Source organism: Wolffia australiana, chromosome 4, assembly GCF_029677425.1.
Source record: "Wolffia australiana isolate 7733 chromosome 4, ASM2967742v1".
In the NCBI taxonomy this organism is placed as follows: Eukaryota; Viridiplantae; Streptophyta; class Magnoliopsida; order Alismatales; family Araceae; genus Wolffia; species Wolffia australiana.
Window position 1 is genome coordinate 19,738,461 of NC_135838.1, and position 72,089 is coordinate 19,810,549.

The 72,089-nt window shown below is 41.1% G+C and overlaps 4 protein-coding genes and 1 non-coding gene across 7 annotated transcripts; 4 read left to right on the forward strand and 1 right to left on the reverse strand.

Annotated features, from left to right (window-relative positions):
- Positions 1–21,045: 21,045 nt before the first annotated feature.
- Positions 21,046–23,579, forward strand: LOC144702278 (UDP-rhamnose/UDP-galactose transporter 2-like). The gene is made up of 5 exons (XM_078574257.1): positions 21,046–21,459; positions 21,549–21,733; positions 21,829–22,029; positions 22,233–22,394; positions 22,829–23,579. Exons 1-5 carry the CDS (start codon positions 21,333–21,335, stop codon positions 23,132–23,134), a joined length of 981 nt encoding a protein of 326 aa, XP_078430383.1. The 5' UTR covers positions 21,046–21,332; the 3' UTR covers positions 23,135–23,579.
- On the forward strand, positions 23,465–23,594 carry LOC144702801 (small nucleolar RNA snoR83). Its single transcript, XR_013581381.1, has one exon. It is a non-coding gene; the product is annotated as a small nucleolar RNA snoR83 (small nucleolar RNA).
- On the reverse strand, positions 23,594–26,020 carry LOC144702277 (Major facilitator superfamily protein). Its single transcript, XM_078574256.1, has 3 exons — positions 25,623–26,020; positions 24,793–25,541; positions 23,594–24,227 (listed from the first exon to the last, which is right to left on the reverse strand). The coding sequence occupies exons 1-3, from the start codon at positions 25,676–25,678 to the stop codon at positions 23,641–23,643; spliced, it is 1,392 nt and encodes a 463-aa protein (XP_078430382.1). The 5' UTR covers positions 25,679–26,020; the 3' UTR covers positions 23,594–23,640.
- Positions 26,021–27,295: 1,275 nt separating this feature from the next.
- Positions 27,296–28,847, forward strand: BEH1 (BES1/BZR1 homolog 1). Of its 3 annotated transcripts, none has more exons than XM_078574260.1 (3): positions 27,296–27,639; positions 27,733–28,360; positions 28,642–28,847. In XM_078574260.1, exons 1-2 carry the CDS (start codon positions 27,421–27,423, stop codon positions 28,354–28,356), a joined length of 843 nt encoding a protein of 280 aa, XP_078430386.1. In that variant the 5' UTR covers positions 27,296–27,420; the 3' UTR covers positions 28,357–28,360; positions 28,642–28,847. The 3 variants fall into 3 exon arrangements, with proteins under 3 accessions (XP_078430386.1, XP_078430385.1, XP_078430384.1); XM_078574259.1 differs by having other exon boundaries at positions 28,658–28,847; XM_078574258.1 differs by lacking the exon at positions 28,642–28,847 and having other exon boundaries at positions 27,297–27,639; positions 27,733–28,628.
- A 25,450-nt stretch (positions 28,848–54,297) lies between these two features.
- Positions 54,298–57,531, forward strand: LOC144702551 (vicilin-like seed storage protein At4g36700). The gene is made up of 6 exons (XM_078574600.1): positions 54,298–54,717; positions 54,795–54,973; positions 55,054–55,134; positions 55,212–55,529; positions 55,602–56,314; positions 57,258–57,531. Exons 1-6 carry the CDS (start codon positions 54,306–54,308, stop codon positions 57,529–57,531), a joined length of 1,977 nt encoding a protein of 658 aa, XP_078430726.1. The 5' UTR covers positions 54,298–54,305.
- Positions 57,532–72,089: the final 14,558 nt, after the last annotated feature.

Below are 72,089 nucleotides of genomic sequence, written 5' to 3' on the forward strand. Positions count from 1 at the left end.
AGAGGTAAGTTGATTATTTGGATTCATTAGTTATAAAGCATCGAGATTTATATATAGCACAATATTTCTGAATTCTTCAATATGGGATTGTGAAATCCCAATTTTTAAAGCTAAATCGCATCAGGCCGGGCCGTAGAGTAAAAGCAGGATCGCGGCCCGACGGGCCGTGATCTTAAAGAAAATTAGAAGAAAACGATACCGGGCTTCGAGCCAATCTAGCCCGAAGGCCGTATCATTTCGGGCTTATTTAAAGAGGCGGATATGATCTTAGGCGTCCAATCTTTTAAAAAAGATTGGTCGGTGGAGATCGATCACGCCAAATTTAAAGCTTTTATTTCTTTTTTTAGGCTGACGAAGCGCGGGGCCCGACGACGAACGAATCAGAGATGGTAAAGGTGACGCGGAATGCCTATGTGGACGGTGACGAGGTGCTGATGTGGCAGCGATCGGAGCACACCGGAAGAAGGGGTCCACGGCTGCGATTTAATCGCAGCCGTTGAATCCTTATGAGCCGAATCTAACGTCCAGGGGCATTTCTGTCCACCTCCACCCCTGGCCGTCGACTTCGCCGGCTGGAGGCCGATCTCGGCTGGTGAGGGGGGACCAGAAGTGATCCAACGGCTCGAGAGGGCTACCAGGGCAGCTCTCGACCATCGGACGGCTCCTGGGAACCCTCCCAAGCCGTTAAAAAGGGGTGAGATCTTCCAATTTCTCCATCTCTGGCCGCAAGGAAAGAGGGACAGCGGAGGGCTCTCGCAGGTGACCCAGTAGCCGGCAAGGTGCTGTGACACACCTCTAAGGCTCAGAGGACTCTCGAGAAGGTCTAGGAAGCTTGGGTCTTCATCGAGTCGCACCCGAACGGAGGAGGAGGATAGAAGAAGCAGTAAACCGAGGTTCGGCGGCGACGACCGGCGCCGCCACTTCTGCCCTCTGAATCAGGGCGTTCGGTGAGATCTGAGTTTCTTAGATTATCCCTATACATCCGTTTTGAGCTTGACGGAAAATTTTATTCAATATTTCATCATATAATTGCATTTTCGATCAATTTTGATTCACCGTCTTCTTGGGGGCATTTCATCGAACACCTAGTGTGTTCGATGAAGAATATTCGATTTACCTAAGTCTACGTCATTAAATCTTACAAAACATAAAAAAATATATCTCGATTTCTTTTGAGCATTCTGTTGAACACCTCACGGGCGTTCGACAGAATCGGCTCTCTTATTATATCTTTATCATTATTCGTACTCTATCGGGCATTCTATCGAACACCTTATGGGTGTTCGACAAAAACACCCTCTCCTCTTTATAACAACTTTAGAAAACATATAAATATATATATTCTCTCTCTTAGTCTGTTTCCTCCGTGCATTCTGGCGAACACCTTGCGGGCGTTCGACAGAAACACTCGCTTCCCTTTACAAAATCTGTAAAAACGTATAAAAAAACTTTATACTAAGTAAATCTTATATAAACAACTTTCTTCTATCCCTCCTCAGGGCATTTGGTCGAACACCTCTCAGGTGTTCGACTAAATCTACCTGCATTTCATAAAATCAATTATAAAAATTCCATAAAAAATATATAAATCATAAACAACCTTTTCACTTCTATTATTATCCTCTACATCCTCCTAATATCTCTCTACACACAGAAGTTCTTGCTTAGCATAAAATAATTAGATACTCACTTATTCTCTTCCTATCTATTTTATTAATATATAAATAAGTCTCTATCCCCTCTGTTTTCTCTTAGTATATATATACCCATCTATGTAACTCTTCTTCTTTCTTCTATCCTCTTATTACTAATTACTCTTATCAAGTACTTTATATTTCTTCACTAGTACCTAATAGCCTAATCCTTTCTTCTTCTTAGTAGCTATAAAGGTATATCTATATATATCTAACATTCCCTTTTCTATACATATCTTATTAAACTAATATCCTCTATACTTTCTTCTTACTTATCTCTTCTCATTCCTATTATCTTTAGTATTATTATTACAATTTAATAAAGATAACTCAACTATTGAATTTAAACCTAAAGACCAGTCCCTGTGGAGACGACCTTGCTCACGCTATACATGAGTAAGTTTCTATTTTTATAAATTTTATTTGATTGTAGGCAAATTAAAATTACAACGACCATTAAAAATTGTATTATGCAATTTGCCTTCGTCACCCGTCCATTACATGAGAGAACTAACAAACTCAGTCTGTTTGGCGCGTAGACTCCGTCTTTCCGACGAGGGTCAGGAGGTCACCGTCACCACCGTCGGTCGCCCGCCCTGGAGCACGGAGTCTGGCAAACGCCCACAAGTTGGGCCTACACGTACCATCACCTAGTGTTTCATCGCGTCGCATAGTCGCATCTCAATAGGTTCACATTGACGGACGACGTCTTTGACGACGTCCGCGTATCTCCCACGGTATATGAGCATCACCTTCGTATCCCCTCAAGACGACATCTGCGACGTTGTCCTGCATAATATGTCCTACTTTCTCTTTTTTTCCAAGGCGACACGTAGAGGACGAGGAAGAATCTCAGCCAATCATCGCATTTAATGCCCAAACAAGACAGAACCCTAATGAGGGCGAGGGGAGAGAAATATTTGAATTAAATCGACAATCAGAAATCATCCAACTTCTAGGCTTGATATCTAACGATCTAGAACTCGGATTGAGCTGAAATTAGAAGGGAAGCTTTCCCTTTTTGTCCATAATCCATTCATATCGTTAGATCTTTAAATTGAGCCCCCAAATTTTGGGAAAAAATCTTAAGGCTCCCTTCCTCTGAGAGAGATTAATTGAAAGAAAGTGATGTTTTGAAGGTGTTGGGTTCTAGAGGCCTATATCTAGATGATGAATTCTAAACTTTCTGAAATGGAAGACTTAAACAGGATCGTAATAGTATGAATAAAACATGAAACAAGAAACATGTGCACACATTGCATCCATACTTTCTTGGATTCTGGAACAAAACGAGTCAAGATGCTCAAGTGTGAAGCCTCTGATGTATTCAAGCAATCCTCGACATGTCAGATCTCCTCCTTCTCGTTGAAGAGCCCTGTTCAATATATGTCACCATTCTTAGGCCATCCCGATTGCATGAGGAATGTAGAGGAGTTATGGGCAAAGGGGAGAAAAAGAGAAAATTCCCTGAACAATTCTGGCATGGGTGAATTTTGTTTAGGGCCTTACCCTATTTATACTATGTTGGTATTTTTCATAAAACCCCCAAAAATTAAGTATACCTCTCGAAGTCCAAAAGACCATTTGTGTGTGACGCTCTAGGCCTATGTATCAGTCTTGTGAATGACTTCAGCCACCCAATAACCTTTATTGGCCGTCCGATCGATAGGTTGAGTCTCCAACATGTGGGGTGCCAAGCTACAACTCATGCTCTAAATGATACAAAGGAGTGTATTGACTCACTCATGGAATATGTTCGTCAACGATTACCATATATGTATAGTCCTTCATCTACTTGATGCCCCTAGGATAACTTAGGGTATGGTCGAATGTCAAACCCTAATCGGTCATCCAAGATAGTATTGACGCATTCAAAAATTCATCGTAGAACTCTTCTCTCGATATTTCATTGCCTTGGCCAAGAAGATCTTCGCATCGTCTTCCTTGAGATGTCACCTCTTATACCGAGGGTGAAGGATCCCATCTTGACCATTCAATTTTCTTCGTGAACTTCTTGATGCACCCCAACTAAGACTATTTAGAATACCATGATTATAGATACGTAGGTCATAGTCAAAGTATAATTATCCATGTACAATACGTCTTTAGTGTCTCAGGTCTACGGACCACTTAAACAACTATGACATAAATCAACCTGATTGATAGTTTGATATAATACCATTCAGGGATTCGTACTGATCAATTCACTGAACTCATTCCACTAAAGAGCACCCACTATCCATCTTTAGTGTCTTCACACTAATAGCTATGGGAACGGCCATACTCATCATATGAGTGAGGCTAGATAGTGCCATTTTATCTGGGTACGTTTATGTCTTCTCGCATATTTTTTGAATAGGAATATTTAGAACCCATGCTTAAAGGATAGTGATCCAATGGTTATAATAATTCACTAAGGTAGATCATGCATTCATGGACTTCATTATAAACATCACATGTGCACTAAATTGAACATGTAACGAAACATGGAATGTGTGATTGGCTTACCTATATTTCCATCAAAAGGTCCATCAAGTTTTCCTTGCTGTCTCTAGTGCTTGGGGAGGTTCAAGAGACAAGTGGAGATGTTGATATACAATAGAAAGACGTAGCGATCCCGACAGAATATAGGGATGTAAGGTTAGTTTGTTGCCTTATATTGAAATGTCTCCAACACACATAGTGCATTCATCTTCATCAACCATCATCCCATCCTTCATATATCACTCACATAAATCCATATGTGCCCGTCATCTTCCCTATCCATCCTCACATTTACCTTCATTTAACGTTCACCCTACACCATGAAGATCTCATCACACACCTCTTTCCTTCTAATTCAAACAAACACGCATCACTACATCTCTCACCTCTACCATTGTTTTACCTCATTCTCACTATCTCTATCACTAATATATGTTCCCTTCGGAGACAGCCCTTACTCGTCACTGGCTAGTTAAATGATGCACGAATATATCTTTATAAATTTTAGTGATTAAACTCAAATTCTTAACTATGTAATTCTTACCCCAATTTTGAGTTCATCAGTAGGTAAATTAGTCATCAACTAGTTTTGTGTGTATTAATTTTAGATTAGTTAAGGCCTCTATGTACCCTTGAAGGATGAGGATTGATAAGTTCAAAAATGTGTGTTTATAAGTCGTTATTTAAGGGTTTTCTGAACTTAATCAATAAAATTTATTTATCCCTTAGCGTTAAGTAAGGGGTCAAACCCTAGGGAAGCAATAGGGAAATTCAATTTTCATCAGATTAGGGATTAGCACTCTAGGTTTTAACAGATATAATTTTTTTTATTTTAACAGATCCTATGATTAGTTAGCAATTCTTGATAAGAACTACTAACTAATCCCTTGCTAGACTGTTTAAGTATTCAATTGATCCAGATTTTCATGATATGAGCTTGACTAAAATCTAGATCAATAGGTTCTCGTTAATCATGCTTTTGCTCATTTATTTAACACAAATACTTAATTCAACTTGAATAATGTTTTTGGAGTTTTTTTAGTTAATTGTAAAATCAAATTCAATTTCATTGTAAATTTGAATTGGAAATGGTATAGAAAAGATAGTAAATCATATTTGATTTATTACCAAATTTTTGTAAAGTCCAATTCAATTTTTCCACATATTTAGTGTTAAGAATGCTTTATTAAATTTTTATTCCACCTTATTTAATTCGAAATTGTGAAGATGTCCTAAATTAGCAAATCATAAATACCATTCACGATTTGCTAATTTAAGAAACATGAGATTAAATTGGATGATTTAAGGCATGAAAATAATTCGAAATTTTTAATTGAGTATCAGGGATACTAATTAAATTAAAACAAAGTAAAATTTACGAATCAAGGTGATTAAAATCAAGATTTGGGAAAAACGGCGAACGTGAACAGAATTACAACATTGAGGAAATTGAATGACAATTCTATTGTAAAATGCATACAAAATAGTCCTAGAGGTACCACAGATTATCAGAGAATCGATATGGCCGAATTCCGGGCAACGAAGAAACCGATTTCCATGATTTTTTTGCTTGAATTTGGGGGAAGATGCGGCGATGGATCTGCAAAATTGCGGTCCAAATTGAGCTCCAATTCACTCCAGGTTGATTCTTGAGTCTTCAAGGAAGCTAGGGCTTCCTTCCTTGAGCTTAAAAATCAAGAACAGGTCTGAAATTTTTGTTTTTCCCCTTTTATTTCTGCGGAATCAGAAAAACTTGTTCTTCCGATTTCGTTACTGTTCTCGTGTTAATCACTTTGTGTGCAGGGTGCAAGAAGGCTTCGGATTGGGCCATGTGGCAATGTGAAGGTCCTTGCGTCGTGCACACGGCGGATCGTGAGTGTGAAACGCACGGAAGCGAGAAGACGATTATGTTTAGATCTCTCTTCTGATTGGTCCACGACGCGCCGCACCAAATCGAGTTAAGTCGATTGGGATTGGTCCACATCGCACCGCGTGTGCTGCGCACCATGCTGCCCATGGTACGCGACACGCACGACCATGCATGCATGCGTGTCACGCACTGAATCCCAATCGCGTCTTCTGATTCGTTGATGCTCTCCTCGGTGCATTTCCCTGCTCACTTAACACCCTTTTAGCAATTAAACTGGCCCAATAAGGGCCAGTTTCAATAAAAAAGGTTTTTATTAACAAAACAATTAAAATAAAGTCTAAAAAAATGTTTATTAATGCCTAAAGTTGATTCTATTAATTTCTAAAATTCGTTTTATTTGTTTCTTTTCTTTTTATATATAGAAATAGGTCAATTAAACATTTAAATTCATTTTTAAAATGTTTAAAATGTATAAATTGACCTAATTATGTATCCAAAGTGTCCTTTGACTTGAAATTTAAGAAAATACTTCTTTTGACCTAAAATCATGATAACATGCATTAAAATTAATGGCTTTAAGAATTAAAATCCTAAAAATATGATGAAATTAGCACTTTATTAGCTCTTATTTTCATGTTATCAAGGATTCAAGTGTATTGTTGTGTTGAAACTCCCATTGTGAGTGCTCTCTTTGTTAGAGAGTGCTTCAACACTTGTGGATCTACAATCCCCTTGTGGACTTAAGGGTTGGAGTGAATAGCTTTGTGGATTCAGGACCTGGTTGCTTCAAGTCCTGTTCCTGTACTCTTCATGTACTAAGACTGTGTCAATCTCCATATATTTCAATGTTTGTCGCAAGTATCCATCAAATTAAAATATTTTACCATGCATGTTTAAAGAATAGTGATAACTCTAATACAGTCTCATCATAATTTAATAACTCATTACATTAATTCAAGGATTTTATGATAAACATCACATGAGAATAAGAATAATAAATTGATCAAGGTTTGATAGTTTACATGCATTCGACCAGGTCATCATATGAGCCACCAAGCAAACAAGGGATATACACACATGGTAACTAATAAGTGTAAGGCTCCTCAAGAGAGTCGAAATAACCATATCCCACTCGCAAAAAACTCAACATATCGATTATGTTAAATCAGTTTTTGATGAAATAATCTACATGTCGATATGGTTAGTTAATAAGGTTATTTGACTAGACTTATTTAATGGACTAAAGGGTTGTAGGATATAATCTGTCAAAGATCAAAAGTGCACTTATAATTTAATGGGTTTTTTCAAAAAAAACCATTGTAAGTAACAATAGAAGAAATCCCTCAAAAGCCCCCTAGGAAACGAGTTATTTCAGTTCCCATCCTTCTCCCTTCTCTCAGTGGAAGACATTCCGTCTTGAAGTGTCCAGAAAATGTATACAATGATAATGGATGGGTTATGGAGCTTGTTGACATGAAGATGATGAAATTTAATGTGGAAATGAACATAAGAACACATCTACGCATTGGATACCAACAGCTCAGTCGAGAGATTGATAAGTTATAGATCCCATTGACCAAAGTTGATCTGATAATTAAGTTTTGATTTTTTCTAAATGTCTGTTATGGTTGTTTTTTTCATCTGCCGGGTGAACCACATTTAGATCGTGTTGACTGCAGTCTCAAAACGCAACATGGTGCAATTGGGTATGGGTGACTATTAGGTTGTTTTTTGAGGTGACTTTGCCAAGCCAACCAGTTTGTAAAAAAACTAGACTACACGATGTATTCTTATACCACTTCGCATGCAATAAATTCTAGGTCAAATGATATCTTCGTGGAACCTATTGTTTAATGAAATAAATATGCAGTTAAAAATACCAGCAACATTAGCATGAGTGGATCATGACTCATATGGATGATGTGGAAACCTTGGGAGTCATACATACCATATCACACTCATTGTCAATATGATGCACACAGACATGGTTGTTCTGTACTCTTTTTTCGAAACAAAAAAAAATTGCACAAAAGAACCGCACAGGGCCTTGTTCTTTGTTCTTTTCTTTTTTATATAAAAATTAGAACAGCTTTTTGCACAATTAGAAAAATTCGAAAGAAATTCGCACAAATTGCTACAAATTCGTACAGAATTTTCACAATTCACACAGATTCTCAGAAAAAATATTAAGAGTATTTTTTTCTTACTAAGTGTGGATGTATTATTAGGGAAACAGTATTAGTTATTCAAATGATCCTAATAATAAGATTAAGTTAAGGCGATAAATAATTTATCAATGAATCACTCAAATAAGAGCATAGTAAATATAATATACATACAATTGAATAAAAAAGGCAAAAAAATAAACAATTGACAAATTGAATACTAAAACTAGAAAGTGAATAATCAATAAAACAAATTTATGAAAAATGGAATAATCAAATAATTCATTTTGTTGTAGAATAATCCTATCTGATTTCACATTACCCAGTTACCTGTAAAATGTCAAGCACAAAGTAACACTACAATAATTAATCAAACATGGATGATAATAACAAATACTTTAAACTCATTGTCTAAATAAATGATGATTTCAATACATCAGTCAATGAACTATATCTATGTCATTAGATGAAAAAACAATATCAGAGTCTAAATGATGGGTGCATCCACATTAATGGCAAATGGCTCATCATCATCACCATCATCGTTATCTTCTGCTCTCAAATCTTCATTGCTATATCATGAATTCAACATCATCAGAACTTTGACGCACTCTATTATGAGCGTGGATCGCCGGTAGAATGACAAGGTCGCTGAGGACCTTATAACTCACATAGGGGCAAATAATTCTTCCAACAAAGCCAATCCTGTTATGCAGATATATGTCAACTTCGTTTCTAAATCTCTTTATACATATGTCAACTTTGTATCACTCTGATATATACATAAGCATTACATTATAAATATTGTTTTTATAGTGCAGAATGCGGACGTGATGGTTTTTTATCCCAGGACAAAAAATTGTCCTGTAGGCAAGGTTGGACAAAAATTGAGATGGAAATTCATCTCAAGACCTCCCAATGGGAGTGTTTTTAGGGATTTCTTCTATTGTAGATTTCCATATGACTTTTAAGGCACCAAGCTGGACATATTTGATATATGTGCTTCATATAGACAGGGAGTGTAATATGGCATATATGACTCCCATGGTTTCCACATCATCCATATGAGTCATGATCCACTCATGCTAATGTTGTTGGCATTTTTAACTGTGTATTTATTTCATTTAAACAATAGGTTCCATGAATATAATCATTTGACCTAGAATTTATTGCATGTGAAGTGGTATAAGAATACATCGTGTTATCTAGTTTTTTTACGAATTGGTTGGCTTGGCAAAGTCACCTCAAAAAACATCCCAATAGTACTCAAAACTTAATTATCAAATCAACTTTGGTCAATGGGATCTATAACTTATCAGTCTCTTGAGTGAGCTGCTGGTATACAATGCGTAGATGTGTCCTTACATTCATTGCCACATTAAATTTCATCATCTACATATTGACAAGCTCCATTATGCATCCATTATCATTATATCAATTTTTCAGTCACTGCATGGCGGAATGGCTTCCAATGAGAGAAGGGAGAAAGATGGGAACTTGAAGAACTCTTTTTTTAAGGGGATTTTTAGGGATTTCTTCTACTGTTATTTATAGTGGCTTTCAAAAAAACCATTAAACTATAAGTTCAATTTTGATCTCTAACAGATTATATAACTACTTTGGTATCATCCCTTGTCTTCCCCCATGTATTTTCCATGACTGCAATGTAGCTTCGTTACGATACTAATGCAAGGATCCTATTCTCCGATGGCGCTGCGTCCCCACCCACTCCTCTAACCCCTTCTATGTGTACATAATATATTACAAAGACTTCTGTTACAAGAGATGAAGGTTAGTCTAGTAAAATAACATTTATTAGCTAACCATATCACCTTATAGATTATTTCGTCAAGAATTGATTTAACATAATCTATATCTTGAGTTTTTTGCCTATCTGGTTTGGTTACATCAAATCTCTCGTGGAACCTTATAGTTATTAGTTACCATGTGTGTTTATCCCTCCTTTTCTTTGCACTCATTTGATCACTTGGTTTAATGCAAGAGATGAAGGTTAGTCTAGTCAAATAACATCTATTACCTAACCATATTACCCCATAGATTATTTCATCAATAATTAATTTAACATAATCTATATGTTGAGTTTTTTGCCTAACAGGTTTGGTCACATCAACTCTCTCGTGGAATCTTACAGTTATTAGTTACCATGTGTGTATATCCCTCCTTTGCTTGGCACTCATTTAATGACTTGGTTTAATGCATGTTAACTATCAAACCTTAATAAAATATCATTGTTAGTACTGATGCATTTACAATTCATCGACCAAGTAGTGATAGTGTTCAACGGCCTTTATAAGAGAACTTCATCACATTATCTTCCTTAAGTTGAATCCTCGTAGTCAAAACCTAAATTCCATCCACAATATGCCTTAGCTGCCCACAGTCCAAGGACCACTGATACAAATTGTCATAAATTGACCTAATTAATAACTAGGTATGATGTCGTCCAGAGATTCATACAAGTAAATTTTCCTAAACAGCAATCACTATCGCTTCTTAATGTCTCCACACATGGCTAAGGGATCGGCCATACTCTAATAAATATAATTAGTTTTCAACTGATAACATGATAAAAGCATGGATATTTACATAGATTTTAGATGTTTTTGGTATTATTAATTTAGAATTTATCATGTTATCAATATAATTAACTAAATATTCATGTACTAGCTGTTAATTCCACTTTATGCACATTATGGTTATTATTTTACTAAACTCCTTGACTTCTTTAAAGTCAATCAATTGTAGTACTTATGAGTATTATAAAGTTTCACATGTGCAGAAACTTACAGGAATGAGAAGATGGTAGTGATAACATGCATTTCTAGTGCCTTATATTAATATATTTACATGTTTTTATGCATTAAATTACTCATATTTGCATGTTATCAAGCTTAAAATGATTAAATCTATTTTAAGAAAAAATTTCTGAATTTTCTACATTTTTTGGGATTTTTCTAACAATATATTCAAAAAGAATATAATTTTTGAGACAGAATATGATTTTTCTGGAATTTTTTGACATTAAATTTGGAAAGATATGATTTTTCTGAGTCAATTTATATAGTTATACATATTTTTGGCATTTTATTTAATATGAAAATTTAAGTATTTTGGTTTTTTTTATGGCCTAGCACTGGTGCGATGCCACGTCGGTGTCAAGAAAGAGTTTTTTTCCTTGGTTTTTTGTCCTTTTGTCATGTACACCTGGCATGGAATACCAAAAGCCACGGAATACAAAAAGCCACAGAATACCAAGTTCTTTGACTTCTTAACAGGCACGAAACCGATAACATTGATGAGGAGAGAGAAGAAAATAAAGGCTAGGATTGCTTCAACTTCAAACGTCCATAACTTTTGATCTACCACTTCGATTGAGCTGAAAATTTCAGCTTTGCTTCATCTTCCTCTCCTCTTTCTATCCATACTCTCTGATCTATAAATAAAGGTCTGGAACATTGTAAAAATCATATTGAACTTGCTTCCTACTTTTGTGGGTGATAAACCTATTATATGTCATGTATTTATACATATTTTAAGGGCATTTTGGGATAAATTTATGTGTATTTAACTCTATTTCATGAAATATTGCATGTCATGCACTAAATAGAACAAATTATGAAAATGATGCATTTTAACATCATTTTATGCATGTTTTACAATTTTCATTAAAATGTACATTTAAGATCCATCTAATTTCCTAATATTCTATTTAGTATCTTTTCTATGAAATCGCAGGAGAAAAATCTGGATTTGATTTGCAGGAAGAGATGGAGAAATTTCATTTTGAAAGAAAATATAAAACTAAAAGAAAAATAATTGTTCTTTTGGGCCCGGAGGGAGCAACCAAGGCTGGGCCTCAAGCCAGCAGCCAGGCCAGCGAGCGCATAGCGCTCAAGCCAGCCCAGCCGGGCCGGCGAGGCCCATCACAAGGGAGCTCTCCACGGAGCCTGCCTCCACAAGCCCACGCACAAGGCGGCCACAATCGAGCCCGCGCAGGCCCAATATCCGATCACACAAGAGAGGTAAGCCATTTATTTGGATTCGAAAGACAGAAAGCATCAAGATTTATATACAGTTTTATATTTTAAAAAGTTTTAGTATGGGATTACGAAATCCCATTCCTTTTAAGTTGAATGGCATTGGGCCGGGCTTTTTTTTTAAAAAAAAGGATCGCGGCCCGACGGGCCGCGATCTTAAAGAAAACAAAAAGGAAAATAATATCGGGCTTCGAGCCGATCCGGCCCGAAGCCCGTATTCTTTCGGGCCTTCATAAGTAAACGGACATGATCTTACCCGTCCGATCTTCTTTAAGAAGATCGAACGGTGGGGATCTGTCCCATTTATTTAACAATTGTTTTCTATTTCTTTTAGGCTGACGAAGCACAGAACCCGGCGGCGTGGACGAATAGGAGATCGAAGTCATGACGGGGCAGCTGATGAGTCAGCTGACGGGGTTCGCTGACGGGGCAGGGACTTGGGTACACCGTAAGAGCGGGTCCATGGCTGCGATTTAATCGCAGCCATTGGACGTTTTAAAGGGGAAATCGAACGGCCAGGGACATTTCCGTCCACCTCTGCCCCTGGCCGTTGACTCTGCCATCCGGAGGCCATTCTCAGCCGGCGAAAGGCGACCAGGAGTGATCCTACGGCCCAGGAGAGTTCCCAGGGCCATCCTCCTCCATCTGAAGGCCCAAGGAACTCCTCCCAGGCCATTAAAAGGGGCCAAGAGCCCCGAATTCGAACGATCTTTCGAACTTAAGCCCTTTGCGGCGGCAGAGATCCCTTCCGCGTTTAGAAGCAGGGTGCGGCGTCGTGACAGCGCAAGCGGCTGTGGACAGGGGGGAAGGAGCCAAGGAAGCCTTGAAGAAGCTTGGATTCACACCCGGACGGAGGAGAAGACCGAGAGAGACCTTAAACCGAAGCTCGGCGGTGGCGATCGGCGCCACCCATCTCGTCTTCAAATCAGGGCGATTCAGGTCGATTTGAGTTATCCCTTGGCTAATTCACATGTTTTCATATTAATATAGACACTTAAATCCTCGAGCAATAGAAATCGTGACCGTGATTTTGTTAATTTCCATTCGAAGACTCTTTCTGGCATTTCATCGAACACCTAGTGTGTTCGATGAGCAACATTCGATTTACCTAAGTTCTACATCCTTCAATCTTATAAAAAATTCAAAAAATATATATATCTACGTCTCTTTCAGGCATTCTGTCGAACACCTTGCGGTCGTTCGACAGAAATACCTCTATTAAACAAAACACAATAAAAAATCTACTCCTATCCACTAGCGACCCTCATTCGGGCATTTCGTCGAACACCCGCTGGTCGTTCGACAAAAAGCCCTCTTATCGTCGATTTCTCCTTGACTTAAACTATATAAAACTTATAAAAAATTATAGAAACTTAACATAAATACATATATAATCCTCTCTCGACCGTCTTTTGGGAATTTGGTCGAACACCTACCTGGTGTTCGACTAAATCCTTCTATATCTTATTAAACCTATCATATAAAAATCTATAAAAATATATTCTACCACCTTCTTAACTTAGTAATATTGCTCTTCACTTCTATCTACTTACCAAAATCCTTACTTATCATATTATAGTTAGATACTCCTATATAAATCCTTATTGCTTCTAACTTCTTATTACTAAGTAATCTTATTAAGTACTCTATATTTCTTTACTAATTACATTATCCCTATTCTTAAATATAATATCTAACTATTCACCTCCTTACTATTCTTAATCTCTCTAGTACATACATATATTCATAACCAAATATTTTTCTCTTCTCTCATATCCTTATTAAACTAATATTCTCTATACTTTCTTATTACTTATCTCTTCTCCTTCTTATTAGATTTAGTATTATCATTATATTTTAGTAAAGATAACTCGACTATCGAATTTAACCTAAAGGCCAGTCCCTGTGGAGACGACCTTACTCTCATCTATACGTCTTTGAGTAAGTTTCAACTTTTTATAAATTTTATTTGACCGAAGGCAAATCAATTACAACGACAATTAAAATTTTAATAACGCAATTTGCCTTCATCAGTGGGCTGATTGAAGGATAATGAGTTTTGAGATCCATCAAGAGTTTGTTGGTGTCCTAGGTCTGTGGGGAGAAGCATTGGAGAAGAGAGGGAGCTTACCGGCACTCATACATTTCCGTGATCCTGGCAGAACGCAAGGATCTAAGGTAAGTATCTTCATCTTATGTTGTCTCTTTCCCAACACCATAGTTTACATAATTAGTGTTTATCATTGTTCTTGCACTCTCATTTTACTCTCTTCTCTTGTCTCTCCATCCTCGCCGCCGTACCACTCCATATCCAACCACAATCCTCGTTCATACCGTCATTCATCATCATATCCATCACAATCACTCACTCTTCTCTTTAGGTTAATTTAACTTATAAATTACATAATTTTTATTGTTATAACTAGCTAACAACCTCAAATCTTGTTTGCGCCAATCTTCTCATCAATCATCACTAGTATAAGAAAATGATTCCTTAATCATCGTTCCCTGTGGAGACAATCCGTACTCATCACTAAGTATTTCCAGGTACGGTTAAATATATTTTTATTGAATAATCTCAATTATCAATGAAAAATTTTAACCCTAAAATTGAGATTATCAAGTAACTCTCAAAGAGTTGGAGAATTTGTGTGAGCTTAGTGATTCTACAAAGAGGCTTGAAAGGATCAAGTGGAGTTGTGGACCTTCAAAAAAGAAATCTGAGGAAGATGGGCCACTATTTGACCTTTCCATTGGGCTCTCAAAAGCCTTATAAAGAAAGAAGCTTAAGATTACAAGGGGAAGCTCCCAACCAATGGAGAAAAAGAGGCAAAATGGCAAGTAAAGATAATAGAAAATGCCTAAAGGGTATTTAGGTAATGCTCCCAATGTATAAATAGAATTTTTCTCCCTAATTCTGGATGTGCTCTAGAAAGTGGCTGGCCAGAAGAACAAGGCATTTTTCAGAATTCAGGTTGTTCAACCCGCTTAATATATGTTTATTGAAGTTTTCTCTTAATCTCGTCTCTTATTGCAATGAAAAACACCTGATGCTGGCAAAATATAAGGATTTATACCTGATAGGAAGCATTGAGGGCCTAGTACACTTTCATTGAGGTTTTAGGATCTTAGATTTCTACTTTCTCCCTCATTTCCCATCCATTTACCCTTAAAATCCATCACTTTCCCACTCTAAACAATCAGTTTCTCTACTTTCTCTCTCTAGAATAAGTTTTTTATCTCACAAGACCTTAATCTATATCCCTAGTTACTCCCCTAAAAATTTAATGAAAAATCTTCTTCATTTGCATATTCATATTCTATCTCAAACTCCTACACTCTCTCTTCATTTTCTCTCTATCTCCTCATTTTGGCCTTTTCTCTCTCGAGAATTTGTCCTTTATCTCTCTAGAACTTCATCCATTCCACAGTTATTCCCCTCAAAATTTCATAAAAAATCTACTTCGTCTACACCTTCAAATTCCCTCTCAAACTCTCTATACCATCTCTTTATTTTCTCTCTCTATCTCTTCATTTTCTCTCTCTATCCTCTCATTTTGACATTTTATCTCTCTAAAAAATTTATTTCTCCCCCTAAAATATCTCCCTATCTCTCTCTAGATCCTCATGCATTCCCTATTTCGAATTCCAAAAAAAATCGCATTAAAATATCATTTGTATCCTTTCAAAACTCAAAATTTCTGTCCTCTAGCCGCCTCCGTGCGGTGCCGGACAGTGCCGTGCTGTGCCCGTGCGACAGGGACAGCCCTCTGCCCGCCTTTCCGCACGCGGGCAGTGCACACGACCGCAGGGCACAGGGTAGCCCTGTGCAAGACTTAGCCAAATCGCCGGATCGTGACGGCAAATAGTGAGTGTTCGACGCCAGTGTTGGCGCCGTGGGCACGATCGTTTGCCCTAGGTCTTCAGACCGTGGCGGAGCCATTGTCAGTGACGGCTCACTAGTGTGAGTAGGGTGCCTAGGTGGGGACTCCCTACGGGCGCGAGTAGATGACTCGGCCTCGACAACGTTAGGAGAAGCAGCCTGAGGAAGTGCTAAAATGGGATCTTCCGTGAGAAGATCTGGGAATTCAGGGTCTAACAATGGATCCTCGTCGTGTGATGCACCATCCATGGTGGACCATAATTGGCCGTGTATTTGAACCATCCTATGACCAGATATTTAGTTCTCTAGGGGTTCCTATCTAAGATGATGCAAGACGAGTAATTTGCAATGTATGAATGCACGAGCAATGAATTTTGAGAAATGAATGCATGCAAGACGTGCAAAAATGAGAGAAATAAATACTTTTTTTTGTATTTTTCCGGACCGACAGTGCTAGGCACGGAGGTTAGCACGATCGGCTCTGATAACAATTTGATGTAACACGACAATCGGAATTGACAACTCATGTTATGTCATGGAGAACAATCACTAAATGCAATGTTAATGACGTGAAATGATAAGTAGGTTTAGGGAATTACGAGAAGTACGACGGTAGTCAGAAGATCCGAGGCATGATCAAGTCGACAACACAAACGGGTTATGTCAAGAGCAAGCTCCTTATGACCCGTGTGGGCAGATTGTAAGTCGACGAATGGGGAACGATCTCGTCCAAGAGTGTTCACACCATCAACGTAGACAATCAGGCCCGTCACGGTCAAAAAATCCTCTAAAACAGATATGGTGGCTAATCTTAAAATTCTCGTTTGGACTCACTCGTGGCGATGAGCAATTTAGAGATCAGCACTGGAAGACATAATTAAAACTACTCAAATAGGGAATGAAGACAAACCTGTAAACAGGATTCCAAGAGCTCGTGGTGGCGATCCGTCGTAGTCTATGAGACTAGATTGGCTGATATCCCAACATCCGATGTGTCCAGGCAGAAGTCCCTAGGATTGTTGAGTCAGAGAATGAGCCCTTCGGTCGTGAAGAGAATAGTGTGCTTGATTTATCAATGGAGCTCGTCACCTTCATGGAGGGAACAAAGCGTCATCAACGGCCGCAGGGAAAAGTTGATTATGCTTTCCCGCGCACGCAATAACTCCAATGGGAAATGAGAATGAAAATTAAACACCAGGCTTCTGAAAGTCGTAATACAACAGTATGGGAAAGTGCATGGTCTTCCGCATCAAACGATTGGGGACTTCATGGACTAAATTGTGTAAATAACTATCAACTCCACGAGTCTCTGGGTCGCTAGAAAATCCACAGTAAAAACCTGGAAAAGAAGGCGGAGACCACTGCTTTTCTTGCTTCAACGGACGACTCTGTACTTGGGGATGATCTATACTCCAGGTAAAGATGGAAAAAAGGAGTCTCAATGATCGACGGGACAATCCTGATCTCCAGTGGTGGCAGTGACGAAAGGTGCGTCTTCTCTAGGACAATGATGATGCTTGACCAACCTAGTCGAAGACATCAAGCATCTTCATGTTCACCCTTCTCCCACTACTTATAATGAAGTAGTGGCAATTAAGGGGATGGCTAATGGGCCCCTTTTTAAAGAGGGAGCTTATTGGGCTCCCCTTAAAAAGGATCTTTTTAGGGGAAAAGAGGAGTTTATGTGGACTCTTCTCTCCCCCTAAAAGGTACAATTTGAACATGTACATAACAAACACATACCAGGGGGAGGCTGGTACTCACGCAGGAGGGGCCTCTCGACAATCCAAAGACGATGAAAAAAAGGAAAAGCACAGAAAGATACACAACATGAAGCGACACGACGATGTTGATTCTCAAACCTGATAATGGAACTGTAGATTCTTCACGTCGGCTCGGACTTCGCGACGTGGCTGGCGACGGTTCGGGGTACGATCGACTGGATGGTCCTCCATCATCCTCCATCATCAGCTAGTGGCGAGTAAGACTAGTCTCCACATGGAACATATATTAGGGAAAGTACAATCTCAATTGGGTGAAGAACGAAGATGAGAAGTGTTGTGTGCTGTAGTGAATGAGTCATGAGAGTGGGAATAAGATGAAAAATAGCAATTTAGGTTTTTACTAATCAGGGATTAAGATGGACGAGAATGAAAAGCGAGACGGGATTGTAACATTGGTGTGGTATGTGGTATACACGCGAGTGGATACCAGGATAGAGATAACGAGAATGAGGTAGGACGATGGTAGAAATGAGAGAAGTTGTGATATGTGTTTGTTTGAATAAGAAGAAAAGAGGTGTGTGACAATTATGTCACGGTGTATGGTGCACTTTAAATGAAGTTTAAGGTGAGGATGGAAATGGAATATGATGGGCATGCAGGGATTTTCCATCTGATATTTGTCCGATATTTGGTATTGGACATTCGATATCTGATCTCCAAAAAAAAATGGGACGGTGTCTGATATCAGATATCGGATATCGAGCGATATAAGTTTGATAGGTGAAAACGGATATCAGAGATGGATATCGAATGGCATAGGATGAGATGGATATCGAATAACAGATATCAAATTTCGATATCCGAATATCAAAACCAGTATCCGGACATCGATATCCAGTATCAACAGAAAAAATCAATTTTTATCATCATTTTAGATAATTTAAGCTAACAATGCCACGTGTTTTTAACATTAATTCTGCCTTGTTTAATATATAGAGCTCAAACTTTTGATTTTTTTCCATGTGGGATAACAGGATTCAGAGTTTAACATTAACTCATAATTCTATTGTCCCATATGGCAGAAAAAATAAATTTTGACCTGTATATATTGAACAAGGCAGGATATAAATTAAATTATTTGATAAAATTTTAATAAATACTTACTATATTATTAGCCCCTAATATGTGTAATATATTTAATAAATATATATATTTGACATATTATTTACTCTTTCAATAAATACAGTTCAAATTTTCTAATTTCTTCCATATGGGACAGAAGGATTAAGAGTTTAATGTTAAACTCTGAATCCTGTAATCCCATATGGAAGAAAAAAAAATTTGGGCTGTATATATTAAACAAGCTACATGGTTAATTAGAAAGCTCTCTACTTACATGCTGGCCCACGTAAATCTTCTCCAACCATTGAACTACGAAAATTTAATTATATTTGTATCCAAACTTCTAAGTTGAATATCGAAATCCGATATCCAACTCTGGTATCCGATATTGTCATCCTCCCTGAGAGACAGAGGCGGATGACAACAGCGAGACATATAATGATATTGGATATTGGTACTGTAGCAACTGATATCCGTTATCATCATCTGATATCCGGATATCTTAAAAAACGGATACCAAAAATATGATTTTTGGTATCAAGTACAAGATCCGTCCCGATACCGTAATCCAATACCAGTATCAGGACAGGCGATCCCTATGGGCATGTTGGATGTAGATGAGTGATAGATGAAGGATGGGGTAATGGTTGATAAAGATAAATGCACAAACTAAGTATGTTGGAGACGATTCAATGTAAGGCGAAAGGATAACCTTAGATACTATATTTCAACCGGATCACGAAATCTGCCTGCTGTAGATGAAAAAACCCACTTCTCTGTTGATCCTTCCCACACACTAGAGATACCAAAGAACACTTGATGGACCTTCAAAATTTCACTTTCTTTTAATTAGCCTCTCTAAGACAAAGTGAGATTAAAGATATTTTTTACAAATATTGGGGGATCAATTTATGAATCCGACTATGGATGGATTGAGGATGAAAAGATGAAAATGCCCTAACAATTTAATCTCAATTAGAGTTCTAGATCGGCAGATATCAAGCCTAGAAGTTGGAAGATTTCTAGCCGTCGATTTAATTCAAATATTTCTCTCCCCTCATCCTCGCCAATGCCGTCACGTTGTTTGGTTAGGGGTTTTGTCTCTTCTGGGTATTCAATGCAATGATTGGCTGAAAATCCTCCTCGTCATCTGTAATCGATGGTTCTCGCCAAGCCACGTGTCTCCTTGGAGAAAAAGACAGAATAGGGCATAATTGTGTAGTAATTAAATATAAACTTAATAGTTTTTGTTGCAACTGACGTTATGGCGTGTCAGCACGCCCCACACCAGCCATTTGCCCCTTTTTATCCAATGGAGAATTCACATGTGTGCACATTAGTCACCGCATTGACTCTTCCTAAAGAATTTTGAATCATGCACGCGGCAAATTCACCTGACAGCTCGAAATCTGCGGACGCGAACAAGAGGCAGACTCGTCCCTTTCTTGTTCTTATGATTTACACAATATGCCAAGACATAGAAGTATATACTTTCATCAAAATATAAAACAAATATTATAGTTCTGCATCGTCTGGGACGTGCATGATGGACGTGACAGGACGAAGATCATCCCGTCCAACGTCCGCAATCAGTGCAGGGATGCGGATGGGACGGTCTTTTCATCCGAGACCTCCGGATGGGATGGTTTTTTCATTCGAGTGGACGACAACCGATTATCGGTCCTGATTTCCGTCCCGATTTCCTCCAACCTCGGGATGAATTTCCGTCCCGATTCTCGTCCAACCTCGCTGACGGGACGATTTTTTTCGTCTTGGGACTAAAAACCTTCCCGCCGTCATCCCTGCAATCTCTAGTTCCAGGACTAAAACCGTCAAGTCCGGAGGTCTCGGACAAAAAGAACCTCCCGTCCGCATGCCTGCACGGATTCCGGACGTTGGACGGGACGATCTTAGCCCCGTCCCCTCCATCGTCCACGTCTCAGACGATCCGGAACTATAATTGTTTTATATTTTGATGAAAGTATATTCTTCTATGCCATGGTATATTGTGTAAATCATAAGAACAAGAAAGGGACGAGTCTGCGTCTTGTTCGCGTCCGCGGATCTCGAGCTGTCCGGTTAATTCGCCGAGTGCGCGATTCAAAACTGTTTAGGAGGAGTCAATGCGGTCGCAATCCGCCAGCCATGGAGGTTTTGATCCGCGATTTGAAACGTTCTTCCACTGCGAGGAAGGCGGTTATAAGATTTCCCCTACCGCCTGGATCGCCCCGGGCTTTGCTTCTGGTTTGACGGGTTCTGTGCTGCGATTCCGTGTTTGAGGCTCTTGCAGATCGTCTTCGCCTGAGATCCAGCGGCCTCGATTGGGAAATCCATGGATCCGGCGAAGAAACCCTTTGTTTCCAACACTGGTACATGGGCGATGAACGTTATCAGCTCCGTCGGCATCATCATGGCCAACAAGCAGCTCATGTCGTCCGCCGGCTATGGATTCTGCTTCGGTAATTTCACATGATTTGCCGGAACTGCAAGATTCCGATTTTTCCTTTATTCTTCGATCGGGATGAGTTTTAACGTGATCGATTTGCAGCCACGACGCTGACGGCCTTCCATTTTGCAATTACCGGCCTTGTTGGGACGATATCGAAGAAGCGAGACTCCGCGACGTCAAAGCAAGTGCCTCTGAGAGAGTTGCTGCTGTTTTCTGCCGTGGCGAATCTATCTATCACCGCCATGAATTTCAGTCTTATGTTGAATTCCGTCGGATTCTATCAGGTTCGTCTATCAGGCGGCGTTCATTAATCGTCTATGCAAAGCCCAATTGTCCAATTAGGGTTTGAATTTTGAAATGCATTGGATTCTCCCTGCAGATGTCGAAATTAAGCATAATTCCCGTTGTTTGCTTCATGGAGTGGGTGCTTAACAACAAAAGATACTCGACGCGTGTGATCTCGTCTGTGTTCTTCGTGGCCTTAGGCGTGGGCGTTTGCACCGTGACCGACGTGAATGCCAACGGCTTGGGCTTTGTCTGCGCCTGTGTCGCCGTTTTCTGCACGTCTCTGCAGCAGATTGTGAGCAATATCTACCCATCTTTTCATTATTCATGAATGTCGATTGACGCATAACATTCTCTCCCCAACTATCAATGAAATCGTACCCGATGGTGTGCAAGAATGTGTATTTTATAAATATGTAGTTGATTCAGCATCGCATTAACTAGATGAAAAAGATGGTCTTTTTTGTGAATGGTTCAATAATTTTACCGTTGTTTCAGACGATCGGGTCATTACAGACGAAGTACAGCGTCGGCGCGTTTGAACTTCTGAGCAAGACTGCGCCGATACAGGCCGCCTCTCTTCTCCTCATTGGCCCGGTAGCCGACCTTTTTATGAGCAAGCGCTCTATCCTGGACTACCAGTTCTCCTTCGGCGCCGTCGTGAGCCTAAAACCTTCTTCAATCTCTCCTGCCATTTAAATGGAAAGTAATACAAAACAAGTCATAAAATGAATACAACAAATGTAGAACTACATTCAAGTGGACCCATTTTTTGACACGAATATGAATCATAATTCCATTTATAAATGTAATTTTATTTTTTCATTCTTGCAAAACAAAAGGGTCCACTAAACTTGTTTAATAATTACTTGAGACGGTATAGAAGAAGTTACATCGACTATCACCCATTTTTTTGACACGAGTAAGAATGATGATTCTGTTTCTTAAATTTTATTTTATTTTTTCTTTCTTGCAAAACAAAAGGGTCCTCTTAACGTAGTAAATAATTACTTAGGACGTTATAGAAGAAGTTACATCGACTATCACCCTTTTTTTCTGCATGTTTGACTCTCTTCATCTCTCTTGGTGCCCAGATGTTCATCCTTCTCTCCTGCGCGCTGGCAGTCTTCTGCAACATCAGCCAGTACATGTGCATAGGTCGCTTCTCTGCCACCTCTTTCCAAGTTCTTGGCCACATGAAGACGGTGTGCGTGCTGGTCTTGGGATGGGTCCTCTTCGACTCTGTCCTCACCCTTAAGAACATGCTCGGAATGGCCTTGGCTATAGCCGGTATGATTGGCTACAGCTGGGCTGTGGAGAAGGACAAGCAAAAGCCAGCTAAAATCGCTCCTCTCCTTCCCATCAAAGGCGAAGATGAGCAGGGTCAACCGCGGAGTTAGAGCCCAAAAAGAGTCTACCCATTCTTTACAGACAGACACCCAAGTAAGAAAAAGTTTACCCCTCCATGAAAAAATTCTGGGTTTTTGCCAAAAATTCACAAGTTACATTCCTCACCCGGGTTGGGCAGTGGCAGCTCCCCATGCCTTCAAATTTTCTGGGTTTTTAACAAAATTTCAAACGATTCATGATTCTGGGTTTTTTCCAGGCCCATTTCGGCCCATTAACTACCCTAACATCTATAAGAACTCCTCGGCTAGGGTATTTTGCTCATACCCAGGTTTCTAACTCGCTTAGTTTCTCATTTTTTGTTCATTTGTGCGCCTCCATTAATCCCGGATGAAACTCTTCTCTGGTGTTCATCCGATTCATGGGAGGCCGACATCGATTCTCGTGGGAATTTCGCTGATGGCATCTTCTTTCATATCATGAAGGTGCTTCTTAGTAGTTTCCCACACAAGTTTTTCAGCCATCTTCGATCATCTTGATAATCTAAAACAGTATCAGTTCATCTCTCCGGAGAAGAGCCGACCAGAGGGATGAGCTCCTGCTCCTTGGCAGCAGCCTGGTCTCTCTCCAGAGTGAAATAAAGCGGGGAGTAGAGGAAGCCGCAGAGACACCAAGGCAAGGCCATGGTCAGCAGCAGCCCCTTGGACAGCGCCGCGGCCTTCCCGGGTCCGGATCCGTACCCGAAAACCCTCTCGGCGAGGAACCCGACCGCCGGCGCCGCCAGAGAGGCCAAGCCGCCCTCCACGGCGCGGTCGAAGGCGTAGACCATGGTCCGCTGCCTCGCGGGCACAATCTCGGCAAAGATGGGGTTGTTGGCGCAGTTGGCAGGCCAGCTTATCGTCAAGCCCATCAGAAGCAGCACCGCGGCGAACTCCCCCCGGCTGGTAGCCGCCTGCGGGATCAACCTAAACAAGCACCAAGAGAAGGGCACACCCACGAAGACGCTAAACTGTGCCAGCATTATCCTGCCCCCGCGAGAGAAGCTACCGGATACTCTATCTCCCAAGTACCCGCCGAGGAAGGCCCCCACAGCGCAGCCCATGGCCAGCAGACTGATCAGCCCAGCTGCGGTCCTGTTATCAAACCCTGAACCCACCAACAAAAAACCAATCTTTAGCCATACCCAGAAGCTAAAATCGAAAAATATAGTGCAGGCACGCGGACGGGACGATTTTTCGTCCCGTCCAAAGATACGAACGAATTTAGAGACGAAATTTCGTCCTGGGGACGATCGGACGGGACGTTTTTCGTCCCATGGGACGAAAAACCGACGATCAGAAATAATTGTACATATGATCCTCCGCATTTTCTCTCCTCCGTAATTCCCTAAAAAGCTTAGAAATAATAAATATTAATATATTAAAAATATAAAATGGGTTTTTTCGTCCGGGACGAGGGACGGACGAAAATTCGCCCCTTCGAGACGAAAATTTGTTCTCGGGAGCACTTGACGGGACGAAAATTCGTCCTCCCCCGAGGACTGGATGAGACGAATTTTCGTCCCCCCCGGACTGGACGGTTTTCTAACCGTCCATTCCTTCGTCCTTGCACTGAATAGAGACGTGGGACGGGACGAAATTATTCCGTCCCGTCCATCGTGAACGTCCGGGACCCGGAACTATAGCGGACGAAGAAATGTCACGTAAGTTACCGATGAGCTCGAACCACATGGTGAGAAAGACCATGGCGGTCCAGGGGAAAGAACCCACGATCCCCTGAAGAGCGATGATCTGAAAGGACCGGACTTTGGCGACGTCTCTGGCGGCTTCCCAGGCGGAGGCGGAGAACCCGTCTGGGGAACGCTTCTTCCCGTCCCGGGAGACTTGCAGCTTTCTCGGGTCGTCGACGAAGAGGAAGATGAGCAGACCGATGAGCAGGCTAAGTAGAGCGGTCAGCAAGAAGGCGCAGCGCCAGCCGGGCAGTCCCCAGTACTCTTGCCCGGCCATGACCGTGGCCAGCGCGCCGCCGCCGATCCCGCCGACGCTGCCCACGAAGCTGAGCACGCCGAAGCCAGTCCCGCGCGCGCCGTCGCCGTAGCTGTCGGCCACGAAGGACTGCAGCGCGGGGATCACGACGGCGAGCCCGAGCCCGTTCACGGCCCGCCAGAACGCCACCGCCCCGAACCGCTGGCTCAGGCCCACGGCCGCGGTGGACAGCGCCCAGCAGACCGTGCCCATCGCCAGCACCGCGGGCCGGTCGTAGCGCAGGACCAGCACCCCCGCCAAGGGCGACGCCAGCGCTTGCACGAAGTTCCTCGCGAAGGTGAGGTAGCCCAGCTCCGTCGGACCCACTCTGAACGCCTCGCTCACCTCCTTGTACACCGACGGAAGGAGATTCTCGTCCGCCCTCTCCAGCACCGCCGCCAGGTTGATCAACACCAGCGAGATCGACACCCCTCGCCTGCGGTACAATCATCATTCTCATCTCAATTTCATTTCGATTCGAACTATAGTCTGAAATTAGCCTTGGAATTGTTCTTACTTCATTTTTGTACGGGATTTTGAGATCCTGAAGCGCGAGCCCGGTGAAAGCTTCATAACCGGATCGACAGATCGATGGAAAAGAAAGCTTGCCGGGAGGAGTGGTAACCTCAGATCCGTCTCATCGATTGGTCTCCGTGAATTGACGATCTGAGAAACAGCGACTTCTGCTTTATCTTCCCATTCGACCGGGGAAAACGGAATTGCATCGGGGAGATAGAACAGGAGTAGCGATTTCCCCTTCTCGAGTAGATCTCTGCCGGCCCCTCCTGTAGAACGATGCTCTCTCTCTCGACATCGCAGTGTTATCGAAGCCCTCGAAAATTTGGGCCCTGTACCCCTGCCGGCCCAATTTGCAATGGGCTGGCTTATTGGGCCAAGCTAGCAAGCTGTCTCCAATCCGAGAGTCACATTGTCTACACTGAAGAATTCATGCGACGACACTTCATACTGATTACAGTGTATGGTGCATGGGTAACTCGCTGCCTCGTCCTGGACATGGGACGAAGTTTGTCCCATCCTATGTCTCAATTTTCAAAAGTTCATCCAAATCGTCCCGTCCAAATATTTTCATCCACATCCCGTCCCATCCAAAACATTCTTGTCCCGTCCCACGTCCAGGACGAGGCAGTGTGTTAGGCCACTCGGAATTTGACACATGACACAGCACGTATCAACTTCCAGCTAGAGTTCTCCGACTGATGCATGACTCCCGTCCTCCGTCCAAGGCTGCGGATGGGATGGTTATTTTGTTCATGGGCGAAAAAGTTGTTTCGTCCACAGGACATACGGACGATTATTTGTGCCGTCAATCGTCCAAACTCCTTGACGTTACCCTTTTTTCGTCCACGGATGGAATTACCGTCCTGTCCGTGTCCATGCACTATATGCAGTGCACGTTCAGGGACATAGGACATGATGGAGATTCTCAGACTGTGGATGAATCTACTAGAATTGCATTCTTTGGGGAGCCAATAAATTGGGACACGGGACGAGACGAACCATCTTAAAGTCCCGTTCTAATGATCATGCACCTTAGTGCTTACGAGGACGAGACGAGGCGGCCAAAGCGCACGAGGACTGAGTACCAGGTGATAGCTACCGGTAGAAAAATTGGGTTATTTACGCTCACTCCGGACATTACGGGAATTGGGCACCGAAAGGGACCAAGGAGCGGTCGCCGCCAGCGTTCAGGGGCGCACGTGGGGGGTGGGTGTCAGACATTCACGTGTCGCGAGTCGAGCAGCCCACTATCGGGGCGCACGTTCCCGCCCTGTAAGCACGGCCCAAATTAAAAATTATAATTTTCCCCACAGGCCCAGCAGTCAACGGGCCCGCGCGCTCGTGCGCCGACATTTAATATAATTTCTCTGGACTGTTCCAAACTGAGACCCAATTAATGGCCCAAATTTCTCTCTCCATCTCCGTATCTCCCTCTCCCCCTCTCACTAGGTGGCGACACGTGGACACCCCTATCAACGGGAATCACGGGCCGGCCGCAATAACAAGAAATCAGGGGACAATACGTCAATCTTTCTGATCTTAGGGGTTTTTCGGAAATAATCCCCGCGAGTCTTTCCGTCATTTCACGTCTCACGCCGCTACAGTTTTGAAGAGGGCCCCCCCCCCCCCCGCGTTCTCTTTCTTCAAAAGCTGCGACTAGAGAGAGAAACAGAAGAGAGACACAGATAGATAGAGAGAGATAGAGAGAGATCGTCGTCTTCTTCCTCGGAGCTCGGCTTGCGCGCTGGAGAAGAGGAGGGAGGAAGGTGGAGGAGAAGGTGGAGGAGTGGGGAGGGATGACGTCGAGAGTGGGGAGACTGCCGACATGGAAGGAGAGGGAGAACAATAAGAGGAGGGAGAGGCGGAGGAGAGCCATAGCCGCGAAGATCTTCGCCGGCCTTCGCGCGTACGGCAACTACAAGCTACCCAAGCACTGCGACAACAACGAGGTCCTCAAAGCGCTCTGCGCCGAGGCCGGATGGATCGTCGAAGAAGACGGCACCACCTACCGCAAAGTACGCCTCTTCCCCCTCTCAGATCTGCGATTTTCCCCTTTTTCCCGATCCGATTCGCGGCTGATCTCCGGGTTTCTTGTGCTACGATCGAAGGGATGCAAGCCGGCGAATCCGGAGGCGATGGGGGGGGGGAATCTCAGCCCTCTTTCTTCTTCCTTTCCCAGCCCGGCGCCCTCCTGCCATGGCAGCCCGTCGAGGGGGGAGAGCTCGGCGAACCCTAATCTCGACGCCTCGCACCTGCTGCCGTTTCTACGGAACATTTCCTCGCTGCCGCCGCTGCGGATCTCGACCAGCGCCCCGGTCACGCCGCCGCTGTCGTCGCCGACGTCGTCGAGGCCGCCGAAGCTGAGGAGACCGGACTGGGGCGGGCCGCCGCTCTTCGCCGCCTCGGCGCCGGCGAGCCCAGCGCGCCGGCCGGCCGCCATCGCCGAGTGCGACGAGTCCGACGGCTCTACCGTCGATTCTGGGCGGTGGGTCAGCTTCCAGGCTGCGGCGCCGCTGTCGCCGACCTTCAATTTGATCCGCCCCGGCCCCGCCGTCGGCCCGGCGACGTCGTCGGCGGCGGCGCCGAGCCGCGGCGGGGCGGAATTCGAGTTCGAATGCGGCCGTGTGAAGCCCTGGGAAGGAGAGCGGATCCACGAGGTCGGCGCCGACGACCTTGAGCTCACCCTCGGCGGCGCCAAGCACCATCATCAAGCCCAGCTCCACTCCGCTTGAAAAGGTCAGCTCTTTCCTCTTTCCTGAGCTCAATTCTCTCTGTAAATTCAGACCGAGAGCTCTTCCTCTCTCTCTCTCTCTCTCTCTCTCTGCTTCTAGTGGGCATGGTCAGAACATTGATGGGTGATTGGAACAAGTTAAGACGTGTCGAATTTGGGGGGAAGCCCATTGGAGAAGGCTTTTCCCCGTTCGCTGTCTTGATTATTTAGATGAGCACGCCGTTTGTCACCTTTTAATGAGGATCCTAATGGTGTTCTTGGTTGAGAATTTTACATTCAGTCTCAGGCTTTCTGTGTTGCAGGTTTGGTTTCCGGTTCCATGATGTTACTGCTGCTGGGGTATGTGGAAAAATAGTTCAACTGATAATATTATTAACTTTGGTTGTGCATCTCCCATTTCTCTGGGGACTCTTGGTGTTTGTGCGGCTTCAGATTCAATAATTATAGTTGGTCAAGTCGGTCAATTACTGATTAAAGTAATGATCGCAGATACACTAGGCTCAATGGACTCCTTTTATATATTTACTTTTTCTTTTAATCTATTCAAAGTAACTGCTTTTATCTTTGACCACATAAAAACACCGAATGTCTATATGGGTTACACACAGGTATGCCAGTTCCAGTATAGTCCCGGGAGTTACCCTTTTACAATACTAAGAAGACGTTAAATGTTGAGACTGATTATCACAGTTTTGTCTTTCGAAGTCATAAGGGTTGTCCTTTTATTATTATAAAAAACAATGCTAATTTTTTAGTGCTCCTTGTTTCCTGGTCCTCTCCGCTATGGATCTACACTTAAATTATTACGGTTCTAAAGTATATCAAAACACAACGAACGCCGGAGAGAGTTAACTGAGGGTATCAGAAAAACAAATCAGTGGAAATTTCCGCCTTGTGTTTGATGAAAATTCCGAGGAGATCAATCTTTGGAGATGACTTTTCAATATATTGATTCTTCAGAATATGACACATTTTTCTTACTATACATGTACTTCGGTGGTGTTCTCCCTTTCTTACTTCAGGGTGGGCGCTAAATATTTTTTCAATAGTCAACCAGTGATAGTATTCACTCAACGAGAAGAAATGATACAACCGTTTCATGTAATTATATATATTTTTACTTGTAACTTTATCATTTCTTTCGAACCTAAATATTATTTGAGTTTTAAAATTGATTCACATTTTTTCACTCTTTAAAAAAATGGTACAAAAATAGCTTGATTTGATAAAAATGTATAATTACATTTTTATTCTGGATATAAAATACTTTTGGATATAAAACCGTGAAACTTGAATAGTTACCAAATGGGTTGATTCCATGTCCATGGTTCGTGTAGAACGAAAATGATATTTCAATACATAAAAACTGATGGGTGAAACTTATTTTGTGATTTTTATGCATCATAGCCCTGAACCTAAGACCCTAAGTATTAGCATTTCAAAATAAATGGAGATTATATTGTATTTATCTTTCTTTTATTCCTAAGATTTAATCCTGATAAATATTGTGAAGTTTTTTAATAGTTGAGTAACAAAATAAGAGAAACTGGTAAACAATTAATAACATCTAATTAGTTACATTAGGTACATTTCTTATGATGAATGAATTTTCCTATCTAGGAATGTTTTCTTACCTCAAATTAATGGTCAACATCATAAATCTGATACCATTATCGAATGTGTGCCGAGTAATATATGATTGTAATAATCAAATGTAAAAACTAACTAGTAAAATTAGAACTTACTAATTCAGCTCAATTTTTAACATCGGTCAGAATTATACAAGAATGTCAAATATCATTAATAATGACTGTCAATATCTTTATAATGGCAAAAATTCAGGAAAAATCATATTTTGACTCAAAAAATTATTTTCTTTATGAATATGATGTTAGAAAAATCACTAAAACTCCTTAAAATATCAAAAACATGATTCTTAAAATTAGTTTAATCATTTTAGGCTTGATAATATACATGCTTCCAACTTTTTGTGAATAACGTGCAAATCTCATCATATTAAAATTAATAATGTGTGTGATCATAACCTCGTCCATTTTCGCCCATGGCCAATATCTTCGCCACTGGCGAGTTGTTTTTGATGATGGAAATGGACAAAACCACCGCATGGATGCGCAAAAAGGGCTGGGAGTTATGTCACATCAAGTTTCTACATTAACTTATTGTTCCTTCCCTTTGAACCTCGAGTTTTACATTTTTTTATTATCTTTCTCCACAGAATGAAAATTGATCTTTGAACCTAAAAATGGGGGAAGGTCCTCCTCTCTAGTAATGTTATTCATTGATCTTTCCCATTGATCAGGTGAAAGTCTTCTCATTTTTTAGGAGAAACAAGAGAGATATCCATGGAAGAATGAATACACACAAACTCAATTTGAGGAAGACATTGCCATAGAACCGTATAAAGCCAACCGCGAACCATCCAATGTGGCGAAAATTTCTGGCGAGTCACTGTATTTCATACACTCATATATGAAGCATAATGTGATCCCAAAAAGAAGATGATCACAAAGAATCAAAGAAAATTTTTGCGTAAAACAGTTAGTTCTCTTTCCGGAATTTCATCAATCACTTGGCGCTAATCATTTTAAAACATTTTATGCATTTCAATTGCATAAAAATCTGTAGAGTTGCCTAAATTATCTAATCTAGGGATCAGCTCACTCCACAAACTTTCACTGTCTAATAAAGTAATGAGAATCAAATTCCATTATGAAAATTTAAATCAAGAATCTTTCCCTCATTTAAGTCTTTTCGCAAACACCTAGTGTGCTATCTTCATCACATTCAAACTTTACTTCATTTTCTCTCTTGTGACAACTATTCATCTCTCTAACTATTTAAGTACCAACATTTTCCTTTATCCAGCATTTTAGACATCCTCCAAAGCGACAAAAATGATGATGATGACTGATGACGTTCAGGTATTATGGAAAAAGTGAAGATCACAGTATATATATGTGTGTGTATATATATATTTATGCATCTGTACATATATACATAGATACAAAATAAATAAAGTAAACGTAAATGGGGGAGACGATCCCTGAGCACAATAACACTTGTCGAGGATGGGGACCACAGCCCCCAAGCACGGGAATGACCGTCAAGGATGGAATGATGAACACCTAAAGTGGGGACAACAACTGTCGAGGACAAGGACGACAACTACCAATGAGGGGGACGATGATCGCCAACGATAGTGAATGATGACTACCAACGATAGGGTTGACAACCACCGTGGATGGGGATGACGACCGTCAACAACGAGCAAGAGGACCTTTGAGGATGGGGATGATGACCACTGACAATGAGGAATTATGATCGCCAATGATAGGGAATGACGATCACGGAGGATGGGGACAACTACTATTGAGGATGGAGATAATAACCACGAAGGATAGGAAAGGCAACTGCCAACAATGAGGAGATTTGATTTCTGAGGATGAGGACAAGGATTGCAGATGATGGGGATAATGGCTGTCGGCAACGGGAACTACGACTGCCAACAAGGTGGATGATGATTGTTTAGGACTAAAACAACGATCACAGACGACGGGTAATGACGATTGATGAGGGGGGAAAGATAATTGCTAATGCCAGGGATGACGATCGTCAATGACAGGAATATTGCTGACTGCGGGGATGACAAGCACTATGACGGGGACAAAAATTGCCCATGACGGGGATGCTGACCACTGATAGTAGGGACGCCGATGCCAAACAACTTATTTTATGTAATGCACTGCCATGGTTATGTGGCCGTCAAGCCAATCACACTATCATGTTTATTTAAGTTTTAAAATATTTGCGTTCATAATTATTCCGTGTGATGTTTATAATAAAGTCCATGAATACGTGCAATGCTTTAGTGAATTATGATGAGATCATAATACAGTGATCACTAGTCTTTACACATGTATTCTAACTATTCCTATTCGATGGATAGTCGAGACAGACATTGAATTATTAAGATAGAATAGCACTAATTGATCCTACTCGTAAGATAAGTATAGCTGATCCTATGGCTATTACTATGGCAAGACTAAGGACATATAGTGGGTGCTCTTTGGAGAAGGAGTTCACTGAATTGATCCGTATGAATTCCTGAATGGTACCTAAACATCAATCAGGTCAAGTCAAGTCACGATTGTATAAGTGATCCACTGACCTGAGACACCAAGGATATCTCGTGAGTGAACATCTACGTTTTGACTATGACTTACTAGCATCTAATCATGGGGTTTAAATAAGTTATAGATAGGATATAGTAAGAAGCTTACGGAGATGATTGAATGGTCAAGATGGGATCATCCACCCTCGGTATAAGAGGAGATTGACTCAAGGAAGACGATGCAAAAAAAATTCTTCGCCAGGATAGTAAGGATATTAGAGAAGGCATTCTCCAATGGTCCCCATTATGCACCGGTACTAATCGAATGACGAATTAGGGTTTGACAATAAACTATACCCTAAGTCATTCAAAAGTCTTGCACGAATGATGGATTATACATATACGGTAACTGATGACGGTAAAGGTTCCATGAGTGAGTTCGAGACTACTCGGTATCTTCTAGAGCATGAGGTGTAGCTTGGCACCCCAAGGGTTGGAGACTTAACCTATCGATTTGGTTAAATTGATCCTTCTTTAATCTATATGTTCAGATAGTTAATTAATAAGGTTAGCCAATAAATGTTATTGGGCCACTATAGTTATTAACTAGAATGATACATGGGCCTAGAGGTTCACCGCACAAGGTCATAATGACATTGGTGGATATATTTTACTTTGTAGGGTCTTTTGAGAAAAACCTTAAGTGACATATAAAGAGGGAAAAGGGTCTCATTTGGGAGCCCCTCCCTTTCTTCATTCTCTATCTCAACCAAGGAGAGAGTCTCCAAGAAGAGATGAAGATGAAGAAGTGGAGATCCAAGCACCGAGTGATCGTGTGGATACTTCTAGAGCTCGGGCACTTGAACAGCTTCGGAACAATCTCAAAGTGCACATGTCAAGGGTGGAATAAGTTCCCCAAAAAGGTACACTCAATATTTTGTTTTAGAGATCAATTATGAATCGATTGACACGCTTCCGCATCCATGGAACGTGTTTTCCATGGCCGAACCAAGGCACCGAACCCAACACAAATAAGGGTCCTAAGGGCCCCTAATAAGATAGAGGCCCACAAACATGCTCATACACGGGCTCTCACATGCACGAACATGTAGGACCATATGGGGGTCCAAACAACTACAAACAAACACAAACGACACGTATGTGGCCACACATACAAGGCCTACAAAATAAGAAAGATAAGCAAAAATTAAGTCAAACCTTTGAGGCCCGTTGACTAGGCCGAGTGTTTTGAAAGCCCTATTGCGTGAATCATCCCACACTTGACAAACTGATCAAGGCAGGATCTTCGAAGCTGGATGGTCCCCCATCATGTGATGCTTTAATCTTAATAAATATTGATTTTTCTGACTCTTACACTAACGAACATAGGATGTGAAGTTTTGCATGTACCATGGAGTACAATGCAGCCAGTTTGAAGAATAAAACACCGCATGATGTTGATGTCATCGTGGGTCACGTAAAGAAGCAAAATCCCAACCTTGACACATACTACAGCAGGATGTGTGACTATTCCTATGGACCAAGAAACTACAAGACTCTTTCTCATCATTTGCTCTTACTCTGAATATGATGACAGAAGAATTATAGGGCACCAGCCATATACAATAACACAAAAATAAGCCAAAATTCTTATCCCACCAAGGTGACGTTCACATATTCTCGTTGGAGCAAATCACATCGATTCAGGCTAGTACAATACAAACTCTCACAAGCCTTTACTTGGCTTTCTAACCCATAATCTAGGCTCAGATCCTGGTTAGGGGTGATACAAATTCCAACGTGGAGTGATTAAATTTATTAGAGCCACTACAACTTCCCCTTTCCCAATTATTTATTGGGTTGAACATCAGATCACCCGCTTCCTTTTTTGAGGGATCCCCCATCTTCTATGCCATTTAGTGGTGGAAATAAATGGCTCCTGTCATGAATCATCCTATAAACTCAATGGAATTATGCCGTATATATTTCTTCTTATTTATCATTCCAAAAATATTTACGAAAATTTTGTACTTAAATACTCTATAATAAATATATAACAAATAAGGGGTGCACCCAAAGGAATGCATAAATTTCCACCACTAAAATTTTCTTTAAGCATGAAATGAAAGAAATAAATTTAGTAGTGAAAAAATAATTTCAGGATTTTTTTAATGAATTTATCAGATTTATTTCTTCTGTAATTTATTCGACAAGAAAGGAGAGTTTTTATTCAAATACATTTTGTGATTACTTTCAAAAGTAATAATGAAAAAGGGTAAATATATTTTTATAGCTTTTCTCTCAAATTTATTGAATTTCAGAAGAGCAGGATTAAATAAAACAGTTTTCAAATACAAAAATACCTTATATCATCTATATTGGATCATTATTGCAGCACATCGCAGTCTTAGGCATTTGGGCCAGCTAGCCTTATCCAGCCCAATTCAACTTTTTCTGAAATTGGAAAAAGTTTTTCTAATCTTTGAAAAACTTTGAACAATTAGGCGTGTATTTGATCCCTAAATGAAATTTTGAGTAAAAGGGTGTAGGCGTGTAAAAACAGGTGACATCGTGTGTGTAGCGTTTTGTAGGGATAAACAGTAAATTTATTCTTTTGAGGATTTTTCATAGAGATGTAGAGGCATTCTACCAAGAGAATTTTTTTCATTCCAGAGTAAGTGAACAAAGGGATTAGGAGATGATAGGAACATAACTTGAAGCTAAAAATAGTTGAACTTTTATGAAATTTTACAAAAATAAACTAGAGATATGGATAAATTTTACCAAGAGATATAGAAAATTACAGGGAAAGAGAGAGATAAAAGATGAAGGAGATGATGGGAATGGAACTTGGAGCTGCAAATGGTTTCTTTTTTAAAGTAATCTTTGAATAATAGTAGGAATGAATGAAGGGATGGAGATGATATGAATGAAGGGAGAAAATGATTGAAAGTGAAGGAAAATCTAGATCCAAGCTGTTAAAATTAAGTGGTCATCTCGTGATCAATTAATGCTTCCTTTCAAGTTTGCATCCTTAAAGTTTTCTTGATCAGAGATTTTTCAATGAAAGAAACATCAAAAAACATACATTAAGCAGTTTAAACAACCTGCAGCCTGGAGAATGCCTTGTCCTTCAGACTAGTCAATTGCTTAGATCAAGTCTAGAATGATGGTAAATTAGAGGGAAATAATTATTTATACATAGTGGTTAATTAGTAAATGTCCCTTAATCATTTTCTACCTCATTTATGGATATTTTGGCCTGATTTTCTAATTGGTTGAGGGCTTCTCGTTAATTTATTTCCTCCTTTTCTCGTTCCTACTTTCTTGATAGTTTTAATTTTTTAATTAGGGAGGTTTGAATGCCTATTTTTCATTAAATTCAAGCACAGTCAGCCGAACTCTTTCTGTATTGTCAGGTATATACGAAAGTTAGAGAGCTCTAAATTGTCGATTTATCCATCTTTGATCCATGCCTCTTCTCAATATGCTTCATGCTCTACATCCTTAACTGATAAAAGAAAGTGTGGCAACGGGGCATGAAATTCTACATCTTAGGCAAGTCTGATAAGTGAGATAAAACAACATTAAAGCATCTCTGGAAGGAAAATAAACTAAAACATAATTATGAATAATCATTTAATGTCCAACTTGGAACCAAAGTAAAGAAGCCCCATGCTAACATGTACTCTCATATCTGTCTCCTTGCAATATTGAAGTTTTAATTTTCAAATTATCTTATCACGCTAGTGTCATGATTTTTACATTATGGCATCTAATTAGTGATGACATAAGAAGGATTTTTAATAATAATTGGCATACACAATCATTAGTCAGAATAATTTTGAACTCGATTATGACAAGTTTTGAAACAGTAATTAATCACGGTAAAACCCATTTAAAACCATAAACATATTTTTTAAAAAAAATTATAAAACATACTCCAACCCATAAGTTTATTTTATTTATGAATCCAACGTCAAATTATTCTGAAAAAAATCTAGAAAAATAAAAAACATACTTAAAATATTTAATTATTTTATATACTATAGAAAACCGATTTTATCAGTTTGGTGAAAATAAAAATAAATATTCTGATAGTGATAAGAATAAAATAAGGAAGACCTACATTCACATAGGGGTTTAGCCTTTGGCCAATTACCTTGACATGGTGGACTGTCTTTTGATTAAGAATTTCAGCTAATTATATTTCATTATTATCAAATACATTATTAATAAAAAAGACCCATCCCATCTAAATTTCAGCTTACTTGGGAAAGCTTTTATCATGAATGATAAATCCATTTTTTTTGGTTTACCTAAAATTGGAAATGATTCAGATACTCATGCTGATTTTCTTCATCTTGGACTTGCAAATATGTGAATTTTCATCATCTTTATTTCATATATTTGGTCTTCTTTAACTCCATTCCACATAAGATAAGTAACTAGATAGAAAAATGGTTAATTTGATGGAATCATTCTTGTTTGACTTAAATAATGTAAAAATGATGTAATTAATCATAAAATAATGTAGCAATTAAGTGTGAGTATAATGACAGGGTAACAGTGAAACTATCATTAAATAAAGATAACAAGTATCATAATCATGAGGATTTGGCATTAAAAATTATGAACGATGATACAAGATGCATTTTATCAAAGCCCAAAAATAAATTGCCTAATCAGGAACAATACCTCAAAGAAATACTTTTAGAATACTCATGGAATTCTCCATCCCGTTAAGAATCTCCCAATTAAATATTATATATTTCAATATACATGAAACTTATTTATATCTGTAACAACTTCTTGACATCAAAGCAAACAAGGTTAGTTAAAAAATGTCTAAAATATGGATAGAATAAATCCATTTTGAAGTTTGAAATGTTAAAATAGTCTTGTTAGTAACATGAAACACTCAACGGATACATGATTAAATTTGTATCACATGGATGTATTTATGGGCACATTTATCATCTATAAGCCTTACTGATGGAGGACCATCGTGCCGACGACGACCTGATGACGACGACGACATCAGCCGGACAACCGACGACGACTCACCAGCAGCCACGTCGGACAGCTCGTGCCGACGTCCGCAACCCGGGGTTTAAGTACTCCGGGTAGGTTCGAACAATTTATGTTTTTTCTATGTGTATTTTCTTTGCATTTCGAATTATGGATTGGGCCAGTATCGTAGGGTCCATCCTCGTCTTTATTTTCATTTTAAGATTGTATTTTGATTTTGTAAGGAGAGGTCGAACCACGTCTCATGACGGTTCAACCTCTCCCCACGTCTCCTTGGCACCCCTCCTCCCTATATAAGGGGAGGGCATGCCCAAGGGACTACTTGGAAGTTTTTGAAATTGAAAAGTATTTTCAGAGATCTTCCCCCTTATCGTAGCTGTAGCGTAGGGGGTTTGGCTAGCCCCGTCTCTTCGTCGAGATCACTCCGGAGAGGGTAGAGCCCACGTCTTGTCCGTCGAGATCACTCCGGGCGGGACGTGTTCAACCGTGCCATCGAGATCACTCTGGCACGTTCAAGATTTTTCAAGAAGTCGTCAAGTCAAGAATTGAGAAGGCTCCCATCGAGATCACTCTGGGCGTCCTCAAGGTTCGTGACATCAACGGCGCTGTGCGGCATCGGGACATCAGCCTCCAGCGAGGAGGAACGCCCGCGACCCCGTCAAGAACCCAATCCGCCAGGTTCTTGATTCCATCCTTCATCCTCATCCTCCTCCTCCCTCCATCTCGATCATCTTCCTCCATCGTTCTTGGTAATCCTCCACCATCTTCCCTTGTTTTCATGAACCAACAACCTTTTCGTGATCTCCTCCCGTCGACCTCCCCTCATTCTTCTGCCTCGCCCTCGCCCTTCCCTGATCCTGCCACCCTTTTCCCACACCATCCTTGATCCCCAACCTTGCCATTGTCCTTTCTTGATCACAAGCCCCCCCCTTCTTGCCATACCCCTTCTGAGACTCCCTATCCCTACCTTCTTGGTTCCACCGCCGGCCCTCCCGTCCTTCCCTCTCCCAACTCCGACCCCTGACACCCCGCCTTCTCGCCCGCCGTACGGACTCGCTCCGCGCCAAGAACTCATGCGCGCCATGGTTCCTTCCCGCCGCGACACCCGCACCAGCGCCGCGCCGCGCGCACCCGGCGCCCGCGTCGCGACGCTCGCGCCGCGACGTCCGCACCGTGACGGTCGTGCCTCAACACCGCGCCGCGCAGCGGCCTTCCCAGCGCCGCGGGGTCGCGCCCATTGGTGACCGGGCCGCGCGCCGAGAGAACGCGCCCGCCGCGATCTATCTCTGCCCTCGGTTCTACTCGCGCTGTGGTCTCTCCTCCGCCTCGTGGCCTCCCCTCCGCGTCGACGACCGGTCCTGCTTCGCCGCACCCGATCCGACCGTCAGCGGCGCCGTCCCCTGTCATCGCCGCCGGCGTCCTCGAATCGTGAAGGTCCCAATAACCGACGTAAAGCTCCTCGGTGTTCGTCTCCAAACTGCACCAAGCGCACTCGCCCACCACCATTTCGCCTGATCGAGCACGCCGTGGACTACATATCTTAAGGTCAGCCCGTCTCCCCTCCATCTAAACCCAGTATTATTGCTACCTGCAGTGCCGTCGTCCGCTATCGCGTCCTCTGCCAAGATCTCCGGAACGAGCTATCAAAAAATAGGCATAGCCACCGACGTTGAGGGCAGGATTCATTGGAGGTAAGCGGACTATTTCTGATTGATTAGACCTCGAACTCCTCAGGGCCGTAAGACGCCCCTCCCGACTTAGTCGCCTAGTAGATTCTGCGGGTCAACGGGAGTCCGATCTCTGGATCGTTCTACCCCGTAGATCGTCTCAATCTACGACGCTTACTTACCAACGTCTTACCTGCTCGTTTATAAATTCCATTCCAAGTTTAGACAAATCATATCATTCCATCAGTCTTATCGGTGACGTGAGACGCGCCGTTCGATCCCGGCCGCCGTCGTTTCGCATCACTTACTAAAGACTCACCAATAAGGAGACATCACTAAGGGTATCTGTTAGGCCCCTAACTAGGCGGCATTCCCTGCCTAGAGGCCTGCGTGCTTATTGGGAGGGTGTGTTTGCGGGAGACTCACAATCTGTAATGACTGAGTCCTATTTAGTGATATGATGCATTAAGGGTGGTGACGCCCAACCTGATCTTTCAGGCCATTGCCCTCATATGTGGTGATATAGTGTGGGCAGTGCGTGTGCCCATTCGTAGGCGGAATGAATCACGTGAAGTCTGTGCGTGCTGGGCATGCGAGCCGACAAGCGTGAGCGTGTGCACGCCAAGCGCCGCATGCCAGCGCCACGCGCAGACGCCAACACTTTGCGCGAGCGCGGGACGCACAAGCTGGGTGGCATGCCATGGGTGCAGTGTGCGGAGTTGTGCAAGGTGCTGTGTAGCGGCCGCGCGGGCAGCGTGAGCATCGCGTATGCGAGGCGCGAGGCTGGGAGACATCCCGCCAAGAGACTAAGGCAGTGGCACACAGTGAGTGCCGAGGCGGCATGGGGCTGTGGCACCCCTGCAAGTAGTGTCGGGCACGCAGAGGTCGGCTTGACGTGCCAAATGCGGCGACGTCGCGCAGACTGCGTGCGATAGGTGTCAGCGCTGGTGTTGGTGGCATGTGTGATCGTCAAGGCAGGGGTAGCGTGTGTGATCGCCATGCCCACGGGCGCGGGGCGCTTGGCCTTGGGGCACATGTGTAGCGCCTGGCCTTGAGGCAGAGAGGCGACACTACCCTGGCGCGATGCACCTCGTCTCGTTACTATGTATCATCCCTAGTCTTCCCCCTTATGACGATGATCTAGTGCCTTATATTACCATATTTACTTGTTTTTATGCATTACATACTCATATGTGCATGTGATCAAGCTTAAAATGATTAAATCTATTTTTAGAACAAATTTCTGAATTTTCTGTATTTTTTTAGGATTTTGCTAACAATATATTCTAAAAGAATATAACTTTTCAGACAAAATATGATTTTTATGCAATTGTTTGATATTAAATATGGAAATATATGATTTTTCGGAGTCAAAATATATATTTATACATATTTTTTGGGCTTTTATTTTATTTAATATGAAATTTTAAGTATTTTGGTTTTTTTATAGCATAGGGTGACGTGGCGCACCGATGCGCTGCCACGTCAACATCGAGAAAGAGATTTTTTCTTTGTTTTTTGTCCTTTTGTCATGTACATGTGGCACGGAATACAAAGAGCCACAGAATGTGAAAAGCCGCGGAAGACAAACAGCCACAGAATACGAAAAGCCACAGAATACCAAGTGCTTTGACTTCTTAACAGGCACGAAACCGATGAAATTGATGAGGAGAGAGAAGAAATTAAAGGCTAGGACTGCTTCAACTTCCAACGGCCATAACTTTTGATCTTCCCCTCCTCTTTCTATCCATACCCTCTGATCTATAAATGGAGGCCTGGATCATTGTAAAAATCATCTTGAATTTGCTTCCTACTTGTGTTGGTTGATTGAAAGATAATGAGTTTTGAGATCCATCAAGAGTGTTCTTGGTTTTCTTGAGTGTGTGGGAAGAAGCATTGGAGAAGAGGGGGAGCTTACTAGCACTCGTAAATTACCGTGATCCTAGCGGAATGTAAGGATCTAAGGTAAGTGTCTTCACCTTACGTTGTCTCTTTTCCGTCACTATAGTTAACATAATTAGGATTTATCATCGAACTTGCACTCTCATTTCACTCTTGTTCCTCGTCTCTCCATCCTTGCCATTGTACCACTCCATATCCAACCACTATCCTTGTTCATAGCGTCGTTCATTGTCATATCCATCGCGATCACTTACTCTTTTCTTTAAGTTAAATTAGCTTATAATTACATATCTTTTATCGATATCACTAGCTCACGTCCTCAAATCTTGCTTCCGTCGATCCTCTCGCCCATCATCACTAGTATAAGAAAGTAATTCCTTAATCATCATTCGTTGTGGAGACGATCCGTACTCATCACTAACTAAGTATTTTTAAGTACGGTTAAATATAGTTTTATTGAATAATCTCAATCACCAACGACAAATTTTAACCCTAAAATTGAGATTATCAGACGACCCTGACTATGATGTAACCTTTCCATGATATCAATGCAATGACCCTATTCCTCGACGGGGCTGCGTCCCCACACTCTCCTCTAACCCCTTCTATGTGATTTTAAGCAATTGCAAAGACTTCCGCTGCAAGAGATCAAGGCTGCTCAGTGTTATGCTCCAAGCACTAAGGCCGGCACATGCCAAATTCGAGCGATTGAAATAGCTCAGGATTTGACCACGTGACAATATCCTATAGCCAGTCTTATAAGCCCATAAACAACCCTTTGTCATTTTTAACCAGCCCTTCCTATCAGATCTAATAATATGATTCAGTTTCTTTATAATCTGAATATTGGATACTTCTACTTTGCCATTAGCTTGTAAATGAAAGGGAGTAGTAATTATATGTTGTGCTCTATTTTTTCTTTGGGATAGAAAATATTGATTGCTAGGATATAAAAACCAGGAAAAATATTATGATGGATCAATTTCAAACTACTCTTTGATCAAATTAAATATAAGGGGCTAATTTTTCATTGAGATTTAATTCAATCAAAATTTTACAAAACCTTGACTCGTAAACAAAATATGACTAGCCTTTCATGTGGAAGGGCCATTTTTGCAAGCAATGGATATTAGAGATTTCATGCCTTTTAAATTTTAATTAAGGGATGGGGCAAGATCTATTATAAAATAATAAATGTGATTAAATCATAAGGATGGAAATTAAATGGAGAAATAAATTTAATAATTAATGTATTGAAGCAAATATAAAATAAGTGAGTGCAGCAAAGGACTATGACAAATAATGTAGCTATGGATGTAGAACATGTATTGATGTAATGGATGAGATGAATGTGTATGGATTGATCAGAATGAATGCATGTGAATAGATGTATACTTTTGAGTACAATACAATGTAGTAAGTGCAAGAAAACATACTACAGATCCTCATCTTTTGCAATCTAACTTCTATCGATGATGGGAACAAAGAAAAGTTGATGCATCTTTAAATCAACTTCTTTCACTCAGCTTACTAACTAAAATAGGGCAATTCCAAGATAAATTTTTCAGGGATACAGGGGTCACCGGGTATGGATAAATAGAGAACATCTAGAGAAATGAATCTACCCTAACAATATCAGCTTAAAACTTCTTCTTTTTTAGATATTACGAGTTAAATTGAATCATTCTCAGGTGTCCAACTTTTTTATCATACTTAATCCATGTGTCAGATTGTTACACTGTCATGAATTTTATAAATGCGATAGAACCCCTTAATTTTTTTCAAAACATTAGGAAATCATTTCCTTAAGAAATGTAATGTCACCAATTTCAAACAAATATTCTGACTCATTAAATTATATCATTTATAAATTATATTTCAAAAAATATTACAATATATATCCAAAAAATATTGATAATTTTAAGTCATAAAAATTCATCAAATTCTAAAAAATGCAGAACTCATGATACCATTCCATTACAAAATAATATTTTATCACCTTGAACTACATAACACATAAAATCATTTTGCTAAAAACACACATGGAAAATTCATGACAGTAATTTAATAATGTGTGTTACCATTCCACATCCATAGGAACATATGCATAATTGATAAGCAGTATATGAGTTAAAATCTGTTGTTTTAGGGCCCTGATTTATTCTAGAATATTTATAAATTTTATTTCCTTTATTACAGGGTAATCAAGGGTAGAATACATAAGGAGAGAGTAAATTTCAGTTAATACTATATTTTGAAATATTATTTTGAGGTGATTTTATATTTTTTGGAATTTTCACTAATTTGTGGGGACCAAAATTAGTAATACAAAGTAAAATGAAATGGATATTTATTTTAGTTTTCATGGTTTCTATTAATTTATTATGATTTTTAGGAATTTTTGGGAATTCTTGAGAGAAAAAATTAAATCAGAACTAGAACCTTTGGTTGCTGCTCCTGCGGTGAAATTTGTGGGCGGCTGTGGTGGTCGTCGTGCACTTACAAGCAGTGGCAAAATGACGGGTGACAGAATGGGAAAGGACAGGTAATGGATGAAAATACATTAACTTCTGCTACAAGAGGAATGTTTGAGAGCAGTTTGATGGAGTGGAAAGCTTGCTATCTAGGCTATCCACTAGAATATTTACGAAGAGAAAATGGTATAGGGGATCATGCAAACCTAGTTATCACTTCCCCTAAGGGCCAACTAGTGATTTTTCTCCAAGAATATTGATCCAAATTAAACTCTCTCTCACGAAATCTGGTATAATAAGAATGGATCCAAGAAATCTGATGCTCTATGCCGCCAACAAGCTGAAAGCAGAAATTGAAGAGGGGAGAAGATTTTAATTTGAAGTGCCCTTACTCTCCCAGTCATTGAATTTAATTAAAAATATTTAAAGGGTTAGGATTACTTTATTTCCAACATGGATCTATGTCACTTCCTTCCCATATTTTAAAATAGACCTTTAAAAATGAAATTATGGGTTAGTCCCTTAATTCTTATCTTCGCATGATCTGGTTCTTAAACAGGACTTGAGTGGGGTTCAAAAAGTGGTATTCTTCTGTATTAGGCACCTTTTTATAATCTAGAACATGTCTTGCATTTCTCCTTTCCTTCCATTTCTATACCCAATTTTCCATTTTATTTGACCTGTCTTGTAAAACTCTATGAAGAAGAGTGAAATACACTTTATTTAAGGAGTCAATTGGGGCTAGTCTAAAATATAAATAAAATACATAAAAATAAATCATAAAATTTTCATATTATCCTTAAATAGTGAATAATGCAAATGCAAACCAAAAAACAAGTTGTAACAATGAAGTATAAAAGCCTATTTTTATTGGCCTAATTTGATGTCCTTAATAACCATTAAATTTGAAAATAGTTCAATAAACCAATTCCCTAGATTAAAAAAATCAATTTTAATGATTGGACGCAAGGCAGACTTTCTGTGTTCTTCATATGCATTACATTTATGCTAGTTTTAGGGATTGAAAAGATGTATCTATCAAATGAGTGGGCACAAATTGTAGAGATCAATGGCAAGGAAAATTTTGGGGAAGTATTCTAGAAAGTTCAGGGGAAACGACTATACACTTTAAAAAATTAGGATGCATGGCAAAATGGTGTGGCCACAGGGTTGGCCACGAGGAAACCCATCTCGCAGTGGGTGCATGGCAAGTGGTGGCACAAAATGATGCAATAGGTCCATGGAAAAATGATGTGACATTGGGTAGGCCTCGAGGTAAACAATGTCAAGGCAAGTTGAGCATGCAACTACAAGGCAAGAGCAAGATGGCTAGGGAAGGGCATGGAGAGTGGTCGCCATGAGGAACTTGGATCTAAAACCATGTGATTCATAGAGAAAATACTTGATGAAATAATAAATGAAGTATTACATCGTGTTCTAGAGACCCAAGAGAGAGTGAACAGATGGACTAATGGGCTAGACTACAAGAAATAAATGCAAATATATTGTGTTGCTAATAATATCATTGAAGGCAGCTCATCGACTGATGAATTAAATTAAATAGATCAAGAGATACTTGGCATTTCTGGTGGCGTGGAAGCCAAGGCATCGACATTGGACGCGTCGCCACCATCGACCGAAGTCAATGTCTCCGCTACAAACACACCTCCACAGTCAACCGAAGTCAACGCCTCCGCCACGGACACGCCGCAATCGTCATCAGATGAATTCAACAAACCGGCATTACGTATGTCTCCACGAACGCACGCTCCTACGCGCATCATGACACATCGCCAACGGCAGATCAACAACTGCCCCTTGGCGTGACACGAAGCACGTCCCTCGTCTTTAATTTCTTGTCTTTAATTTTTCATCGTTAAGTTGTATTTTCTCTTTCCTCCAAGGCCGATATGTATAGGCCATTGTCTCAAGAAACAGTGAGGCAGTCATTATTCAAGAATCGAGTTTTTGTTTAACTCTTCTTGGAGAACTGCCCAGCCTCCCTATCCCTCCTTCAACCCTAGCACCGCCGCCGCCGCGGTCACCACGGTCGTCGCCGCCGCCGCTCTGCGTCGCCGCCGTCGCCGCCCGCCCGCCGCCGTTGCCGCCGCCGCGCCGCCGCCGCGCGTCGCCGCTGCCGCCGCCGCGCCGCTGCGTCGCCATGTCGCCGCCCGCCGCCGCCGCCCGCCACTCTCTCCCTCTCTCTCTCTCTCTCTCTCTCTCTCGCCCTCCCAAGGCTGCCGCCCAGGACACCTAGGGAGACCGCCCAAGGCAGCCGCCCAGGGCGACCCGCCCAAGGCCGCCGCCAAGGCTGCCCAGGGCTGCCGCCCAAGGCCACCCAAGGCCGCCCAAGGCAGCCCGCCTAAGCCGGCCGGGCCGCCTAGGCCACCCGGGGCTGCTGCCCAAGGCCACCCAAGGCAGCCACCCCAAGCCGCCCAGGGCAGCCCGCCCTAGGCCGCCCAAGGCCGCCGCCCAGGCCACCCAGGGCTGCCGCCCAAGGCCGCCCAAGGCAGGCACCCCAGGCCGCCCAAGGCTGCTGCCCAAGGCCGCCCAAGGCAGCCACCCTAGGCCGCCCAGGGTTGGCGCCCAAGGCAGCCATCCCAGGCCGCCCATGGCAGCCCGCCCAAGGACGCCCAAGGCAGCCACCCCAGGCTGCCCAGGGTTGCCGCCCCAGGCCGCCAAGGGCTGCCGCCCAAGGCAGCCCGCCCTAGGCCGCCCAAGGTGCCACCCCAGGCCGCCCAGGGCCGCCGCCCAAGGGAGCCCACGGCAGCCACCTCAGACCGACCAAGACGGTGTCCGTGCCCGCTTACTCCGTCTGTGCCCGTTCGTCCGTCTCACTCTCCCCCAGGGCCGTACAATGCCCGGAACGCCTAGTCTTCTCATCCAGTTGGCTGCTCAACGCCCGAATTCACCCAGAGTTGTCACGATCAGAATTCCCCGCAGCCTCTTCATGCACTACGGTGCCGAGGTACACCTGAACTCTTTGGTGACGAAGTGTTCTCTGTCCAGTATTCCACAAGAAGTCTCCACCGTCATCAGATTTGTTTTGATTTGGATTTTCCTACAATTCTCTTCGAGAGTTTCTATCGAGACATGAATTCGGGTATTGATTTTGGTGCTTCGGCATCGTCGCGGTGGGTGAAGAGAGTACTTCTGCCCTCGACGAGGATCGGAGCTGCACCACTAGTATTTCATCAGTTTTAATTCTGAATTCAATCATGTGGATTTCTGTGGTCTATTTTATCCCTCCCTCACCCAATCCATCCTTTGCCTTCCATCTGTCCTTATCATTTCTCCGTCCCTCCAGTCGTCCATTTCCTAGTCGTCCTACATCAATTTCTTAGTATTATCAATTAATTTTATTTCATTTTTGTGTCTTAAAATTATAAAAATTTCAGAGAAGTTCATGACTATGTTAAATATACATGCTTCAATACAAAATATTTGAAACACAATTCATCGACTTATATTAATATTCTAACCATATATAAGTAAATAAGATCAATTTATTTGAGTACATTTGTATTTATATTCATATCTTCATTTGGTACGAATTCTATATCTCTTATATTCTAAATTTTGCATATTTTAGTGTAGCCACACCCACATGCCTTTATGATAGAGAATTTACAATGTGAAGGTTTAACATGTTTATGACTTTGGTACTATGTAGAATTAAGATGGGTGTTGGGTGAGGGAAAATGCATGGCACTTGTATTTTAGCCCAATTAGGAGCTAGATTACGGACATAATGAGCATAGCCGGAGCACATTTGCTATCCCTAGTTCAAAGCCCAAAGAACCTCTATTTAGTTGGCCTGTTCTGAGTAGAGAACCATAGGATTAGTTGGATTTAGATGACCATTGAATAGCTCATGTGGTTGGATTCACATGAGATGTGAACCTGGTAAAGGGAGGTCATCACTGTAGAATAGAAAACCTAAAATAAATTAAATATCATAATAATAAAAATAAATTAAATTATAAAAATAATTTTAAAAATGGGGTATCTTGAACATCAAATTTATATTCTTAATCTAATCACCTCACTTAGAGAAGAGAGAGGAAACAAGTGAAGATAAAATAGTATATAATCTCTCTCACTTAGATAAATAACCAGGCAAGATAAGGAGAGTGAAGCTCTCTCCTCTGGTCCCTCGTCTATCCCCTTGATTTTGAATGTGTGTTATTTATTTTTTTCTTCACGGTTACTCAGAGATTGAGGTAGTTGGAACTGAACCTAGAAAGTGAGATATTATCTAGAAGGTTGAGTTTGAAGCTAAGAGGAGGAAAAATCAACTGGATACCTGACCATTTTTCATTAGTACAACATTTTCTAATTTGTACAATGTTCTCTATAATTGGATTAAATGGGGAATATAGTAACAAGTATAAATACTACTTGTTAATTTGAAACTTACCCTTGAATGCCGTTTAGTTGCTTTTTTAACTTGAGAGAGAGAAGAGCGAGAACCTGGTCCACCTCTTGTGTCTTTTACGCATTGGTTTCATGGTCATGACTCACGAGTCGCTTAGGTGACCCCTTGAAAAGGATAATGACCACTTGCGTCAAGAACACCTAGGATTGTTGGACAAATGACGGCTGCCATTTTTGGACTAATGCAACGAGACTGAACAGACTTCCATTCACTCATCCATTCACGACATCCAATTAGTCCAGATTGTCATCCATCCATGTTTTGTCATTGTCACAACTCCCTCATGAGTCCCTTTTATCATTCATTTGTCCTAAAAAAGGACCTGATGATGGACAGATGGATGATCAAATACATCATTTTTGAAAAAACATATAATTTATACATCCTCGCCACCACTCGCTGCTTGTCACTCATCACCCATCGCATGTTGTTTGCCGTATGTTGCACACTATATGCCGCACACCGGCCGTCGCCTGATGCCCACCGACCGCCACACACATGCCCATGATGGAGGTAAATTACTTAGTTGATTTTAGTATGGTTGTAATTTAAATTTGCCTAAATAAAGTAAATTTGATAAAATAGATAACTCACGCAAATGAATAGTAGGAGCAAGGTTGTTCCCAAAGGAAATGGCCTTTAGAGGTGAATTTAATAGTTGAGGTTATAGTTAAGGAGAAGTAACTATAGTACTAAAGATAGTGAATATAGTAGAAGATAAGTAATTAGTAGGTGGGGGTAGTATCTAATGGATTAGAGAATTAAGATAATATTTGATAGTAATGAATAGTGAATGGCGTGATAGATAAGTAAACAAAGAGGGAGAATGTACAATGTTATTTATGGATACTACAAATAATAAAGAATTAAGATATTTGAAATGGATTGATGGTATTATATTTATCGGTGATGTTAATGAAGGTAGTGGAAGAAGTAGAGAAGATCAATAAGATAGAATAGTAAAATACTATTAATATGATATAGGATATTATTTAATTAGTTAATAGTAAGCTATATGTAAAATAGGAGGTGGAGATAACTATGATAGATTTAGGATTTTAGCTAGCAAGTGAATAAGATTTTATGGTAATAAAATGTAAGAAGTGACCTGATAGAAGTCTTTAGTTTAAGAAAAGGTAGGAAGATGAATGGAGGAGGGAGGAAGTGTTATGATAGGAAAGTATTATGTGATGGATCTCACCATCAAATCTTCTTAAGGAAGATCGGATGGCTAAGATCATGCCCTTTCACTGGAGATGAACCGTGATGATCTGGGCATTGGGCCGGTTCGGCTCAAAGCCCGGTCCTAATTTTCTTTTTACTTATTAAGATTGCGGCCCAGTGGGCTGCAATCCATTTTGTGTTTGTCGTCCCAGCCCGGTGAATTCTAAAATAAGTAATGCTAATGTGAGTAAAATTCATATAAAGATGACGATACTATATATAAAAAGATATCAAAATTGGCATTAGAATATCCATAATTTCTTGATGTATTTAGAGTTAATCAGCCCACTATTGCCATTTCTTTCTACATAAGCCTAGGCCGTGCCCACCATTCCTCGTGAACTCTAGCTTTCTTCTCCTTTTTATTCTATATTGTACTCTCCCTCAATCTCTCATCCCTCGCTCTCATTTAGTTTCTCATTGATTCAATCTTCACTATGTTCCATTCTGTTTCTCTCTCTTTTCATGTGTGGCAGGATGTGATGATTTCTCAGAGCTGTGATGATTGACTTTGGAGGAGGATCCCACTTCAACACTGAAAGAACACCAATTGATAAACTCCCTCTCTCTCTCTATTACTCTTCTTTTTCTGGGCTATAAATTTCCACAGTGAGGGAGGAACTACAAAAAGGGGAAGAACATAAACCTGTGATTTACAAAAACCATGGAATATTTGTTTCTGGATATACAAGAGTTATTGCAGCTTCAAGAACTGGGATTTCTTCCATGCATTTCAATCCGCCTCATAAACCTCAATCTTTTGCATGATGATATGAATATCCTGCATTTAAATTGGATTAAGAACTTGAAGCAAAAAAAGATATGCTCAAGAAAATGAAAGGCTATATACACTAAAAAAATAAGCTCTTAGAATTCTCTTATCCAAAGATTTCTAGATCTCTAGAACTTTCTAAAACTCTCCAATCAATTTGATCCACAACTTTGAAGGTCTGTCTTGAACATGCTACAACCAGATTCAATTATCATGTTAAAGACTTTCTAGACTTCTAGATCTTCCTCAGCCTTCGAGATACTACATATGACACCTAGAGCCTCCTAGACCATTCTACAAAGTTGTATAGATTTATAGATCATCCTTAATTATCTTTCATTATTTCTGGGGCCAGCGCCAACTGCAAATTATTTTCTTGAAAAAAGTCAAAAAAAATTTCTACTGGATTTAAAGCTTGAATCTGTTACAGTCTTTCACGCTTGAATCTGTCTTATTTCTCTCTTCTCATGATTCACATTCTTCTGAGTCTTATTTATATCTTCTGACTCGTCTCTCACACTTCACACTTTTCTCAGTCTTATTTCTTGCTTCTCACTCTTCTCTCACACTTCACACTCTTCGCAGTCTTATATCTCTCTTCTTATTCTTCTTTCACGCTTCTCATTCTTCTCAGTCTTATTTCTTTCTTCTTACTCTTCTCTTATGATTTACATGCTTCCTCCTCTGTGTAGTGATTGTTTATATAATTTACAATGTTTTTTATTTATTTTAAAATGGTCTTTATTTATTGTACAATGTTGTTTATTTATACTAAAATGGCGTTCATTTATTATAATTTTTTTTTATTTTAAAATGGTGTTTATTTATTTTACAACAGTTTTTATTTATCTCAAAATGTTTTTTAAATGTTTATTTATTTTACAATGTTGAGAAAAAATATTGATGCACCAAAGTAGGCATCTCACATCATATTTAATATATTGGTTTAATGTTTTACAAGTCTCCTACATTTTACTCTTTTATTTAAAAGGCTGATCTGTATGTTGGATGAGGAAGGCAGTAAAATCATGGAGTCTAGTGCAGACAATGTGTCGGCCCATCACGACAACCCTGAGCAACATCAAAACGTAGTGGAGGTAGTAAATGATAGTATGACTTTGCTTGAAAGGCCAAGTTAAAATCTGAGGAGGCCACCTACAGCAAAACAATTCAAGTATTTTACACCAATAGACAAATTGAGGTCCCTATGTGAATTGTATCATGGTATAAACTCTGTGAGCAAACTGTACTTAAAACGAACTAAATAAGATAAAACACATGTTTTATTGCGACATCTAAAAACAGTTCATCGCAAGCTACATTTTGAACTCAAAGGCGTACTGAGTTTGCAACATTTTGTTGACCCAAATTTATTTTGACTGGCATGGAAATTCAGCGCACATGTCAATGTAAAACTGTATCGATGGTGGGTAATTATAGATACCAGCATTATAGTGTACACTCAAGTATACATAAATATCTATGCTTCCTAATAGGCTCTATGATGTAAGCTTTGTGTCCGTAATAATGGACACTTGGACTACTACAAACGATAATTTCCTCTTAGGCACAACTGCCCATTGGATTGATGTGAAATGGAAGCTTCAAAAACAGGTCCTTGGCCTATGACATATTGGAGATAAGCATGATGGGAAGACAATGAGCAGGCTCGTTGCTTAGATCGGAGAAGATTTCAACATTTAGTCGAAGGTGTGATCAATTTTTTATTACTACAGATATTTTTGTAGAAAATATAAATATCTAAATTCTCGCTAGCATGCAGGTCTCTACGGTCATCATCGACAACACAATAAATAACATGACAATGATGTGCTATATAGAAAGTAGATTGCAGACCATGAATTTGACATTCAAACCTGATCAACATTTCACATGCGTAGCACATGTCTTGAACTTGATTGTGCAAGCAGGCCTAAGAAGTCTTCGTGTGATTCCAATGGACACAAAGCAGCGTGTGCGTGACAAAGATAGAGATTCAATTGATATGTCATATTGGTGTAGCATGACCTCCCTTGGGGATGCAGTGTCCCCAGTTTGTGAACTAGTAAAAGGTGTCTCTCGTTCACCTCGAAAGAAGGCAAACTACGTCAAGATAGTCCAGGATCTTGCCATGCCAAACAATAACAAAGTCGAGCTAGTTTTCCCCACATGGTGGAACTTGACGTACACTATGTTTCGTGGTGCCATATGCGAGTGCAAAAGATGTTCTTGACCAAATGGCATGTTTGTTAATCTCTACGAGTGCAAAGAATTACATCATAGAGATTTAGGTGTGGGATATGTATGAGGACTTTTGAAATATATTAGTGGCCTTTCTTGTGGAAACTAACTATGTAAGTCATTCAAAGGTTGTCACTGCAACCATGGTTCTTGTTTTGATCAAGACTATATTGAATCACCTCAACAATGTCTTGGATTTATTTGACAATGATGGTATTTTTTTGTATAAGAGATGTTGTCAAACTCACAAAGGAAATCTGTTCAGGTTACATGTGAGGCTATGAAGCATATGTTTGAAAATATATGTACCTATCACATGCCACAATGATGTGTGGCAGCAGCAATGCTCCTTGACCGATCAATGAAGGAAGCTCTGATTGAACCTTGAAGCATTCAGTACACTATTACGTATGTGTAATCTTGTCTCCAGAGTTCACTTAATCACGATGACCTTCCCACTCTAATAGAAGAAAAGTGTCCAAAGGTAGTCACCAGCATACTCTCTCAATTGCTAAGACAATGAAGGACACCAAAGCTGGCATCAGATTCAAGTTGATAGTAGCGCCCATACAGGAGATGTATGTATACATTGTTGAGCCTCTAATTTGAAATTCTCACCAGCGTGCAATTTGATCCATATCTCGCAAAGTTGGTGATGAGGTACCTCGCTATGCCAACAAGTACACCAACAGAGTGGCTCTTTTCATTGGGCAATAATGTCGTGGCACACAAAAGATCACTCCTAGATGTGAAGAGTATTGATCTGCAGTGTGTGTTACAATATTGGATGGCACCCCCAACCTCATTCAGCAATGAAAATGACGTTTCTTCATTCAAAAACATGAAGGATGTAATTATTACTTCAATGATTTTTCAACATTATAATTTAAATTTAACGCCGCTTATATTGGTTATTGTAGACTCCTTCTATGACCCAAGCCGGAACATCGAGATTCCATTAGCAATCATATAATTTGACCTTTTTTGTGTATGACGTGTTTTTAGTTATAACACTTTGATAACTTTATGTAAAAATTTGAAGTTCCACAAGAATTATCCTACAATCGGCAGTTGTGGTTCCCCCTTATCATCCCTGTCCTCAGTAGTAGTTCTCCCCATCCTCGGCGGTCGTCGTCCCATCATCGGCGGATGTCTTCCGTGTCATCTGTCGTCGTCCCCGCCCTCGGTAATTGCCATCCTTATTCTCTGCTGTTGTCATCCCCGTTCTCGGTCTGTCATCCTTGTCCTCGGTGGTTGTCATCCCTGCCCTCGATAGTCAGGGTTCCTGTCATTGACAGTCATGTCCATCTACAAATAATTTATATATAATTTTAATACATATTTCTTCACATTTCCATCATCCATAAACATCATCAGTCATCCTCGTCATCCATTCTGTCATTTCCGTCATCAGTCAACTGTCATCTGTGACAGACGACAAATGAAAGATGACTGAATACACATTGTTCAGACATCTGTCGGCCATGACAGACGATGACTGATGAAGTTTTTTCAGACGGACGGATAACGGTTAGTCTCCACCTCTTCTACATTCTCTCAGGCTAAGTTATCTAATGCACAAGCTCAATTACAAATCTCATCTTGGTATAATAATGTTTTGATAGACATGCATAAGAACCTATTCAATGGATCTTCCAAAGAGATAGCTTACTCATTGGTTGACTTAATTTTAATGATATACGAACATACTCCGGTGCAACTGGATACATAACCGGCCTTGATTAGTACGACATTTTCTAATTTACGAAACGTTATCTATAATTGAATCTAATGATGGATGAAGTAAGAAGTATAAATAGTAGTTCAAAACTTACCGGTGAATGCTGTTTAGTTTCCCTTGACTGCCTTGTTCACAGAGAGAGAGAGAGAGAGAGAGAGAGAGAGAGAGAGAGAGAGAGAGAGAGAGAGAGAGAGAACCTGCTCCACCTCTGGTGTTATTTAATCATTGGTCTCTTGGTCACGACTCACAAGTCGCTGAGGCGACTCCTTGAAAAGGATAATGACCGCCTGTGCCAAGAATACCGAAGCCCCCTCGCAACGTGTACGCCATGCAGGGCAGAAGCTTGGGATTGCCACGGGGAGCACTGAATACCCAGTTGCATTCCGCTATATATCGCCGAACCTTTCAAATTACACACAACTTCTTTGAAGTTGCAAAGAAAAGAAGAGCAATGGCGTCGTCGTCGGCTTTCTCTCTTTCACTCGTCGTAGTGGTGTTACTTTGGCTGCCGACATCTCTCGCTGCGGATGCCTATTCTCATCATGACCATTGGTCCGCGCCACTGGTCTCAAAGGAGAAGAGGAAGACCATAGCCTCCTCAGATTACGGAAGCGTATCCGCAGTGGACGTGTCCGACGGATACAAACAGCTCTACCACCTCCAGTTCTTCACTTTGGAGCCCCAGTCTCTCCTCACTCCCCTCTATCTCCACACCGACATGGTTTTCTACGTTCATTCAGGTGATATCATATATATGTATTTAAAGATAGATAGAGAAAGGGGAGAGACAAAGGATATCATCATTTCACCGTTGCAGGAAGAGGAACAATCGACTGGGTTGGAGACGGCGAAACGAAGAGCGTAGAGGTGAAAAGAGGCGACATATACAGAATCCCCGCAGGCTCGGTCTTCTACGTGCATAGCCACCCAGACCCGCAGAGACAGAAGCTCAGAATCCACGCTATCTTCACCACTCCAACATCTGATTCTTCCGGAGTAATCTCTCTTCCTCGGTATTTTTCTCATTCATTTGGGCATGCAGAAGCTCTTCACCAATTACTGTTCACCGAATATAGGAGCAGTTCGCGAGGGCGTACTCGAACTTGGCGGATCTTATCAGAGGCTTTGACAAGCAAGTTCTGAGGATGGGCTTCAAGGTGGGTATCAGGCGCCCTTCTCGAACCATTACGAAAGTCCCCTCTTCTTATTATTGAGCTTTCCGGGTGATGGAAAGGTGCCCGAAGAAGTGATATCGGCGCTGAAAAGAGCGGAGAGACCGCCGGCCATCGTGCCATTCATAGGAGGAAAGCCCGCAGGAGACGGACCAGGGTGGAAGGAAGGGATCTTCGAAGCTCTCCTGGGAACTGGTCTTCCATTGGGAGACGACAACAAGAAGAAGAAGGATAAGAAGAGCAAGGAGAAGGCGTTCAATATTCTGGAAGCAAAACCGGATGTTCAGAACTGCAACGGCCAGAGCATCGCCGTCACGGCCAAAGAGTTCTCGGTTCTGAGAGGGTCCGACGTGGGCGTGTTCATGGTCAATCTGACCAAGGTACGCTCTTTCGAGCCACTCCCACGACCGATAATGTTCTGGAATTATGGGTTATTTATTATCTTCTTGTAGGGTTCGATGGTGGGACCTCACTGGAATCCCCGCGCGACGGAGGTGGCTGTGGTGACGGAGGGAGAGGGAATGGTACAAGTCGTTCTTCCGACGGAGAAGAAAGCTTCTTCCCCGGGAGAAGAAGGAGAAGAAGGAGCGTGCGAGAGTTGGAGAGTTAGAGTGAGAGAGGGGGACGTGTTCGTGGTGCCGAGGTACCACGCCATGGCGCAGATGTCGTTCAATGACGGGTCTTTCTCGTGGGTTGGGTTTAGCACCAGCGTGAGGAGAAATCGCCCTCAGTTTCTCGCCGGGAAGAGGTCTGTTCTGCAAATCCTCGACAAGGACGTGCTGGCCCTTGCACTGGGAGTTTCTAACAAGACTGTGGAGAAGCTGCTGGCCGCCCAGGGAGAGGCCGTTATGCTCGAGTGTACGTCTTGCGCCGAGGAGGCGGAGAGAACGGGGGAAGAGGAAGAGAGGCAAAGAGAAGAGAAAGAGGAAGAAGAGAAGCGGAGAAGGGAGGAAGAGGAAGCTAGAAAAAGAGAGGAAGAGGAAGCCCGCAAGAGAGAGGAGGAAGAGAGAAAGAGGAAAGAAGAGGAAGAAGAGAGAAAGCGGGAAGAAGAGGAGGAAGAGAGAAAGAGGAAAGAAGAGGAAGAAGAGAGAAAACGGGAAGAAGAAGAAGAAGAGAGAAAGCGGGAAGAAGAAGAAGAAGAGAGAAAGCGGAAAGAAGAGGAAGAGAGGGAGGAAGAAAAGAGAAGAGAAGAGGAACAAGAGAGAAAGCGGAAAGAAGAGGAAGAGAGGGAGGAAGAGAGAAAGCGGAAAGAAGAGGAAGAAGAGAGAAAGCGGAAAGAAGAGGAAGAGAGGGAGGAAGAAAAGAGAAGAGAAGAGGAACAAGAGAGAAAGCAGAAAGAAGAGGAAGAGAGGGAGGAAGAGAGAAAGCGGAAAGAAGAGGAAGAGAGGGAGGAAGAAAAGAGAAGAGAAGAGGAACAAGAGAGAAGGAAAGAGGAGGAAGAAGAGAGAAAGAGGGAAGAAGAGAGAGGAGAAGAGGAAGAAGAGGAAGAGAGGGAGGAAGAAAAAAGAAGAGAAGAGGAAGAGGAAGAGAGAAGGAACGAGGAAGAAAGAAGGGAAGAAGAAGAAGAAAAAGAGGAAAAGAGGAGGAAAGAGGAAGAGGAAGAGGAAAGAGAGAAGAGAGGAGGAAGTGGAAAAAGAGAGAAGAGAGGAGTAAAATAACAAAGAAAATAGGGGTGTATCTCTACTTTCGTCTTTCTGTTGACCTTTTACTTTCAAGCCAATAAACTCAAGCACCCATCTTTTTTTCTGAACAATGTCCGAATGCGGTTCTGTATTATTTCTTAGACCCAAACAGCAACCGAACACAACACCCATCTTTTTTTCTGACCAAAGTCCGAATGCGGTTCTGTATTATTTCTTAGACCAAAACAGCAAACGAACACAACACCCATCTTTTTTTCTGAATCCGAATGCGGTTCTGTATTATTTCTTAGACCCAAACAACAAACCGAGCACGAGGACATTGTCTACAATTTCTCTTATATTTACAGGAACCTACAAAAAAAAAACCAAAATACGAACCGACTTATTCGTCGGAGGCGGCAACGTAGGAGACGACGACAGTGATATCATCGAGCTTCCCGCCGTGGTAGCGGTAGCCAGCGTCCTGGGCGGCGGTGGCGAAGGGGGTCTGGCGGTTCTTGTCCTGCGCCCGCTGCCTGGCCAGCGCGGCGATCTTTTGGGCCGTCACCTGCGGACCCAGGCCGGCCCTTACTGCATGCACCACCACCGCTGTTATCTCGTTGTTGTACAGATTGTCAAACAGGCCGTCCGTCCCCGCTATGATCACGTCTCCCGGCGTCACCGGGAAAGTATACACCTGATGAACCCACATTCCGATCAGTTTCATGAACAGATCCAACCAAGAATTATTCAAATTTAACGCGTAAATCAGTAAGCAGGCTGGATGGATGCATGGATGGATAGATGAGAGATAAGCACATAGAGAGATGGACGGATAAAAAATATAGAAAGATAGATATATGGATAGAGAGAGAGAGATGGAGGTATAGATACAGAGAGAGAAAGATAGACACATACATACAGAGAGATATAATGAGATAGATTGATAGAGAGATAATACAGATATGGAGGAATAGACAAATTGGTATACATGGATAGCAAGAGAGATATATAAAGATGAAAAAATGGATACAGAGGGAGAGATCAAAATGGTCGGATAAAAACAGAGATAAATAGAGAACTGATATATAGAGATGGAGAGATATATAAACAGAGAGAGAGAGTGATAGATATAGACACAAAGAGAGAGACAAACAGACATCCAGATGGACAGGGTGAGAAGAAAAACAGTCATCCCGATAGGCAGATAGAGAGAGAGAGATAGATAGCTACATAGACAGATATACATAGAGCGCGAGATGACCTGGGCGGCACTGGGAAGATCGCTGCCATTCCCACTTTCAAGTTGATATGTGAAATTGAAATCATGCTGCTGCACAGGTGATCGGAAGATCGTGCAGCCATCTCTCACCACAATGAACCCGCTATCTCCAAGATTGACAGCATGAACGCCCTGATGAAACAGAGACGGGTCAAGAAAACCGCGAGTCTAAAACAAGAGCCCAAGATCATCAAACAAACCTGCACAGTCAACGCAATTATACAAGCAGTCGAAGATCCCCTGGACTTGGTGCTAGAGTAAGCTTTCTCTAGAACTCTGCCCGGGTCAACGGACCCTTTGGGCTCTTCTTGGATTGCACACACAGAGTGGGACATGAGCTCCCTGGCATAGTTCCCGGCATCAATGCCGAGATCGGCCCACCCGCCGACCCCGTCAGCCACGCCGATTGCCTGCTCATCAATGCAAATGAAATGGGCATCTTCCCCTCCTGTTTCCTCCTTGGCCGGATGCGGCAAGTAGCAAGAACCTGAGAGAAGTTTCAACGATCTCTCTTCGGCCACCTTCCTGCAAATCGAAACCGTTAGAATTACGAGGACAGGACCGCAATTGCAGGTGTAATGAAGCAACGCACTGGTCAGAGGATCCGACGGAATTGGCACTTTGATCCTCCGGCACCGCTCCATGAGAGGAGGTATCGGTGACGGCGCCGGAAGAGTGTGATTCTGCAGTGGAGGAGTGGAATTCCTTGGTTTCATACTCTGAGGAAGGACTGATGGGGCAAGTTTTCCCTTCGGCACCTGACCAGAAACACTTGTAAATGATGCTATTACCCTGCGGTTCTTGATTCTTCAAGCTCCCTGAGACACGGATGAAGCATTGGATGGGCTTGATGTTTACTCTGCTCAAGCATTTGGTATTTAGTGCAGAGAGATCGACTCGGCCCAATAGAGAGCTGCAAGCGGTCATTAAGCTTCTCTGTAATGGACTTTGAACAGAATTTTTCCTGGGTTGAGAAAGCAATAGATCAATGATGTGATTACAGGGCTGGCAGTAGGAGCCAGACAGTAGAGGCACCGATAGAGAACGAGAGATGATTCCAAGAAGCGAGTTTGTCTGGGGTTTGTCAAAACTTGACCAGTTTCTTGCAGTGCTTGAGAGAGGTTCGAGAGCTTGCTCCGAAGAAAATGGAGAAATGCTCGCTAAATATAAGGTCTTGGACGCTTTGGAAAGAGAGATGATGTTCTTGAGCTCTTTCTGATGAAGTAGGAATGTAGAAGGCATCTTATCCCAGAGGACAGAAAAGGATCGTCGACCAAGCCAGCAATGTCATCACATTGAGGGAATCAACCCTCGGATCTTACCAATCCCTCCCTCTTCATCAATCATGCTCCGGATACCTGATACAGACAGGAAAATTCACATCCAAAGAACAGAAATCAAGATTCAACAAATAGACACCCGGGCCCCCTCACCAAGGCATGATTAGTACTAAAGGCGGGAAAATTCTTCAGAAAATGATACACCGTACGCGTGCCTAGAAAAATAAAATTGCCCCAAATTCTTATATAGAAACCTAAATAAGAATCATCACCCCAGTTCGTCGTCGCAATCGACTTCGCCACGGGGACAGGGGAACGGATTTGATTATAAAAATGATAACCAGGTTAATTGCCCCGAAGTCGGGAATTTTCCGAGGCATTCCCGAAAGAACATCCGCCTCATAAGAACAATACGGTTCATCAAGACCAAGGAAATCTAGCAAGAATTGAAATCTACAAACAACATCGCACCTCAAAATTTCTGGTCGATAATATCACACTGATCGCCCGAATCGAAGAATCGTCACGCTTCAATTCGATCGCAGACATCCATTCCCCCTTCTTCCGTCCGCATCGTTCTGACCGTCAGTACAATCCCCGAGCTTTCTCCGCCGCTCCATTACCGCCGCGGAAAACCCTAACCAAACTGCACAGACCAAAATACCCCTACTTCAGGTCAACCCTTTCCGAATCCTTGGAAGCGCATAAGGGTCTTTTCAATCTAACCCCTTTTATTCTCTAATTCTTTTCTCCATTTAAAATAAGTTTTTGGTAGATGGCGTGACGGCAGGCGTCGTCCGTCCGCCATCTTCAGACTCTGTTGCTTATGGATGACGTTGACGGCTTCATCGAAAACGTTATCGTCATCAAATGAGGAACTTATGGTTGTTTTCATATGTCAATTTTGTTTGAAAATGTCATTTTTTGATTCACAAGATCATGGTAATACAGGGGATGCGTTTCTAGGGCAAACATTTCTAGAAAGATTCCAGCTAGAGATTTGGGGAGGAAGAGCAGAGGATGTAAGAAGCCATGCTAGGGGCTCTGGAGTGCCATGGTGGGTAGGTGCTCAGGGCAGTAAAACAACATTTTGACTGGTTCCCGGATTTTGAGTTATATAAATACTAGTGATGCCTGCTCGCAAGGCTCGCTTGGGGTTAGGGAAGGACACGGTCTGGTCTCGGTTCGGTTTTACCGAAAACCTAAACCTAGACCTGAAGTTCGGTCCGGTCTCGGTCTTGGTCTCGGTCTCGGTCTCGGTTCAGGCTCGGTCCGGTCCAGTTTTCGGTCGGTCATGTTGACTAGTCAACATAAAGTTGACTTGGTTTTCTCACTGCATCTAATGTCACTTCTAGTGCTGAAGCAGTGTTGAATGAGAATGAGAATGAGAATGAGAGCGAGAGAGTGACACTGAGAGAGTGCAAAGGCAGAGAGAATAACATAGGGAGAGAGTGAGAGATGAACAGAGGGGGAACAAGCGGGGGAGAGCCAGAGAGAGAAGTGAGGGGGAAGAAGGAGAGGGAGCAGGCGAGAGGGAGGGAGTTCAATAGAGAGAGATTGCGAGAGGGAGAGAGTGTGTGTGAGAGAATGAGAGAGGGAGAGAGGGAGAGCAAAAGAGAGGACTAGAGGGAGAGAGGCGGAGAGTGAGAGCAGGAGATAGGGTGACAGAGTGAGGGGGTGACAGAGAGCGGGAGAGAGAACGACAAGGCTTGAGAGAGAGGGAGAGAGGAGGAGAGGGAGAACAGGAGAGAGTTTGAGAGAGAGGGGAGAGGGAGAACAGGAGAGAGTTTGAGAGAGAGGGGAGAGGTAGAGAGGGAGCGAGAGAGAGGAACAGAGGAGAAGAGGGAGGGGGAGAGAGAGAGAGAGCGAGAGAGGGAGGGAGAGAGGAGGAGAGGGAGAGCAGGAGAGAGGGTGAGAGAGAGAGGGAGACAGAAGGAGAGGGAGAGCGTGAGAACGGGAGCAGTGGAAGGAGGGAGCGAGGAATGGAGAGCAAATGAGAGAGAGAGAGAGAAAGACCGGAGAAGAGAAGAGAGGAGGGAGAGCGGGAGAGAGGGCGAGAGAAAGAGAGGGAGAGAACGCGATAGGGAGACGGATAGAGGGAAAGAAAATGAGAGGAAGAGAGTGAGAACGAGAAAGACGTCGAAACGGAGGGAGGGAGGGAGAGTGAATGAGAGGGAGAGTGAGACCGAAACAGAGGGAGTGAAAGAGAGGGAGAGAGAACGCACAGGAGGGTGAGAGAGAATGAGCGGGAGAGAGAACAAACAGGAGAGTGAGAGAGAACGAGCAGGAGAGAGGGAGAGACAACGAGAGAAGGAGAGAGAGAGAGAACGCGCAGGCAAGGGGGAAAGAGGACAATAGAGAGAGAGAGAACGAACAAGCGAGAGGAAGAGAGGATGAAAGAGAGAGAGAGAGAGAGAGAGAGAGAGAGAGAGGGAGAGAGAATGGGAGAAAGAAAGGAGGGAGAGAGGGAGCAGGTGAGAGAGAGAGTAACGGTCTTCGGTCCAGTTCAATGTGCGAACCGGACCCAAACCGGAAGGTGTGGTCAGCCGTAAAAAGGTTGACCGGCAGTTCGGTTCAGCTCAGTATGGTCTGACCGAACTTCGGTCAGACCGTGTCCTTCCCTACTTGGGGTAGAGAGAGAAGAGAGAGAAAGCAGGGCCATCTTCATCCTGGGAGAGAATAAAATCAGTATCTCGAATTCTTTAAGTCATAAATGTTAAAAATAAATCATGGCCAGAATTTGGAAAACTTCAAAAATCAACAAAAAGGATAAAACTGTATAGAGAGAGAAGAGAGAGAAAGCTGGGCCGTTCTCATCATGGGAGAGAAGAAAAAAATCCCATCTTCAGCCACTCAGACGAACCACACAGAACTAAAGCTCATAGACGGACGACGGAGAAGAAAACAAATGAAGGCTCTCTCGTTTGGGTTACATGCCGGGGGTAGCATAGACAACGGGTGATGGAACAGACCTCACCTGGTCCCTATGCAACAAAGTCACCCATTCCTTCTTTGCCTCCAAGCTTCTCGCCGCAAGCGCAGGTAGCAAAACTCTGTAATTCAGATCCCACAGGAGAAATATCCGGCTGCCATGGTAACAAAACTTTGAAATAAATTAGACTATAATATTACGATCTATATCGGGTGTAGTTTGTGTCTTGATTTGGCGAATGTTTCTCACTTGCGGTCGAAGATTTTCCTTGGCCGCCGGCGGAGGAAGGCGGGGCAAGAGAGTATCTTGATAATTAAATATGAAGATCCATGCAGCGTCTTGGCGGCGACACGGTTACTCTGCCGCTCATCTCTGGTGGCCCCGCAGGACGACAGGCAGCAGCGGATGAAGCAGAAGCTCTTTTTCTAAAAGAAGAAGCTTACGGAGATGGCGCCCTGGTAGGGAAAGATAAGATTTTAGAGAGAGAGAGGAGGAGGGGGAATTCGTAAGGAGGAGTTGCTTGCCTTGTTGATAATTTGATTTAAATATGGAACCATGAGTTGTCGAAACAATCGAACACTTTGATCCGATCAAAAATTAGAAATGTGGATATTCCAGATGAAACGTGGATCAACAGAGTATTGCTCTTCAAGGTTTTTACCACTCCAAAGTATTGCTCTTCAAGAAAATAGATTAATTTCAGGCGGCGATCGGAAATTTTGGGACATTCAAAGAACATTTTCATCTGGAACATCCACGTTTGAAAAACATTTTCAGCATAAAATTCAATGGCATTTGATTCAGAAAACTCTAACAAATTCCGAACGAAATTCACACGTTGACAAAACTCACGTTGATCCGATTAGAGATTGGAACCGTGGATGTTCCAGATGGAACTGTTCTTTGGAATTCCCCAAAATTACAGTTCATCGTCTGAAATTATTACTAAGGAAAATAATTTTTTTTAAATTTGGAACCGTGAGTTATTGAAACAACTGCACACTTTGATCCGATCAAAAATTAGAAACGTGTCTGAAATTCAATGAAATGAAGAAATTTCATTGAATTTATCCATCTAAATTCAATGGACAAATCTATCCATCTAAATTCCAGAGGTCCAATGGAGAGTTTTAGACTCAACATCAAACAACAAGAAACATGCAATATTTTGACGGGCATCATTCGCGCTTCTCAAAATCACCCTCTTTGTTTCAATGAATTTTAATGGGTTAATAGCACGAAATATCCCAAACTGGTTCAAAAATCTGAGATATAGCCTAAACTTTTTTTTGGCACGGTATATCCCAAACTCGCTAAGTCGACGACGACATATCCCAGTGATGATGTGGAATCCCTCGTGGCTGCCAGGTGGATTTCTGGCCAGATTTTGACCTGGCGGAATCTACCTGGCAACCACGATGGATTCCACGTCATAAGGGGATTCCACCCGCTAGGTGTTTTCCAATAAGAGAGAGAGAGAGAGAGGCATTCTATAGAGAGAGAAAGAGAGAGAGAGAGGAGTTCTAGAGAGAGAAAGAGAGGCATTCTAGAGAGAGAAAAAGGGAGAGAGAGAGGCATTCTAGAGAGAGAAAGAGAGGCATTCTAGAGAGAGAGGCTTTCTAGAGAGAGAGGCATTCTAGAGAGAGATAAAGGGAGAGAGACATTCTAGAGAGAGAAAGAGAGGCATTCTAGAGAGAGAGGCTTTCTAGAGAGAGAGAAAGGGAGAGAGAGAGGCATTCTAGAGAGAGAAAGAGAGGCATTCTAGAGAGAGAGAGAGGCATTATAGAGAAAGAAAGAGAGACATTCTAGAGAGAGAGAAAGGGAGAGAGGCGTTCTAGAGAGAGAGAGAAGAGAAGAAGGGAACGAGCAGGGAAATGAGAGAAAGCTCACAGAATCGGACATGAACGCCTCTCTCTCTCTCAGAATTGGACAGAATTGGACAAAACTCACAGAAAAGAGAGGCGATTCAATTTGGTCGTATCTCTCTAGAATGCCTCACTCTCCCTTTCTCTCTCTATCTCTAGAATGCCTCTCTTTCTCTCTCTAGAATGCCTCTCTTTCTCTCTCTAGAATGCCTCTCTTTCTCTCTCTAGAATGCCTCTCTCTCCTTCTCTCTCTCTCTCTCTCTATAGAATGCCTCTCTCTCTCTCTCTCTCTCTCTTATCGGAAAACACCTGGCAGGTGGAATCCCCGTTATGACGTGGAATCCATCATGGCTGAGAGGTGGATTCCGCCAGGTCAAAATCTGGCCAGAAATCCACCTGGCAGCCACGATGGATTCCACGTCATCACTGGGATATGTCGGTGTCGACTTAGCGAGTTTGGGATATACCGTGGCAAAAAAAAAGTTTAGCTTATATCTCAGATTTTTTAATCAGTTTGGGATATTTCGTGCTATTAACCCAATTTTAATCTTAGAGGTAAAATCCACAATGAAGAAATTTCATTGAATTTATCCATCTAAATTCAATGGACAAATCTATCCATCTAAATTCTAGAGGTCCAATCGAGAGTTGTCGACTCAACATCAAACAACAGCAAACATGCAATCTCTTGATGGGCATAATGAATGCTTCTCAAAACCGCCCTCTTTGTTTCAATGAATTTTAATCTTAGAGGTAAAATCCATGATGAAGAAATTTCATCGAATTGCTTCTCAAAACCGCCCTCTTTGTTTCAATGAATTTTAATCTTAGAGGTAAAATCCACGATGAAGAAATTTCATCGAATTTATCCATCTAAATTCCAGAAATCAATGGACAAACGTGGATGGTCCAGATGAAATGTGGATTGACAGAGATAGCAAGATTTTTATGAGTTCAAAGCATTGCTCATTCCTGCCCGCCTCGTTCTTCCCCTAAATCTTTGTTGATCCTTGTTTCGAGAGTATGCGGCCCTATTTCTCTTCAGAACCACCATTTTTCTTCTTATATCCCCGTTGCCTGGATCCCCTTCGATGCTTTGATGATTCTTGATATGGCAGTTCATAACCTCCATTTTTCTTCTCATATCCCCATTGCTTGGATCCCCTTCGATGCCTCTCTTGTGCACGACGTAACCTCTTGAACAAAGGCTTCTCGCTCTCTTCTCTCTCACTCTTTTGTCAGCCAATCAGACTCTAGAAGGGTACATGAATTCCTATTATAGTAGTAGAGATATATAAAATTCTAGGAGCCCTCACCTGTCAGCACGGCCTTGAGAATCGCTTCGCTATTTGACTACTGAGTTAGGCATGTTTGTTAGGCTCTCATGGCTATTAACCAAATTACTGATCAGTTCATTGGTTTTTTAAGCTTCTGTTGCCTTTCTTATTGGACTGATCATATTGGGTTTTGACGCATTAGCAGAGGTTTATGTGCTGGCTTTCAGTATGTTCTTAGGCTTCTTACCTTCTTCTTCTTTGCATGGGTTGTTGTTCATCGACAAGCGAACACTATTGATGTGGTGTGTGATCATGTTTTCCTGCTCCCCATGTTCATGATTAATTCATAAACTAAATTCTACAGAAAAATGGTTATTAAAGATATAATCTCTATGTCAAATTATGAATGCTAAAGTATAATTTCTATTTTAAGTATATATTCTATAAGAAAAATGATCTAGATAAGCTAAGATAATCAAGCTGTGAGCTGATTTCTTGTATCACAACCCAATAGTTACACCTTTTATTATTTTTACTTCTCATATTGATAGAATGAAAAAAAACAAAGTATAAGGCAAACTGCTACAACCTTAGACATTCATTTTTTTATCAACTTTCAAGCCCTCTTTTATCCCTTTATTAAAAGATGTTCACTGCAAATTTACTTGACCACTAAAATATAGATTAATTTTTATTGAACTGGTATAAGATATCTGAGACCAAGACCATTCAAATGGGCCTATGATCGCAGGAACTATTACAAATTTAATGAAACAATGTACCTTAAATCAAAGGCATTTATAATTTTAGCAAAAATTAAATAAAAGCAGTCGATTTGATGTCAATTTTATGATTTTAGTAAGAATCTAGATTTATTTTAGCTTACTTTTAAGTGTTAATGAAATGTAAAATATGAAAACAAATCATGTTGTGTTAGATAATGGTTTTAATGAATTTTTCACCATTTATGGTGTTATTTGGCCCTCATCTTTTCTGGTGAGAAATCCATGTTTTATCACAATTTCAAGACATATCCGTTCCTTTCATGAGTCCTAGAATCTAAAATAACAAAAATTAATACTTAAATTGATAAAATTAACATAATTATGCATCATTTCCCAGGTGTTTGTTTTTCCATGAGGGATCAATAGGACAGCCCTCATCCTCAGGTCAACCAGAGGGAGTTGAGAGGATCTGCCTTCCAAGTTCTAACTGGGAAATTAAACCCATGTTTATGTACAATGATAAAATGGAAGATTTTAGGGATTGGCATCAAATAAAATGGCCTGATTTTCAGGAGTAACACCAAGGAAAGTTGAAATCATTATCTAGGTCAAAACAGAGACTGCTACATTTTAGGACAGAGTTTATAAAATATAAATTAATGATTTGATCCACTGTAAAGATGTGGGGTTTTGGGATTTTCATAAAGGACAATAGAAATTGAAGTTAACACAATTTTCAGGATATTTACATTAGAGGAAAATATTGTAAAAGAGAAATGAGAACACGCCAGAATATTGGGGTGAATATCAAGATAAAAATAAAGTATTACTGGGATGAAAGAAGGCATGCCCAATTATTGGGATAAATGTCAAGAGATGTAGAAAGCATAAAGGAGGTCAATTAACAGACTGCTAAAGTTTTTGGTTCACCTAAGTGAGAACACGAAGAATTGATTAACTCATTAAGAAGATCTGATATTTTTGGGATTTGCATCAAGAAAAATAGAATGCATTATTGAGATCAAGTGGAAAAATTCAATAATTTTTAGTGACTTTATGGCAGAGTAAAAATACAGTATACTAGGAAAATGCCATATTATTGAAATCAACATCAAGGAAAGCAGAAAGTATTATAGAAATAGTATTAAATTATTAGAATTAATATAAATAAAAGGCACTATTTAAAAATATTCTAGATATCATGCTGATCATGATTGAATGAAGCAGATTAGTAGAATTTATTGGAATAAAAGAGAAGATGAAAGGTTTCATTGGATTCGTATCAATGTGATCATATTATTGAGTGAAAATAACAAATATCAGGATTGATGAGTAAAGAATAATTCTTTCTGCAATAGATTAAAACATCTTAGAAGAACATAATAAATCAAAAATGTAACTTGTGTGTATAAGAATACCTTTTTATGAATTAAAGGACAACCTTTTAATGGAGATTTGAGACAAATTTGAAACGAAAAAAAATTTAATTTAGTTCAGACTCTTAGATGGAAAAAGAGAGAGATTGTTGAAGTATATCATGTGCATCTCCATAATTGTTTGCTTCTCCTATGTGGATACATTTTGGCGTCTATCCTCAATTTTGAAAATGTTTCTTGAGCATCTTTCTTATGTCTTTTGCTTCCTTTTTCCTTCCCTCCAATATATAGTGAGTAGGATATCTGATTTAACATTTTCCAGTTTCTATGTTATCTTCCTCGTCATCGACCTTCTCATGAGTGTTGTACAATTTCACTTTGTTTTTCTTTATTTTATATTTATTTTCCATCTGTGATACATTTTATATATTTATTTTATATTTATTTTATATATTACTGGTTCACATTTTGTTTGTGTGAAAGATGCGAGCATTATAGAAGAAGAGCTCATATTTTGAAGTAGTGTTTGCCCGTCCTGATACCGGTACCGGATGCCGGTATCGGGACGGATGCTGTACCGGATACCGGTAAGGCAATTTCCGGGATCCGGTTTTTTCGATATCTGGATACCGAATATCAGTATCGGATATCGGTTGCTATAGTGCCGATATCCGATACCGGTATCCATCCAATACCGGCATTCGTCCCCGTCTCAGGGGGGCAGATGACGGTACCGGATATCGGATGCGGATATCGGTTTTCAATATCCGCATCAAATTATTTAACACTCTTTCTCTCACCCGTTCGCTCTCTCTTCCTCTTGTTCTCTCTCTCTATCCGTCTCTCGGTCGCTCTTGTTCTCTCTCTCGTTCTCAGTCTCTCTCTCTTCTCTCGGTCGCACATTAAAGCCACATTTCTCTCTAGTAACATTTCGGACCGCTAGCATTTCACATTTCACAGAGGAATAGCTATTTTATAATGTTTACTATATCACAACCTCATTTAATATATACTAGTAAAATTTTCTAAAATCTCCCATGTGGGATAACTGGTATGTTAACTTTGAATCCTGTTATCCCATATGGAAGAAAAAAAATTGCACACTATATAATGAGGGGCATAGAATATATTTCGAATTCAAATATCGTGGTTGATATCCGATATCCGATATTGGATATCGGTTTTCCGATATCCGGCATCCGGTATCCGTCTCCGACATCCGGATATTGGAAAACCGATATCCGGTATCCGATACCGTTCCTCGTCCTCACCCCCCGATATCCAGTACCGATACCGTCTACCCCTGATAGACGGATATCGCCCGATATCCGATATCCAATATCCGGCTATCAGTTGTCCGATACCAGATTTAGGACGGATATCGGGACGGCGAACACTATTTTGAAGTAAGAAGAAGGTTAGTGGGAAGAAGAGCTCAAAGAAGCCACCACATATAAGAAAGTGTCCTTGACATGAGAAGTGTGAAGCCACCATTCATTGATAAAAGATAGAAACCTTGGGATCATAGTTTCATATATAGAGAGAAGTAAATCTCATTTTTCATTTCCATTAGGTATTTCAAAACCATGACGGGTTGAGCCTCACATTCCGGAAAAAATGTAGTGTCCAAATTGGCATCGAGAGTTTCCTACTCAGCATGTTCTATATAATTTCAACACTTAATGTTTGTGTTGTCTTTGTTTCAAGGATGAAGGGATGACCTGAAGAAACTAAGGAAACATTGCTCAGTGATAAGAAATTATTAAAGTAGAGGGGTATCTGATTACACATCAATTGATGTATTAATATAATCTGAATTATTCAATTAAGCATATTTTTTTGTCCAACATGCATTATATCATATCATTTTATTTTTAATTTATTTTTAAGATGAATTTATTACTTTCCCTTAGATTTGATGTGTTCTGACTTTTTCCTGCAGCCAACTCTCACTGAGATGACCTCATCCTCTAGAATATTACCAAATCACTAAGCTTGTTAGAAACTTTCATCTTGAGAAAGAGAGAGATATATGGTGTGTAGCTTTTTGTTTGCAAATGGTACTTAGGTGTTTCTTCATCATGATTTTTTGTTGTCAAGTTGATCACCTCAATGTCTGGTAAAGGCTCAGCTATGTTTCTCTTGAGGTACTGTTGTCGTAATCATCAATTTAATTTCATTAGGATTGATATATTATGTTCAGAAGGCATTGAGAACTTGTGCATGCAAATTCTTCAAATACTCAAGAAGAATCTTTTAATCAGTGAAATTGTGGCCCAAAATGGGAAGAAAGTAACTTGCCACAAAATAATTTATTGGAAATTAATTGTATGTGTCTCCTTGACACCATACCAAAGGGGAATTCAAAACTTAAGGTATCTGCAAGTAGGCATAATTTTTCATCCTCAACACAAAGTGGTTGCTTGGATGCCAGCCTTGTTGAAATCAAAGATGCAGAGCCTTTTTCCTCCATATCCTCATCCATAGGGTTTTTTGGGTCACACTCGTCTCACCCTCCACAGCCTTTTTCCTCCATGCTACATTAGTTCTTGGACATCCTCATTCCTGACACCATGCAAAAGTGATAGAATGTACTCCAGTAATGCTTCATGGTCTCTGAGAGTCATCGGCTCCAACTTAACATGCAAATTTAAAATAAATAAATTATGAATGCATTTCTACCACAAACCTGGGTGTTATTCATGAAGATCTTCCCTTCATGGCTCCAAAAATGGTATTAATAGACACTCACCTATCCCTCTTGATAATAAGATTACTTGGCAAGAGGTGGTCATGGTCAGTGGTAGTGACATGTACTGCAAGTTGGTCATCTAGAACCTAGAAGCTTCATCATAACACATGCTAAAAGGCCTTTTTAATTGACCTGTACTGTGGATTGTCATCATAACACATGCTGACATGCATACGATATCAGAAGCTTCCTAAAAGGCCTTTTTAATTGATGAAAATCTTGTGACATTCATGCTCTGGAATGATATTTTTCCCTCATACATGATATCAAACTTTAGGAAAACCATCTTGTTGACAGAATCTAATAAGTTATGCTCTTGGTTCCTCTTATGATTCATCACAAGCGACCAAAAGTGTGTGGCTTCTACGTGCATCCATGTAGTCCTCATCATGTCAAATGTATCTTCTACTCGATAAGCTGCACAGAGCTCTAGAATGATTTTTCTACCATGTTGGGCACATCAGGAGAGATGGATACCTCCGGGGAGAAGGAGAAGAAGAGAAATATAAATAAAGAATGCCATGTGTATATTTTACAAAAAAATTTTTAATTAGGGCATCCTCCTTTTTATAAAACCATTTTTTTCATAATAATCCCCAAAGTTGAAGTTTACTATATAATATCCAGTAACCATTATGCACACAATCCGCTGGTTTATGCATCAGTCTACTTAATATCTACATAAGCCCAATACTCATTGTCTAACCTACTTAATTAAATAAATCTAATATATACATTAATTTATTTGGGATTGACACCAAATCGATAGGTTGATCACTTTATGGAAGGCACAAGCGATTTTTCAGCCACTTTATGGAGCATTTATACCATCAATTATTTGGTTCTTATAATCCATTATCAAGAAGCTTAGAGTAAGATTAGCTATCAAACCCTAATCGATCATCATAGTTAGCACTAATGCACTTCAAAATTATTGTAGACTTGTGCCCCAAATATTTTAATTTCTCTGGACAAGACTTCACTGCATCACCTTCCTTAAAAGGGTGGATGATCCCCTTTTGAGCACTATTAATTTTGTGGAATTATTTTTCTATTCAAGATTTCTGTTTGGAATCCTGTGATAAGGGACCCATGGTCACAGTAAAAACAACCATCCATCCACACGATGCATTTTATATCTAAAGGCCACTTGTGAAACCATGACTTTAATCAACTTGGTTTCCAATTAGGTATAAAACCATATAGGCATTTCATTCGGATAAATCTAGTGAACTATTTCCATAAAGCACACAAGCAATGTCAAGTAGAGCCTCTACACTAATAATCATGGGTCAACAATCCTCATGATACGAGTGTGAGTAGATTTTATTATTCTCTCATGATATTTTGATGCCCAGATCAAATATTTTACGAATAATTATGAGTATTATATAGTTTAACCATAACTGGTTTTAGCATTATGAGCTCACCCAAGTCATTACTCATTGCATTCGTTATTGTAACCATCATACATGCATCACAATGAATTTATCTTTAATAATAAATATTCAATGAAATGTGGAATCTACAGTATTCATCTAGGCTGATAACACAAAAATTATTAGATTAATATCATGAATTTTACATTTTAATTTGCATTGCAAAGATTGTTCATACATATTATCCAATGTAAAACTATTAAATCTATTTTTAAAAATTTTTATTATGACTCGATAAATTTTTGGGTATTTTCACAGGTTTTGTATCATCAATTCTTAATGAAAATGGTTTCTGAAGTCAGAATAAAATTTTCAAAGAATTTTATAACATTATATTCTTATAAAAAATATTTATCGGTCAAAATATTGGTTATCTATTTTTATTGATTA

What these genes read in the sequence shown, in the direction of transcription:
- LOC144702277 (XM_078574256.1), bottom strand. Translation starts at nt 25,678, where the DNA reads ATGAAGCTTTCACCGGGCTCGCGCTTCAGGATCTCAAAATCCCGTACA. An exon ending in AAATCCCGTACAAAAATGAA is followed by an intron (nt 25,542 to 25,622) that starts GTAAGAACAATT and finishes ATTGTACCGCAG; the next exon opens with GCGAGGGGTGTCGATCTCGC. An exon ending in CATGTGGTTCGAGCTCATCG is followed by an intron (nt 24,228 to 24,792) that starts GTAACTTACGTG and finishes TGGTGGGTTCAG; the next exon opens with GGTTTGATAACAGGACCGCA.
- LOC144702551 (XM_078574600.1), top strand. Translation starts at nt 54,306, where the DNA reads ATGCAGGGCAGAAGCTTGGGATTGCCACGGGGAGCACTGAATACCCAG. An exon ending in TTCTGAGGATGGGCTTCAAG is followed by an intron (nt 55,135 to 55,211) that starts GTGGGTATCAGG and finishes GGTGATGGAAAG; the next exon opens with GTGCCCGAAGAAGTGATATC. An exon ending in AAGCGGAAAGAAGAGGAAGA is followed by an intron (nt 56,315 to 57,257) that starts GAGGGAGGAAGA and finishes AGCCAGCGTCCT; the next exon opens with GGGCGGCGGTGGCGAAGGGG.
- LOC144702278 (XM_078574257.1), top strand. Translation starts at nt 21,333, where the DNA reads ATGGATCCGGCGAAGAAACCCTTTGTTTCCAACACTGGTACATGGGCG. An exon ending in ATTCCGTCGGATTCTATCAG is followed by an intron (nt 21,734 to 21,828) that starts GTTCGTCTATCA and finishes TTCTCCCTGCAG; the next exon opens with ATGTCGAAATTAAGCATAAT. An exon ending in AGTTCTCCTTCGGCGCCGTC is followed by an intron (nt 22,395 to 22,828) that starts GTGAGCCTAAAA and finishes CTTGGTGCCCAG; the next exon opens with ATGTTCATCCTTCTCTCCTG.
- BEH1 (XM_078574260.1), top strand. Translation starts at nt 27,421, where the DNA reads ATGACGTCGAGAGTGGGGAGACTGCCGACATGGAAGGAGAGGGAGAAC. An exon ending in ACGGCACCACCTACCGCAAA is followed by an intron (nt 27,640 to 27,732) that starts GTACGCCTCTTC and finishes CTACGATCGAAG; the next exon opens with GGATGCAAGCCGGCGAATCC.